Source organism: Sarcophilus harrisii, chromosome 3, assembly GCF_902635505.1.
Source record: "Sarcophilus harrisii chromosome 3, mSarHar1.11, whole genome shotgun sequence".
Classification (NCBI taxonomy): domain Eukaryota; kingdom Metazoa; phylum Chordata; class Mammalia; order Dasyuromorphia; family Dasyuridae; genus Sarcophilus; species Sarcophilus harrisii.
In genome coordinates, this window is record NC_045428.1 from 9140101 (window position 1) to 9212189 (window position 72089).

General features: G+C 43.7%; 1 protein-coding gene across 2 annotated transcripts; it reads right to left on the reverse strand.

The window, feature by feature from the left end:
• Nucleotides 1-13290: 13290 nt before the first annotated feature.
• GAL3ST2 (galactose-3-O-sulfotransferase 2) lies at nt 13291-50894 on the reverse strand. 2 transcript variants are annotated; one of them, XM_012546679.2, is made up of 4 exons: nt 50763-50894; nt 21577-21663; nt 19345-19603; nt 13291-15195 (listed from the first exon to the last, which is right to left on the reverse strand). In XM_012546679.2, the coding sequence occupies exons 1-4, from the start codon at nt 50783-50785 to the stop codon at nt 14386-14388; spliced, it is 1179 nt and encodes a 392-aa protein (XP_012402133.1). In that variant the 5' UTR covers nt 50786-50894; the 3' UTR covers nt 13291-14385. The 2 variants fall into 2 exon arrangements, with proteins under 2 accessions (XP_012402133.1, XP_031813307.1); XM_031957447.1 differs by lacking the exon at nt 50763-50894 and adding an exon at nt 41394-41538.
• Between the last annotated feature and the right edge of the window lie 21195 nt (nt 50895-72089).

The following is a 72089-nucleotide window of genomic DNA, read 5'->3' on the forward strand; positions in this document are numbered from 1 at the left end:
GCCTAAGCCGGATCTGAACACTCTTCAAGGTGCCCCACCTTATTCCAAAGATAAGTCCACTCTCAGTAGGGGAGATTCTGCCCTATTCAAACTAGAAAGACAGCTCTATCCCCGTCTCACTGGCTGCTGCCAAGCCTTTTCCAAGATGGAGATAAATAGGAGCAAGGCGCCCGTTCAAGAAAGGACCAAGCATGTGGTTAATAATTATGCTGCTACTAGGGCTAGCCAAGAATACTCTTTATACAAAAAATGAGACTTCTCTCCCCCTCCTTCTCCCTCCCTCTATCTTCTTCTCCATCTTTCTTTCTCTCTCCTTTTCTCCCTTCTTCTCTCCCTCCATCTTCTCCCTCTCTCTTTCTCTCTCCTTTTCTTTCTTCTTCTTTCCCTCCCTCTATCTTCTCCTTCTCTCTTTCTCTCTCCTTTTCTCCCTTCTTCTCTCCCTCTCTCTATCTTCTCCTTCTCTCTTTCTCTCTCCTTTTCTCCCTTCTTCTCTCCCTCCATCTTTTCCCTCTCTCTTTCTCTCTCCTTTTCTTTCTTCTTCTCTCCCTCCCTCTATCTTCTCCTTCTCTCTTTCTCTCTCCTTTTCTCCCTTCTTCTCTCCCTCCCTCTATCTTCTCCTCTTTCTCTCTCCTTTTCTCCCTTCTTCTCTCCCTCCTTCTATCTTCTTCTCCCTCTCCCTTTCTCCCTCCCCCACTGTATGTGTACAAGAACATTATCCCCTCCCCAGGCCAGGCTGGGACATTCCCTTGACCAACGGTGACAGCCAAAAGCTCTCCAGAACAGCTCTCAAAGCAGGAAGTGAGAGAGAATATCTCAGAAGGAGATCTCTCACTCATCAAACCACAGGTCAGACCAGTCTCTGCCAGTCTCTGTCCAAAAGTCCTCACCCTCAGGCTGGTCCCGGATGCCCCCTGGGAAACTGGGCCCGGCACAAATCGATGGGGGGCGGGGAGCAAGAGTAGAAGCGGCCACATTTCCTCCTCCACTGCACTGCTGCCTGTGGGTCTGTTCCTCTGTGGGTGTCACTGATTAAGAATGAAACCAAGAGACAAACAAACATCATTTCCATGCTGAGGTGAGCAGAGTTCTCACTCCACTGAAGTTCCCGGGGTAGGAAGAACTGATCCTTTCACCCAGATGTGAAACCAACAAGACCCGAGTTCAAAGCCCACATCAGACATTCACTCGATGTGTAACCTTGCTAGTCATTTGACCCTCTGCCTCAGTTTCCCCATCTGTAAAATGAGCCCATTAGAATCAATAACCTTGAAGGTCCTTTCCAGTTCTGTCTGAGTCTCATTCTTTGCCTGGAAAATGAAGGGGTTGGAATGGCTCTCCTCCAAAGCCCCTGTAGAAGGGACTGCTTTTCAGTTGTGACTGGACAGAGGGACAGAGAAAAAAGATGAAAAGGACTTCTTTCTTTAGAGAAATGACCTTTATTTTGCAAAGAAAATGAAAATTATTCTAGCGAAGAGACATCATTTCCTATCTTGAGGTAACTGAATGGTGGGCTGTGTTATATAAGTGAGAAATCAAGATAGATATGGTCAAAGGTGAATGATCTTTCTTATAGCTTAACCAGTGCAAATAATTATGCATAACACCCCCTAAAAGACTAATTTCTCAATTCCCAATCCCGTTTGTGGAAAGCTCTACTTCTTTCCTCGGGGAAGAGGAGCTGGGGTTTCTGGGACTATGGTTCACAAGCTTTCATCTCCCATGCTCTACATTGGCAGTCAATCAGCAGAACTTTATTAGCTTTTAGAAAAGAATATTTACTGAGAAAATACAGCAAGGATAATTGTTACAGATATGTTTCCCTCAAACTTGGGACAAACTCTTCTCGAACACAAAATGTTCCTGAGCAACTTGGAAAACCATGCTGACGAAGGAATACAATCTCCCAGTTCCTGGAAGTCTTTTTCTCCCTTGTGAAATCCTTCTAAAGTTCCCCTTCAGTGTGACTCTGTGATTGGGGCCAAGGGGCAATAATGTCTTTGTTAGGACCAGAATGTGACTCAGTCTCGGCATATCTAGTCTGTCCTTATGTGTCTTTCAGTTTCCTAAAACTTTCCAGCTAATCACAACTGCTCTGAAGACACGGATCTTGGTCTCTGATGGACATTTCAAACGTTTGACCTTTTGAATGTCCCAAGGTCATCACTTGATCAATGAGGGGAGGATAGAAACAGAGTCTGGGGGAAGGGACAGGGCTTTAGGTTTCTCTCCTTGCTTGGATGCTCTAGGAAGTTGTGTCGAATTGATAAGCAAGTAGACATATTATCAGCATGTCTGATAGGCTGATAACAAAGCAAATAAAACAAGCAATTGAAAGACACCATAAAGTTCCCAGTAATGGGACTTTTTTTTTTTCCAATTCAGGAGTTCAAAGAATTGCAGAACTTGGTGTGGCTTAATCATCTGCAGAGTGTGATGGAAAATAAACAATACACGTTCCACAAGTTTGACTCCCAGAGCCAGGGGGGCCGATCCTCAGGTGTAGGACTCTGGGGCTATAATTCATCATGACATGGGAAAGAACCTGAATCCAGGGCGGGGAGGAAGAAAAATGTGAGTAACGGCAGTTCTGTCCAGTCAAGGGAAGTTCTCTTCTTTTGACCCAGCCCTAAGATAAGGAACTTCTGGCTTCCACCAGCGAAGACTGGCACCTGATTTGCAACTTGGAGACACAGAGAATCGCTTCGAGGAACTGAGAGGTTAAACAGCTCGTCCAAGATTGAGTTGAAAACCTCCAAGGTTATTATTAATTAATGAGAGAGATGTTGTGATTTAAGTTTTCAAAGAGGAACTACACAAACTTTAACCCAGATACTCTACAGCCTGAAATGTTGCCCAATGGGTGTATAAACGAGGCAGGATTGGAAATCAGCAATTTCTGGTTTCAAGACTGGCTCTTTCCCTGATGTCTGAGGCATCCCCTCTCACCTATGGGAAAATGCTTTCTCTTTTAATAGGTTATGATGCCTTTGTAGAATTAATTCTTTAATTCTTCTTAAAGAATTCATGGCAGCAAAGCAGTATTCTGAAGGGCACAGCCACAAAGTCCCTGAAAACAGTGATCACTTGTATATCCGGAAAGAGAAAGCGGGGATTAATAGTACCAAGTAGACTTGGTGAATTTTCTTTTCACTTGAAAAAAAACTTATTTAATGTAGAAACTTCCTAATATAGCTCACCTTATGAAGATACCCTTCCAGGTAACTTTCTGCTGAGCTCATAGAATCCTAGAGTCTGAGAACTGGAAGGCACTCAGTTTAATTCATACAGAAAAGGAATCCCCCATAACATGCCCAGCCAGTGGTCATCCAGATTCAGTGTAAAGACCCTCAAAGTCTGGACTTCTCGAAACAGCCGACCTTGGACAGTTCTATTACTTAGGATGTTCCCCCAGACCTCACGCCTCAGTTTGCCTTGTTGCCATTTCCATCCATGGTGCTTAATCCTTCAGGTACTTGAACACAGTCCCCTCCATGTTGCTCTTCTTCATGAGAAACACACTTATTTCTTCAAGTGATCATCACAGGACGCAGGCTCCAGACCCTCCACTGCCCTTCTCTGCACACTTTCCAGTTTATTACTGGTTTACATCAGAACTGACTCAAATAATCCAGATGGAGTGTGGCAAGACCGGGAGATAATGACAGGATAAAACATTCTGAAAACTAGGGAAGTACCCATAGAGTTCAAGGGTCCTCGTACTGATTAACTTTTATATGACCATAAGCAAGTCACTTAAACCTGTTTGCCTCGTTTTTTGTTTTTTTTTTTTTTTTTCTCTGTAAAATGAGCTGGAGGAGAAAATGGCCAAACCCCTCCAGTATTTTTGCCAAGAAAACCTCATGTGGTACGTGACTGAAAATGACTGAAAAACAAAAACACCACAAAAGGAAAGCCAAAAACACAAAAGACTCATAAGTGAGCATCAGCAGCGACTTAAAGCATGAATAACCCATCACCTTTAGGGGTAGTAAAGATTCTTGGGAGACTTGGGGGATTTCTGCGAGGCTTTACTTTAACATCCATCTGTGCCCACCCAATAGCTACTCAAGGTCTGGGTCTCCTGGTCAGCCAGCGCACGGCTCATCCATCCACTATGTCCAGATAGTTGTGAACAACAGTTCTGTCTGTGGGAATCGTCCCCTTCCCAGGTATCTTATGGGCTGAATTCTCGAGGATATTTGCAGGTTTGTTTTTCTAGTGCAGGGATTCATCATCTGGTCCTTTCTAAGGGACGCTGACCTTCTGGTGTATAATTTCAGCCCCCCGAGCATGTCTTACAACAGACTCTAAATGTCGACAACTTGCAGAGCTACTTGGCACCAAGTGCGCATCTCTGATAAAAATTATATAGTTGCAGGAAGCACTATCCACAGTACCTGGAACCCCTTACACGGTCAAGGCAGCTGTCGACATTCAACATATCCATCCCTCAGGATGACTGTTCTATGCTCAGTGAAAGAACACGAAGCAAGAAGCAGCCAGGGGCCACAAGTCCAGTGTCCGGCTCCCTTCGCAGGAAAGTGCCTGTGACTATGGTTCCGCCATGGTTACTTCGAGGGCAGCATTTCCACCTTGAGGAGGAATGAGGAAGAGAAAATGCCTCCCCTCCCCACCTTCATTAGGGAGTCAAAGAGAGAGTTGGCAAAGTCACCGATCATTTGCTCACAAAAGGGAAAGAGAAGGAAATATGGAGACTTGGTCTTCTCCCTGAAAGCATCCTCCATGGACAGCTTTCCCAGTCACAGTCGCCAGTCAACTTTGCCCTGGTCCTCCCCTGATGGGCTACTCATGTTAGCTAAGGGCAGATCCATCCCCATGCAGACTTTATTCAGTTACTCACTATCTGTGACTACAGGCACCTCACCTTTACTGCTCTGGGCTAATTCTCCTCTAAAGCCCCTTCTAGAAAAAAAAAAAAAAGTACTTCATTTCCTTCTTTGATAGAATTAACGGGGTAAACACAGGAGGGTACCTGTAAACTCTTATCATCAAGGAAGCCTATTTTTTCCCCAGCCATAAGGAAGGAGTGAAGGATCACAAGAATCAGATGTCATGAAAAACAGGGAAAGCCCAGGAATGATGGTGCCCCAGGCACACACCCCTGCCAGGTCAGCAACAACCAACCGCAAATTGTGAAGTTTGCTGTTCCTTCCAACTAAATAACCATGAGTTTGTCTGGCTCACCAACCCATGTAGGGAATGACTCCTTACACAAAATCTGCTACCACAAAAGATGGTGAGATGCCGTCTACTGCAATTAGATCGGTTAGCAGTTAGCAGTAGGCTACATGGCCAGATCCAAAGAGTTATCACTAATGGCATCATGTCAATTTGGAAGGAGGTCTCCAGTGAGGGGCCCCTGAGATCTATTCCTGTGGTTGTAGCTCAGTAGTTCATGTTAGACCACATAGACCACAGCACACAGGACTTTCTGTCTTCCACCATCCCCTGAAGTCTCTCAAAGCTCATGTTCATTGCCTCTGTAACGTTATCTATTCAACACATCCTCTACCAGCCCCTTCTCCTTCTACCTTCAGTCTTTCCCAACATCGGGGTCTATTCCTGTGCTATTTGATATTTTGTCAGAGATAAACAAACAACAACGACGACGACAAACACCCAGATGACTTAGCGAGTAACTCTAATGACAAAATCAGGATTCAAAAATACCCTGATGGTCTACAACACTGGGACAAATTAATTAAAAGTTTAATCCGTTAAAATAAAGTTCTTGTTGAGTAATGTCTTATTCTCATGGCTCCATTTTGAGTTTTGGTTTTTTGTTTGGTTGGTTTTGGTTTTGTTTGTGTTTTTTCTTGTTTTGGTTTTGGTTTTGGTTGGTTTGTTTTTTGGCAAAGATGCTAAAATGGTTTGTCATTTCCTGCCCTAACTCATAGTTGGAGGAAAATGAGACAAATAGGATTAAGTGACTCACCCAGGGTCACATAGTGTGAACCCAGATTTGATGTCAGGAAGACGAATCTGCCTGACTCCAGACCCAGCACTCTGTGCATTATGGCACCACCTCAATGCTCTTCCTTGAGGGCAGGGAGTTACTTTCTTGTTTAATTGTGTAGGTTCCCACCCCACAACTTAGCATGGTCTTTGACAAATAGTAAGTACTTAATAGGAATTGGAAGATGAGTCAACAGTGGGATACACGATACAATACACAATACAAAGAATAGGAGAAATTTTACCTATCAGATCTTTAGGGAGGAATTTATGATCAAAGAATTAGAGAACATTATGAAAGGCAAAATGGACAACTTTGATTACCTTAAATTAAAAAGGTTTTGCACAGACAAAATCAATAAAAACAAGCTTACAAGGGAAGTACAAAGCTGGGGGGAAATCTTTATAGCCAGTATTTCTGATAAAGGTCTCATTTCTAAACTATATAAAGAACTGTGTCAAATGTATGAGAATATAAGTCATTTCCCCATTTAATAAATGGCCAAAGGATATGAAAAAGCAATTTTCAGATGATGAAATTAAAGCCATTTATAGTTAATATGAAAAAATGCTCTTTTTTACTATTGATTAGAGAAATGCAAATTAAAATAACTCTGAGGTACCACTTCATACCTCTCAGACTGGCTAAGATGACAGGAAAAGATAATGATAAATATTGGAGGGGATATAGGAAAACTGGGACACTGATGCATTGTTGGTGGAGTTGTGAACTGATCCAACCATTCTGGAGAGCAATCTGGAACTGTGCCCAAAGGGCTATGAAACTGTACATATCCTTTGACCCAGCAGAGCTATTACATCCCAAGGAAATCATAAAGGAGGGGAAAGGACCCATGTGTGCAAAAATGTTTGTAGCAGCTCTTTTTGTGGTGGCAAAGAATTGGAAAAGGAAACCCATCAACTGGGAAATCGCTGAACAAGTTGTGGCACATGAAAGTAATGGAATATTGTTGTTCTATTAAAAAAATGATGAACAAGCTGATTATAGAAAGGCTTGGAAAGATTTACACAAATTGATTCTGAGAGAAACAAGCAGAACCGGGAATACCTTGTAAGCAAAAATGTGCGATGATCAACTATGAAAGGCTTGGTTCTTCTCAGCGGTTCAGTGACCCAAAGCAATCCCCATAGACTTTGGACAGGAAATGTCACCCACATGCAAAAGAAGAAATAAGGAGACTGAATGTAAATCAACACATGCTATGTTCACTTCTTTTTTCTGTTGTTTTTTATTATTACTATTATTTCTTCCATGGTTTTTCCCTTTTGCTCTGATTTTTTCTCTCCCAACATGATTCATAAAGCAATTTATATTTAAAATGAATAAACTTATTACAATAAAAATATGCAATGCAATCTTAGGGATCATTAGCAGAAGCCTAGCTTACAGAAATAATGAGGTGATGAGCTCTATATCCTTATCAGCCCACATTTGGAGTAGTGTGTTCAGTTCTACATACCACCATTAAAAAAAGACATTAGAGATCTTAAAGAAGGGAAAGGGACCTGTGTGTGCACGAATGTTTGTGGCAGCCCTCTTTGTAGTCACCAGAAACTGGAAACTGAATGGATGCCCATCAATTGGAGAATGGCTGAATAAACTGTGGTATATGAATGTTATGGAATATTATTGTTCGGTAAGAAATGACTAGCAGGAGGATTTCAGAAAGGCCTGGAGAGACTTACATGAAGTGATGCTGAAGGAAGTGAGCAGGGCCAAGAGATCATTATATACTTCAACAACAATACTATATGATGATCAGTTCTGATGGACCAGGCCATCCTCAGCAATGAGATCAACCAAATCAGTTCCAATGGAGCAGGAATGAACTGAACCAGCGATACCCAGTGAAAGAACTCTGGGAGATGACTATGAACCATTATATTGAATTCCCAATCCCTCTATTTTTGCCCACCTGCATTTTGGATTTCCTTCACAGACTAATTGTACCTATTTCAAAGTCCGACTCTTTGTACAGCAAAATAACTGTTAGGACATGTATGCTTATATTGTATTTAACTTATACTTTAACATATTTAACATGTATTGGTCAACCTGCCATTGCGGGGAAGGAGGGGAAAAATTGGAACAAAAGGATTTGCACCTGTCAATGATGAAAAATTACCCATGCATATAACTTGTAAATAAAAAAGGGGGGAGAATAAGGGAGAAAGGGGAAAAAAAATTCAGAACACAAAGTCATACAAAAGTGAATGTCAGGGCAACTAGATGATGCAGTGGATAGAGAACTAGCCCTGAAGTCAGGAGGACCTGAGTTCAAATGTGACCTCAGCCACTTAACACTTCCTAGCTGTGTGACCCTGGGCAAGTCACTTAATCCTAAATGCCTCAGCAAAAAAAAAAAAAAAAAAAAGTGAATGTCAAAAATTAGTTTTACATGAATTTGGAAAAAATGAATGTTTAAAAATCATACATATAATTGGAAAAAATAAAATACTATTAAAAAAGAAAAATAATGTGCTATATAGAATGACTCTGAAAGAGAATTATGATAATATAAGAAAACAAAAAGATATCAATAAAACTTTATTTTTAAAAGAAAATCAAATATTGGTCGGTACTTAGTTAGTTCATCAAAAGCGGCAAATTATTGGCATAGAGGACAAAGACTAGGCTGATTGCCACCAAAGGACCTGACGTTGTTTATCCAATTTTTCTCTTCCTGCTTCAGCTCTCCCCCTTATCTTTTATTAATGGGGAAGTAATTATCTATTTACCAAGTCTGCATCATTGGATGTACGGAGCAGAAAATTTGGGCCTATGGATACCAAATTATGCTCTTTAAAGTCCCTTTTATAACATAAAGTCCTTTATAATGTAGAGCTAAAATTATGTAACAGTTAATGGAGAGAAGGTAGAATTACTCAACATCTTTATTGCTTATTTTTCTAATGAGCAGAAGAATCTTCAGAATGGGAGGTATGAAATAAATATGATCTATGAAAAGTCAAAACTCAAGCCAGATAAGATTATTGTTAAGATAAAGTGATTGTCCTCACTAGCTCCAAATAATCAGATGCAGACAAATTACACGTAAGGATACTGAAAGAATTTTGAAGTTTTTAGAGCCACTAATAAGTAACGTCTGAAATTTTTTGGAGAGCAGAAATGTTACAGGACTAAAGATGGGCAAAGGTTGTTGCCATTTTCAAGAAAAATGGAAGACATATTGTTCAAGTCAGGGGTGGTGAGCTTGACAAATGGATGGTTTGTGAACACTTGGAAATGGAGCAATAATTACTATAAACCAGCATGGATTCACCAAGAACAATCCATGGCATGTGTGGTAAAATCTAACCTCTCAACCCCGTGCAAGTTAGACTGGTTTTTTCTTTAAAAGTATTTAAACCAACTTCAAGGCTTAATTGAGTCAGGAGACAAAATCCATTGGCTTTATTGCATAGCAAATAACCATCAAGAACAATAGGTCTGCTCTGACACTTGGCCAACAGGCCATAAAGGACAATTTACAGAGATCTTACTTATTCTCCCAAATCATCCTGATTGACCCCTTTCCCTTCACTTCTCCGTATATTCCTAAGTCATCACCCCCTTGCTATATTATCCTTCCCTCCCAATCTCACCATGTTGATGATGCAGTTCGCCATTACACTGTCCTTTTTTTTTTCATTTTTTGCATCCTTGTTTTCACACCATCTGTCTCCGTTCCTACATAGAATTGGAAGACCGTGCTAACTAGATCCACCCGATCCACTATTATTTTATCTAAGGTCAACTGAATCGTGTTGCAAGGCAATCCTCTTAATCCTAATTGATTCCCTATTTCACTTACTGTGGGAATTATTATAATCTTGTCTTTTTTTTCCCCTCAGATCTCCCATAGTGCTCCCTGCTCCCTACACTCTCCATCTAGTTGAAAACTTTGCTTCATTCACAACTAAGAAAACTGGAGCCCTTCCCTCTCTTCTTCTCACATCCCCCACTATTTCTAGTCTTTGAGGAAGAAATCGCCTTCTCTCCAAGGTCAGTGACTTTATATATACCCTTGATCCCATCCCATCTTCCCCATCAAATTGTCCCAACTGTAATTCCCAGTCTCTCATTGTTTACTCTTCAATTTCTCTTACTAGTTCCTTCCTTGCTGCTTAAACACACAGATCCTGCACATCCTTTAAAAAAAATCTCCCACTTGATATTACATCCCCATTTAGTCTCCCCTACCCTTCTCAGCCAGTCAATAAGTCAGTGAGTAAGCATTTTAGGAAGCATCCGCCACGTACCAGGCACCATGCTAAGCACTAGCATTACCAGGAAAAGGCAATCTCTGTTTTCAAGGAGTTCACAGTCTCATGAGGGAGAAAAAAATCATTTGGTCTTTGATCTGCTCTTTGAAAAAGTTGTCTGTACTTGGCTCCTGTTCCTCTCCTGTCATTGTCCTCTAAGCTTTTTATATTTTGGCTTTCAGAGCCATCATTCCCTCTCCAATGTCTCTTAATTTGCCCCTTCTCTCAGCCTTAATCCTTCCCCACCTCTCTGGAGGCTTTGAGTCCACCATTATCTCTTCCTGCCTACGTCCTCCTCGCTGGACCACACTTCCTCAGTTTCCTTTCTTGATCCTCCTCATCAAACCCTTTAAGGGTGCGTACCCCCAAGACTCTCCCTGCATCCTCTTCTCTTCGAGTTTTATGTTTTTGGCGATCTCCTTGGCCTCCATGGGTTCAGTGATCACTTCTCTATAGATGATTCCTAGCTCCATATACCCAGCTCTAGTCTCTCTCCTAAGCTACAGCCCCACATCACAACTTCCCAGCAGACATCTCAATGTCACTGTGCCCAAAACAATTTCTTATCTTCTCCGAAAACCCTTAACAATTACTGACGATTACTCTCCTCCATTTGCCCAGAGTCACAACACTGGTCCATCGCTGATTCTCAATTTCTTCACCCCATAGAGCCAATCATCTGGCCATCTTATTTCCATTGTTCCCTCTCTTCCCTCCACACTTCTTCTCCATGCCTTAACCACCTCTTGCTCAGATCGTTGCAGCATCCCCCTAATTCCTCTCCATCATTCAAGTCTCTTCCCACTGCAATTCATCCTCCACTCAGCTGCCAAAGGGGTCTTTCTAAGAGCACAAGTGTGACCCCACACACATGCTCAATAAACTTCAATGGCTCCCTGTTACCCCCAGCATCAAATGGCAATTTTGTTTGGCATTTAAAGCTCTGGCAAACCTAGCACTTTCTTACCGCTCCAATCTTCTTAATAATAATTAATATTTACAGAGTCTATAAGGTTTGCATAGAACTTTACATATAGCATCTCATTGATGCTCACAACAATCCTGAAATAAGTGCTATTATTATCCCTGTTTTACATATTAGGAAACTGAGGCTAAGTGATTTGTCCAAGGTCACATATCCAATCATGATCTGAGGCAGAACTCAACTCTTTATGACTTCAAGTCTAGTGCTCCTTCCACTGTACCAACTTTATTTTTTAATGTGTCTTTCTCCCTTCTCCCTACACAACAGTCCAGCCATATTGGCCTCCTTACTGCTGTTCACCCCTGGAACTTAATCTCCCATCACTGTGCCTGCATTGGCCATTATAGGACCTTTCTTTCTCTTTCTTTCTTTTTTTTTCTCTCTCTCTCTGTCTCTCTCTCTCTCTGTCTCTCTCTCTCTGTGTCTCTCTCTCTGTCTCTCTCTCTCTCTCTCTCTCTCTCTCTTTCTGTGTTTGTGTGTGTGTCTCTCCCTCTGTCTATGTCTCCTCTCTTTCTGTCTTTGTGTGTGGGTGTTTCTTTCTCACTCTCTCTCTGTCTCTGTGTTTCTCTCTTTATCTCTCTCTCTCTCTGTCTCTTTCTCTGTCTCCATGTGTTTCTCTTTATCTCTCTCTCTCTGTCTCTCTCTCTGTCTCTCTCTCCTCCCTCCCTCCCTCTCCCTTTTTCAGGAGGATTTCCTACCCCTCCCAGCTGCTCAAGCCTTTTCCTCCAAGGCCACTTTGTGTCTGGTCGGCTTTTTTAATGTGTCTCCTATATATCTACACATGTACAAGCTGGTCTCCTGTTAGAATGCAATCTCCATGCCATGGAAAAGCTTTCACTCTTTCTATCCCAAAGTGCCTGACACATAATGGACAATTAATTCTTATTCATTGACTGGAAGCAGTGAGAGGACCTGGGCTCAACTCTCCCCTCTGGTGCTCACTAACCGTGTTACTCTGGACAAGCCATTCAGTCTCCCTGCAGTCAGTTCCCTCATCTGTAAAAAGAGGGGGCCTAAATGGGCCCTTAGAACTCCAGATCTTCCATCCCATGAGCCCATCGCCGAACTGGAAGGTATCCCTAGTAGAGTGCTCTAAGACTGTTCTTAGCCCTGTTCTGTTCAAGTTTATTTAGCAATGATTTGGATACAGACACAGATGGCAGCCATAAAATGTGTGGATGGGGAGAGGAATTGCTACCATGTTGGATGAAGGACTAAGATATATATGAATGGTCCAGAATTAGGGACTGAAGTTTAAAAAATGAAACTTATCAGAGATTGAACTATCAGGTATCTTTTTACAAAATCAACTAACTGCCCTAGTCCAATATTGAATAATGATTGACAAAGCAGCTAAGGCTCTGAGCATCTGAAGGTGCAGAAGCTAAGACTGGTGGGCTCCCTGACGTCTGCCTGACATCTAGACTATGGCGGGCGGGAGCCACGTGGGCTTTGGGCAGATTTCTCAGGAATATCAGAATTAGCTCCTGGGCCACCTTTTGAGAGGGACAGTGGAAAAACAATCAAATAATAAGGGCCCTTCAGAGCTGTGCCATAGAAGTCAGTCAGTGCCCCAGGAGATGTTTATTCTGGACCAGAGACGACTTTGGGAGAACTTGATAACCGCCAGTAAGTACTTGGAAGCTATCGTGTGGAGGTGGAATTAGAGTTATTTGTCTTGGCCCCATGAGTGGGGACTGGTGCCAGGGGGTAGAAGTACCACAGAGGCAGATTTCAACTTAATAGAAAGAAAAGCTTCTCAGCAATTAATTATGCCTGTTTATCACTGGCTTGAGATGGAGTGCGTTCCCCGTAACTGAAAATATTCAAAACCTAAACTGGATCAGCACCGTAGGGGGTTCCAGAAAGGATCCCCTTCTCAGGAATATATTAAAATCAGTGGCTTTGGAGGACTCACTCTGGCCCTGAGACGCCAGCACGGATTTGTAAGGTGCATTTACCACAATTTAGACCTGCTTGAATGCAATATTTAGGACACCACAGAATGAACCATTAGTAATGAGCCGATGAGAATTGGGTAATGAGTATTTATTTTATCACAAAAATATAGAAATGGTGCTTGGTGGAAACTTGGTTGGAATGACCCAAAGCAAAGAACATCCTGTCTATTGCCATTATTTTAAACTGCATTTGTAAAATGAAGACCAAGGTTCAAGTATGTCCATGGTTTAACCATTTATTCTTTAAATTAAAACATTCCTTCTTGTAACATTAAAATCCATTAGAATGTGAGTTCCTTGAGACCCAAGGCCATGTTTTTGCACTTCTTTCTGTCCCTACAGTTCTTGGCAAAAAAAATACATTCTTATTGACTGAATGACCGACTAAAATCCCTGGAGCTAAAAATCCTTTTCAACTGGATGTATGTTTTACATGGTAAAAATTACCTACTACCTGTATTTTCCAGCCTCTAAGTCATCTTCAGTGTGATGGGGTGCATAGAAAGCTGACCTAAAGTTCAGAAAAAACTTGGGTGCAAGTCCTGTGTCTGAGACATCGTGGCTGCGGGACCTTGGATCAGTCACCTAACTCCTCGCTGCCCGAGGCAGCTCTCAGAGACTGAATTTCAGAACAATGGCAGATCTGCTTTGGTAGAGGGACTTTTGCTGCAGGGATGCTGCTACCCCAATAAAGTTCACAAGTTCAATCCAGGATGGGGAAAACAATGGGACTTGAATTCCCATCACTGGGTCTGATCCGCCTGATATTTCCATGTTAGCTACAGGGCGCGTCTCTTTGGGATCCAATATTGTGCCTTCACTCCCTGTAACCATTCTAGAAATATCCCTGGAACTCTTGGCTTGAACGCTCCCCTGCAAAATTCTGCTGGGAGGAGAAGGCCATGGGGTCAGTGACTGGGATCCCCTACACACACACACACACACACACACACACACACACACTCCCCCCATCCCCTCAAAGGAAAATAACCCTATTCTCTTAAGGCAACATTCCATTTTTTAAATAAAACTCTAGCCTGAGTTAAGAACTGTCCAGGTCTCCCAGAGAGCCCAGACCAAGGGCCCCCATACCCCACTTTCTTGAAGCCTCTCCCTGCCGGCCAGAGCAGAGCTGGATGACCCTCCGCGGGGTGCTCGGGCCCCCCCCTAAGCCCATCACTGAAGTCTGATCTTCTTGGGGGGGTTCGTGGGGAACTGCTGCGAGTACAGGTGGGCCATGTACTGGATCTCCGGCATGACCATCCTCTGGCACCTGGCCAGGGTCTCGTTGTCCAGATGCTGCTTGAGGTTGTAGCCCAGGATGTCGGCTTCCCCGGACTGGTAGGGCTTGAGGTTGGCGTCCTTGATCTGGGTCTTGTTCTTCGGCCTCCCGTCCTGGATGCAGACGTCCATGAGCTCCCGCTGCCTCTCCCTCAGCAGAGCCACCTCCCTGGCCAGCCTCTTGAGCCCCACGACGGCCCGGAGCTTCTGCCAGAAGGTGCGGTTGAAGTGCCGGTAGAGCTCCCAGTCCAGCGCGCACCACTCCTTGACCCTCTCGCGGTTCTCGCGGGTCAGGTTCTGGATGCTCTTCTCGCTCCTCGAGTTGAGCTTGAAGTAGACCACGTCGTCCAGCTCCCAGCGCAGGGTGTTCCTCAGGAGCACCATGGACTCGTCGAAGTAGTCCGAGATCAGGATCAGCTGGAAGCGCCACTGGATCTCCCGGATGGCGTCGCGCACGTAGCCCTCGCCCCGCCGGTTGTTGTCGTAGCCGAAGTCGAACCACATGTTGTTTCTGGCGTAGATGTTTTTGATGGACAGCGTCTCGTTGTAGTACTTGAGCGGAGACGCCAAGAACTCGTTCAGGCTCTTGGTCTTCTGGAAGGCGGGCACGTAGCCCTTGTAGTACACGAAGGCCGACTCCAGCTGGGCCACGGGGTTTCTCAGGATGGAGAAGTAGAAGGTGTTATTGGGCATGACTTTTTCTACCTTTGGGGAGGAGAGAGAGAGAGAGAGAGAGAGAGAGAGAGAGAGAGAGAGAGAGAGAGAGAGAAAGAGAAGGCCATTAGCAGGTTCGGCTCATCTCCCGAAGGGCCGCTGGGAGCTCGAAGAAAACTCGGGGCGGAGGACCCCAGCCCGGGCTGGGGAACGGGCCAAAGCTTGGGGACCCCGGGGGAAATCTCCAACGGGACCTGCAGCTGCCATCCGGAGACCACCCGGCACCCTCCACCCCTGCAAGGAGCTGAGGAGAGGGATCCAGCATGCTGGAAATGATGCAAACCAAAAGGACAATGCAAGAGCAGTGACCCCGAACCCTGCCCTGCTCCCCGTGATGGCCAATCCCAGCAAGCTTCAGGTCTCTCCCTAACCAGGGCCCTCGCACTCGCCCGCCTGGATTCTCTCCCTCCCTAGTTTGAGTGAATGCGTCCAACTTCCTATCCTCCTCTTCCATCAAGTCCCTGCCCCTTCGTCCTTGCACCAGGCAAGCTTTGCCCAACCCAGTCTTGGACTGCGCTACTCGTTCCCTGCCATCTTTAATCCTAGTCATATGGTGTTAAATGAAGCCAGAGGAAGCTGTAAGGCTGGGTGGTCTGGGATGTAGCATCTCAAACAGACCCTCACTTTTTACCCTTCCCTAATTGACTGAGGCAGCTGAGGGACACATGAGAATGCTGGGCTTCCAGTTAGAAAACCCAGCTCAGATCCGACCTCAGACACTTATTAACAGCGTGAGCCTGAGCGAGTCACTTCACCCTTCGCCTTAATCCAGTGGAGAAAAAATGGCAGCCTATTTGCCCAGAAAACTCCAGAATGTTCCGTGAGGTCCCAAAGAGTCAGACGCAAGTGAATGACAACAAAGACTGGTTCACCCTCTCATTATTCCACAGCCATTCTTCCCACCCTTTCCATCCCTCCTCCAGTCTCTCAGGCTTTCCCACCTTCTCAGTGTGGGGCTTTGCCTCACATCATAACTTAACCTTGCTTTGTCTCAGCTTCCTCACCTGGAAGGGGATATATCCCAGAATTATTGAAAGGATGGGATGATATATTTGTAAAGTGCTTAGCCTAGTGCCTGGTACACAGGAGGCACTGTATAAATGCTTATTCCCTTTCCTCTTCCTCATCTCACATCATTCCTAGGTTCTCTGTCTCCTCCATCATTCCTGTCACTTTAACAGGTGATCTGTCTCCTTGCCAAGACTAACTCTGAACTCTCCATCCATCGCTTCCTTCCTTCTCCCCTCCAGTCATCCCTACTCTCTTATTTCTCTCCAATGCCCCCTGCTACACTGGCTGCCTCTGTAGTCTCCAAATCTCTGCCCTGGCCTGGAATGCTTTCCCTCTTCCCCTTCACTCCCCAGATTTCCTGACTTCCCTCAAGACTCAGGCAAGAAGGCAGAGCCAAGAGGGAAAGCACAGAGTGATTTCTGTGCAAAATTTTTCCAAACACATCTAAAAAATTCATCAGATCAACTAACTCCTGATTGGGAAACCCAGAAAAAGTCATTGTATAAGCCAGATCAGCATAAGGAGACCCAGGGGAAGGACCACAGACATTGAGACTGGGCTCAGGATAAGAACAGGGAGAACCAGAAACTTTGTCACTTACTCATCAAGTCCAAGTAACAGATCGGAAGGAGCTGAGAAGAGGGGATGCACAGGCAGGGATGATATAGCCAAGAGGGAGGTCCTGCGCAGTGGACCGAGAAAGCCAGACTGAAGCCAGTGGCTCAAACCTCAGGCACAGAGCTCGATATCATGCCTGCAGAGGAATCCCTGGGCAAGAATCCCAGCCCAAAGGGAAGTGTCCAGTTGGGATGCTCTAAACCGGCAGAATGTCCCAACTGGCTGATGGGGATTAAGTCTAGTTAGGGCAACTTCTCATGCTCAGACTCAGACTCCCAGTCAGGAACTCACAGAGTTCAGATCCGGGGGCAGCAATCAGACTTTGTCCTGCATCAGACCACTTTGGAAGCGCCAAACACTCGCTTAAACCCAAGATCCTACGAAACTCAATACAGAACAATACACGACATTCAATAGACCAAGAAAGCAGCAGCAGGCAGCCCAGATTTTCCCTCCAGAAATGCTGCAGAGAAAAGCCCTGACATCCAAAGTCAGGAAGTGGGCTAAAAGAATAGGCAAACCAAGCAAGAACCCCATCCCAGGAACTCTGAGCTAATGGGGGGCAGGAACACTCAAAACACAAATGCAGAAGAAGAGACTCTAAAACATCTAAAAGCAAAGCCTCAGACAAAAACATGGCTCAGCCACAAACTTATTTTTATAAGTTAGTCTTGGCAAGGAGACAGATCACCTGTTAAAGTGACAGGAATGATGGAGGAGACAGAGAACCTGATGAACTTATAAAAATACTTGGAAGAAATGAAACAATTTTTTAAAGTTTTTAAAATGTCATAAATGAAATGAGGGCACTAGAAGAAAAATTTGGAAAATAAATGAAAGAATGAATTGAAAAAGAGGTTCACAGCCTAGCACAAGAGTAACAAAACCCCAAGAACATACCAAATAGAAGCCAGTGATTCCATGAGACAACAAGAAACACTAAAACAAAGTCAAAAGACTGAAAAATGGTGGGGGTGGGGAGGAATAGGGTATCACATTGCAAAAATGACTGACCTATAAAACAGATCAAGGAGAAAAAAATTAAGAATAATAGATTCTCTGGAGTCCATAACCCAGAAAGGAGCCTAAACATCTTGTTTCAAGAAATCTTAAAAGAAAACTGCCCCAAATCCCTTAGAACCAGAAAGCAAAGTGGAAATGGGAAAAACCCACCAGTTGATTTCTGAAATAAGCCACCATATGAAAATTCTCAGGAATATCATAGCACAAACCCACCACTTTCAGGTCAAAGAAAAAAATACGGCAAACTTCCAAAAAGAAAGAAATCAAGTACTGAGGAGACACAATCTGGATCACACATGATTTAGCAACCATCACAATAAAAGAGCAGAGAACTTGGAATATGATATCCCAAAAAGCAAAGGATTTGGGCTTACAGTCAAGAATAACTTATCCAGTTGAATATAATGCTACAGAAGAAAAAATGAATTTTAACAAAATAGAAGCATTTGTTTCCTAATGAAAAGATTGGAGCTGTGAAGAACACACTAAAGTTCAAATACAAGAATGAAGATCAATGTCAGATTAATAATAATAACAAACATTCATATGATGTATTAGATTTGCAAAACCTATAACCATTATTTCATTTGGTCCTCACAACAACCCAGGAAGATAAGTGCTATTATCACTATCTTACAGATGAGGAAACTGAGTTAAGCAGATGTTAAGTGATTTACCCAGGGATGCACAACTAGGGAGTGTCCAGGGCTGGATTTGAGGTCTGATTCCCAGAACTAGATTGAATTGAATTGTTGTTCAGAACATCTCCTTAGGTGGATTTACAAACAATTCCCTTTTTGAAGTGCTAGAAGAAAGAAGGTAGAAAAACAGGAAAGATCTTCATGGAATGGAAAGGGACAAGCAATAATCTTCCTAAAAATCTGTGGGATTTTTGGCCCTCAAACAGTAACTTGTGTGCCTTGGGCTGCGAGAAAGCAGTTCCCTCTACCAGATAGTTTCCATTTCACAGGTCTTGGGATAAAAACAAGGTTATCTTACAAGGTGTGGCTGGCTGCTCTTATGACTGCGGGTTCAAGGTATTTCTGACCCTGTAAAACGGTGATGAAAGGAGACTGGAAAGCCACTCCCTCAGAAAGACACCTGAATCATAAAAGAGCTGGAATAAGTCCAGAGGAAGGAAGCCAGGATTCTGCAGATGTTTGAAACCTGGCCATACAAAGATCAGCTGGAGGAAGCAGGGGTGTTTAACCAACAGATGGGAAGATGGAAGAGGAAACCCAAGTGCTGTCCTCAAATATTTGAAGATTTATGATATAGAAGAGGTAGGTGGATCCCATATGGAGCCAAGGGTTGGACTGAAGATCAGTAAACAGAAGCTACAGAGACAATCTGAGCTCAGTTAAAGAAAAAGGCAGGTTACATGCCAGCTGTGTAACCCTCTTTAAGTCATTTAACTAATCAATGCCTGGGGAGCCCGATTGGCGCTGCACCTGCCCAAGGGAGGAGAGCGCGGTCCCTGGCCCTTACCTCTGTGGGGTTAAACCGCAGGTGATTGCACATGATGTTGAAGGTCCCATTCAGGTCTTTGAATCCCTCCACATACTTGGTCAGGAAGAGCCAGGGATAGCCCAGATGGAAAAGCTGCCCCGCAGGCAGAGCCACCGTGAGGTTCCGCTTCTCCGTGAACCGATACAGGATGTTCATGACGGTGCTGCTGGCCGTCTTGTGGGTCTTGAGGAACATGATGTTGGTCACAGGATGGAAGGACTCCTGGCCACTGAAGAGACTGGGGACAGAAGAATGGAGACACCTTCCATCAGTGACTAATGCTGCTAGTGATAAAGTCCCCTCTGGATGAAAGAAGATTTGTGGCTGAAAAGTCATCCCTCTCTAAGCTAGCTCTCTCTGCTTGGATGTCCTGGAGGCGTCTCAGACTCAACATGTCCAAAAGGGAACTATCCTACAAACTTCCATCCCCTCTGAACTTCTCTACTTCTGCTGAAGGTACCACAATCTCTGGAGTTGCAGTCTAGCATCATCTTAGATTTTCCACTCTTCCTCATCCCACAGAGCCGATCAGTCACCAAGTTTTATTGATTCTATCTCCACATCTCTTGAAATGCTTTTCTCTAGCTTTCCAATCTCCCCACTCCCTCATTCACATTAAACTTGATCTTGACCTTTATTTTTTCTTCCTTGACCCTTCTATTCTCTCAGACCAGCCAATAAGCATTTATTAAGCACTGAACTATGTGAACTATCTGCGATACCCTTCCCTCTATGGTCTGTCCACTTCATGGCACACTGGCCGTCACTCTGATCTCATCCCACACTCCCAAGTGCCACTGATTCCGATCTCAATCTGCCCATCCTCGACCCCAATGACCCCCCCCCCACTCTGATCCCTCGGTGCCAGCATTTGTCCTCTTTTGAAAGGGGAATTTTGAGTCTTCGTTCTTTATGAAATGTTGGGTTAGTGAGGTTTTAGGAATCTGGTAAATTTGCAGGAGCCAAGCCCTCCACTAAAATCTTTCTCTGACTCCTCATAATAGCATGGAGGTGATTCTGGTCTTTGAAGGTTAAAATCAGGAAGCCCAGGCTCTCCTAGGGTGGATCAGCTGGAAAGGCTTCAAGTTGTCTCTCTGCTTAGCATGTGAGATCCTCGAGGGCAGGGATGGGGGGGGTTGTGGGGTTTGCCTTTCTGTAGCACCCCAGTACTTAGCATGATCCTTGGCCCATAGCAACGGTTTCATAAATGCTTTTTGATGGACTTTGTTAGAGAACCAGTCTAGTTAGCGAGGTTCCAAGAACATCCTGGGTAAAAAGGGTCTCGAATGAGCGATGTTTTGGCCCCTGCATAGAGCATAGAGGCACTGGAGGACCCAAACTGATCCCGTGTTTAGACAATTAGAGAGGGCCTCCTTCCCAGATAACTTGGTACTATTCCAGAATAAGGGAATGAGCATGAGGTGGAAAGGGATGGAAACCCAGGATGGAAGTGATTTGGAGAAGGGGCACTCATATATCCAAAATGGGTCTCAATCAACCAACCAGACACTTTGTCTTCCCTAAATCCAGCACCACCTTCCAATAAGATCATGATTCTTTGGTTCCCTATAGTCCCTCCCTCTACTTGACAGCTTGACACTATGTGTATCATGAAGCTACAAACCCTGTCCAATGTCTCTGCTGATAAAGCTCTTTCCAGACTGGCAGTGCCCCTTCATCCCTGAGTCGGTAGGGCAGCAACTCCACAAATCCACTTTTGTTCAAAGGGGTTTATGAATTTGTAGCCACAAGGAAGTACATCCTGGGTAGCTAGAAGGTAGAATGGACAGAGCAGGAAGATTCACCTTCATGATTTCAAATCCAGCCTCAGACACTTCCTAGCTGGGTAACTCTGGGCATGTCTCTTACCCCTGGTTGCCTCAGTTTCCTCATCTGTACAATGAGCTGGAGAAGGAAATGGCCAACCATTCCAGTGATCTTTGCCAAGCAAACCCCCAATGGGGTCAGAGAGAGTTAGACGTGACTAAAAAGGCTAATCAAGCCCTTCATTTTACAGATGGAAAAGCTGAGGTCCAGAAAGATAAAGGTCATTCACAGAGCTAGAACCCACATTCAGTTGTTCTAACTGAAAAAAGCAAGTGCTCTTCTCCCTACTCCCTTGCCTCCAGTCCCAGCCATGGGACTTATAGTAGCTGACAGTCTTGTGCATCAGAACCCCAAAGAGCACCCCCAGATCCACAAGCCACTTACGGGACCAGCAAGCTGACTTGGGTGTTGAGGAAGCTTCCCAAGAGAAGGATGAAAAGCACCAACAGGATGACGATGATACGGAAGTACCTGAAATGACACCAGATGGGAAGAAGCATTCAATGTAAGCAGAAGCAAGATGGCTCCTTCGCAGCACTCAGAATTGGGGGGTTCATCGGGCTCCCTCTTCCTCTGCCTCTTCAAGGCCCAAGTCTATCATGACTGCCTGAAAAGAACCGTTCTTGATGGTGTGAATGATCACATCCTGCCTATTTCTATGTTTCCTGCCTCTGCTTTCCTCAAGACTCAGCTCCTGGTACAGGAGGTTTTTCCCATCCTCTCTCTTCCCCACCCAAGCTGCTGAAGTCTTCTCAGAGAACACTTCCCATTTACGATATACACAATTATCTGCACCTTGTCTCCCCCACTAAAATATGAGCTTCGGGGAGCGGAGGCCATGGAATTGCCTCTTAGTCCCAAGTACGAGAAGTTACAGCGGGTGTACAGAAGTACCAAGGAACAAGAGTCAGGATCCCTCAAGACCGGTATCTTCTGGACCTTGGGATGCTCTGGCTACCAGACTCTCTCATCTTCCTCCCCTGATCCCTGGGATTCAAAATCACCATCATTAAAATAAAACCCCTCATTCCACAGATGAGAAAGCTGGGGTCCACAGGTGTGAGCCAGTTTGTCCCAGACTAGCAGCTAGTAACTGGTACAACTGAGATTCAAACCCGGGTCCCTTAACTGCATAGACAAGCACCTATGACCTTCACCTGGGACTCACTGGTTCTCATCTCAACTGCAATCTCCTAAAGTAAGGTGGAGGTGACGTCTTCCCTTTCCTATAAAATGGAGTGGTTGAGATAAAACACTTATGTAAACAGAAACCCAAGACTGGTTTGAGGGGCCCCTCAAAGTCTTCTGGCCCATTCCTCTGTGTGGACAGAATACCTCCCATTCATCCCAGAAAGAGTTGTCCAACCTGCTCTTGAAGTCCACCAGGAAGTTTTTACAGTCTGTCTTTTGATGCATCTATGCTTTAGGATTAGGATTGCACAACCCTTTCACAGGCCAATCCTGATCCTGCAGCTATGGGAAGGGAGTGTTGGAGACCGCGCAGATTAGCTCTAATTGCTTCCTTAGTGAGAGCTGTTGGGGCCAACGGGAGATAAGATTACCATTTTCCTCCCTTTCATTTAACTAGAACAAAGAAATGTCATGTCCTAGAAGGCTGATGGATTTAGGGGCAGGAGACCTCAGTTAAAACCCCAGATCCACATTCACTCACGTCCTTTTTCCCATCAGAGCCTCGTTTTGACATCTCCTGTGACTCCCCAGTCAATCCGCCAACCCAATGACCTACCATGGACTTATCATGCTCCTTACTCTCACTTGCCTCCCTATCCTATCAGGAGGGATGAGTCCCTGGAAGGCAGAGAGAGAGAGAAGACTCTGGGAATACAGCTTCCCATCAAGGTTCTTGCTGTACAATTATCTTACAGAGTCTCAAATGATTTTGAAGACATTTCTTTGGAAAGAGGTCTTTCTGTTCTACAAAATCAAATGTATCAACAAACCATAAGCACAGGGAAGGAAAGCATTGAATTTTCTACACCATTCAGTCCACTGTGGAATGGTAAAGATGGGACCCACTACAGAAAATCCCTGTAAAAATGCTCCCTCTTTAAATTCAGACACAGGCTCCCTGGGTGAGTCAATTAATCTGTTTGTCTCAGTTTCCTCAAATGGAAGATGAAAATAATAACAGCACCTGCCTCTCAAATGAGATACTTGTAACACAATTAGCAGAGTACCTGGAATATTGTTTTTCAGTCTGACTTTTGGGGATCTCATTTGGGATTTTCTTGACAAAGATACCAAATTGATTTATTTCCTTCTCCTTCTCTTACAAAAGAGGAACAGGGGTAAGTGATTTCCATAGGATCACACAGCTAGGAAGCATCTGAGGTCAGATTTGAACTCAAAGATAAATAAAATTTTCCCAACTCCAAGCTTGGCACTCTATTCAAATATAACAAATATTTAATAAATGTTTTCTTTCCTTCCCTCCTTCCTTCAAGGATGCCCTCAATCCATATGTAGAAGATTCTCATAAATCATAGATTATCTAAATGGGAAAGTAGAATGTAGATTGGTTTTATTGGGGTTGTTTTTGTCATCTTTAAGGGATATTAATAAGTCAAAGACCTTTTGTTAGATCTCTGGAATTTTTCCCCTCCCTTCAGCTACCTTGTGACTCAATCCTTCAATGCCCTCCCTATTCTATCACTCCAGCACAGATTTTCTCTGTATGCACTTGGCCCAGTCAGGCTGGTTTTCCTGCCTTTGTTCTGGTAAACATGAATCTCCTTGGGGAGAAGCCTAGCTCAGCTCTAAAGGACTTGTACCTAGGGGTGATAGAGACCATCACAGAAATGAATGGTGTTGGGTCTATGGTCTAGACCAGTGGTCCTCAAACTTTTGTTCTCGATATCTTTATCCTATTAAAAATGATTGAGGATCTGTCCAAAGAGGTTTTGTTTATGTGTTTTATAGTTATAGATATTGATCACATTAAAAATAATAACTAATTGTGAATTTGTAGACTCTCTGAAAGGCTTTCAGAGATTCCCAGGATGCTCTGGACCAGACTTTGAGAACCACTGGTCTAGACCCTTGCTGAATAACACACACAGAACAGTGATCTCTGGTCACCATCACTGGGAGCTATGTTGAAGAAAATTGATAATGGAGCCAAGAAGTTGCCTTCTCAGTAGGGGAAAAAAGGAGAAATGATTTCCATTCTTCCTCTCTTTCAGATAGGTAGCTTGGGACTCCCACAGCTCTACCTTCAACTTCCACAAAGGAAAGGGATCCCTCTATCTTCCCCTCCTCCCCAGCACTATCTATGGTATCTGTCCTGCAACAAAGCGTTAAAATACCTGGGTCCCACAACAGGACTCAAGGGAAATATTCTGACACTAGCCCCACTACACTAAAATTGTTTTTGTTACTAGGAAGAATTCAACCATCTATGGCAGCAAGAACATGTGCTAATCTAGGAGAATCCAAGACTGGCTATCTCTTCTACTTTGTTTCCCCTCCTGAATGTAGATGGTCCCCATCTTGATGGCAACCTTGTAAATTAAAGAGATCCGGAGAGTCTTGTTCTAGGTCCTGTTTGGCCAACTTCTCAGAAGAGAAGATAGTCACCACCAGCATTTTACTTAGTACAGATGAAATGGGTGAGAAAACCCAAGCCAGGCTATGGATTGCCAGGAGACCAACTTTGAGCCATCCAAAAAGCCAGGAGATGTCAACTTGTGAGCTACCCCAAAATCCTGGGTGATAGGTAAAAGGAAAGTACCTGTTCAATAGTCTCCCAAGTGTTTACCCCCGGGAGAATATAAGAAAAGGGTTGTGTTATGGTACCGTGTTGACTTGTGTGTCCGTATGCTTGAGTCTGTGGTGCATTAAGCATTTCCTTTGTGTAGCTATGAAAAGACCCTAGACTTGATATGTACTATTTCAGATACTAAGTAATTTTCAAGAAGGGACCCTGCCCATTCCTTTTATGGAGATCCTACACATTAGCCAAACCTAAACTTTGCTATAGGGGCAAAAATGAGCCAGAGTGTATGAGAAAAGAGTGGTCTGCTTTTTTTAGAGGTCAGGTTTCCAAGTTTACTTGAGCCAAAAATTCAGGGTCCCTTTGGATAGGGAAGGCCCCCTGAATTGTAAGTAACATCTTGATCATGAACATGCCCCCAAAATCTTATAAGAGCCCAGGGGAAGAGTTTTCCCATCACGATTCTGCTCTGAACTTGTAGAGGTCCCAAATTCATCCCAAGAGCAGCCTGATCACAGTAAAAAGGGATTTCTAATTTGTAGAAAATAAAGAAAAATCTTTTAAACACAAAGCTCAGTTTTGGCTCATGCGTAGGAACTCCTCAAAAGAAATTAACAAGGTCCCTTTTCAGGAAAGGTATTCAAGGGGAAGAATAAATATAAATAATTATAGGACAGCTATGTATTTCCTCTACCACAAAAGAAATGTTCAAAATACAAAAGTCTCATAAGCCCACATTAACAGATACCTAAAACATAAAATATCTGATCACACTCTTTAGGCTCCCCTGAGAGAGAAAGAAAACGGATGACCCCAGAGTTCACTTGAACTTGAACTTCCTACATTCAGAGCAACAGCAAAGCAGGTACAGCCCTCTAGACCCTTCAGAAGCAAGATGAGCCTTCTCCTCCCAGAAGTGCAGCCTTCTATCAAGTAGCCAGTACCAATTCAAGAACTCCCCAACTCTCAAGCTCATGAGCAAAACAATTCCAAAGAGACAGAGTAAAGACTTGCTGTTATTCTCCCAGGCTTTTATGGGAAGGAGAAAGGTCCCCTGACTCAGGAGCTCCCAATCACCAGAACTGTCATGAAGGCGTTTCTGTATAATCACAATGTGCCTTCCTTCCACAAAGAGTTCAAAGACATGTGTCTGCAAGAGGGCTCAAGGGAAATACTCTGACCTAGCCCCACTACACTGAGATTATCTTTGTTATTAGGAAGCATTCAATGAGAAGAAGGGGACGGCAGAGAAAGAAATGATTGTTTTAAAGGCACAAGCCAAAGATATTAAATTAGAGGGAAAATAAAATACACTCTATGTAAAACAGCATTCCTTTGGATGGCTGCAGCTGCTTAACCATGTACACATACTCACACCCCTCCTGTAATCTGCCCATGACCAGAAGTGCCAGGGGCTACCATTTGTCCGTCAGGGACAACCGAGGATGGAGTGGGAGGACCCTCCCAAGGGCAATGGGTACAGGTATTACTTACTGTAAGAATCTATCAAAGAGGGACCTTGGGAAATAGCCGAAGTAGCCTCTCTTAGAAATTGTCCCCTGAGGACACTCAGTCCACGAGCTTTGGTAAGTGCTGCCTATGACACCAGCCAAGGAGCACCCTGAGTTTGTAGAGCTTCTTCCCTAGTTTCTTAGGAACAGTCACCTGGAAGAACTCAGCTTCAAAGCAAGAGACTAGCTAGAAGAACTCTTGAGGACCTGAAGCACTGATTACTCACTCTTCACCAAGGATGAAAATCCTATGTAAAGAGTCTTTGAGGAAAATGACAGATGCTGAAGGGGATGTGGGGAAATAGAGACACTAACGCTCTGTTGGTGGAGTTATAAACTGGTCTAACCCTCTGGAGAACAATTTGGAACTATACCCAAAGGCTATAAAACTGCAAATCTCTTAACCCAGCAATATCACTGCTAAGTCTGTATGAAAATATTAACAGCAGCTCTTTTTGTGGTGGCAAAAAATTGGAAATGGGACGTCCATCACCTGGGGATTAGCTGGACAAAACGTGGTACATGATTATGATGGAACAATGCCATAAGAAATGATGAAAGGGATGCTTTCCGAAAAATTTGAAAAGATTTATGTGAATTGATGCAGAATGAAGTGAGCAGAACCAAGAGGATATTGTGTACAATATCTTTGTAATTGTAAATAACAAATTTGTAATCTAGTACTGTATATATTGTATACATTATTGTATATTATAAATATATTACATTTATATTATTGTATTGTATTGTAATTATTGTAAATATTGTAAATATGATCATCTTTATTTGTGAAAGACATAGAAGCTCTGACCAAGACAATGATCAAAAGCAATCCCAAAGGACTCATGATGAAAAATGCTATTTGTCCCCAGAGAGAACTGATGGAGTCTGAATGCATATTGAAGCACATTGTTTTTCACTTTTTGGTGCTTTTTTCCCCTCCAAAATGTGACTAATGTGGAAGCCTGCTTTACATAACTGTATAATGGGATCATAATTCTTGCCTTCTCAATGGGTGAAGAAGAAGGTGGAGGGAGGGAGAGAATTTGAAAATGGAAATTTTAAATAAAAATTTAACTCTATGTACCTCTTCTTAGATGTCTAAATAATAGGAGAAAATATTCAATTTCAGTTAAGGGTCAGTGAAAATAAAGGTGAAATTGTTCATATTCAAATTCAAGAATCCCCTGATATCTCTCCAAAGACCCCAGGTTAAGAACATCTCTTCTAAGACTAAACATGACAGAGAAGATGCTGGTTTGCATTTAGTGAAGGGCTTCTAAACCAAGGAGATGCTCCCCATCATAGGCAGCACTTACCAAACGCTTGTGGACTGAGTGTCCTCAGGGGACAATTTCTAAGAGAGGCTACTTGGGCTATTTCCCAAGGTCCCTCTTCGATAGATTCTTTTTTTTTTTTTAGATTTTTATTTTTATTTATTTTTCCATTTCCTTCTCTACCTCATTTTATTTTATTTTATTTTTTTAAATAACTTTTTATTGACAGAACCCATGCCAGGGTAATTTTTTATAGCATCATCCCTTGCACTCACTTCTGTTCCGATTCAAGAGAAATAAGTTCCGTCACTTATTTATAACTCCAAAAAGAATACAAAATGGAAATCTCATGGGGACAAAGAAATTTGTTAAATGTTGAATTTGCGTTGTTTTTCAGCATAAATGGAAATGTGACTTTTTCTTGTTTGCATTATGGTCTCGAATTATTGGTTGTGAGAAATGCACTGTCATGTCTGAGTAAAGTCCACAAGAAAAAAAAAATATATGTCAGCAGGACACTGATGATAAGAAAGATGGGGAGTGCATCCTGTGGCAGGAGCAGGTGGGCCAATGGAGAGCGCCACTCCTCTGCCTATCAGAGGAAGGACCTCCAGCATGTCCTCTGCATCTCAGTGGCGAATTAGGGGAAGATGTGGACAAGGGTGACGCAGGAGGGAGCAGGAGTGGCTGTGAACAGCATCACTGGCAGGAACATCCACATGGATAAGATCCCAGAGCCACCTGAGGGGGTGTAACATAACACACTAGACAGAGTCCCGGAATAAAAGGCGCTGAGTTCAAATCTGATCTCTGCCATTTGCTACCTACATGACTGTGGGTAACCTCCCTGTATCTCATTTTCCTCATTTGTAAAGCGGCAGGGATTGGAGATGGGCTGGGTAGCTTCCGTGATCCTTTCCAATGATAAATCTGTGGTTCTGTGATCACAAATACAAACGTGTGTACATATCATGTACATGTTAACATACGTGACAGCCAGTGTGGCCTGGACATACCCGTTCGATTTTTCCAGGTGACGTTCAAGCTGTTGGAGCAAAAGCTGCATAAAGCTTCGAAAAAGCAAGATGTCACAATCATTCATTAACTCTTCTCCATCACCATTTCCCAGCAGAACAACCTCCCCAAGCTTCGGTCTTAAACAGACTGAGAGAGAAGCAAGTGCTCTTTGGCCCAGGTTCTGAATTCTAGGGTATGATACAGAAAATGGCCCCCAATTTCCAAATAAGAGAATGATTCCTCTTGGTTCCCTAGGCCCCATTCCTGCTTTTGGCATCTTCCTTTCTTATCCATCACCTTCTAATATCCATTTGTTGTTATTATTTCACTTACAATAGCATGATTTTAGTGGACAGGACCAAAGTAAAGGAAGTATGATGATCATCCTTTTTTTTTGAGAAGGACTTCCTTTGTTGGGGTCAAAATACAGTGTGTCCCACTGTGGCTAATCGGGCCAATATGTGCTGGAGAGGCTCTACCATAGCTCAGGCACAAATAGTCCACATTAAGATTCGAAGTTGAGATGTCTCTAAATTTGCACATCTTCCATTTCCAAGAAAAATAAGAGTAATTAAGTCCTTCACAATTGACCATCCTTACAATATTTCTATTATTGTACACAATGATCTCCTAGTTCTGCTCACTTCACTTTTCATCAGTTCGTATAAATCTTCCCAGGTTTCTCTGAAATTATCCGCTTTGTCATTTCTTATAGCACAAGAGGATCCCATCTCAATCACATATCACAACTTTTTCAGGCATTCCCCAATTTCCAATTCTTTGCCATCCCCAAAAGAACTGCTATAAATATAAAAAGAAAACCCTTTTCTTCTTCTTCTTTAATCTCTCTGGGATACAAACGTCTTAGTAATATTGCTAAGTCAAAGCACAATTTTATACCCCTTTGGGCAGATTTCCAAATTATTCTCCAGAATGGTTGGACCACTTCACAGCTCCATTTACACTAGAGTAATGTACCTATCTTTCCACATCCCATCTAGTATTTGTCATTTTCTTCAAAGCCCACTTGCACAGCACATTTACACTGGCAGATATTGATTATTCAATGCTCGATGCCTGAAAGAAGTCTTCTTGCTTTTTGCTTTTTTTTTCAATAGTATTTTATTTTTCCAAATACAGGCAAAGATAGTTTTCAACATTCAGCTTGCAAAATCCCATGTCCCAAATTTTTCTTCCTCTAGAAAGTTCCTCTGCTGGAAGTCAATAGACCAGATTTCTCTTCCCCCCAGCTCTCCCCAACTCTGGCCCTCTCCAAGGCACAGATCAATCTCCACCAATGAGAAGAGTCCCATTGGTACAAGCAGATAGTTAAAGCCCTAGGCAAAGTCTTCAGTGGGGGCTCTAAAAGTATCAGGAGGGAGGGGTTCTTATGATTCCAAACAACTGGAGTTTCAGAAAACTGAACAGGAGTTTCATCCAGCACAGACTTAAACTGTAATTAAAAGCTAATAAGGGATGCTAGAATATCCCGAGCATAGAGAAAGAACCATAGCACAGAGAAGGCGTAATTTTGCTCTCAGAAAGATCTATAAGGGGCCATTATATCCTAGCTCATCTGAGCTTGGGGAACTGAGAGGTTAAGTGATCTGTCTGAAACCTGGTTCTGAAGAGTCTTGAAGACAGATCACTCCGACTCCAAGACATCCCTCTGGCCCTCAACTCTCCTACCTTGAGTAAGAAAAAAGGGGGACATTTTAAATAGCAGCTCAACATGCTCATGAGCAGGCGTAGCCTAGCAACCTAGCATAACTGATTCTTCCCAGGATGGGATGTTTCAAGAATCAAAACCATGTGGCATCCCCTGGGGAACAGCTGTGTTAAAAAGGTGGGGTTTTCTGGGGTGAGGGGGGAGATGACTTCAGGTTGTTGACAGTAGCACACAATCTCCCAGAGTCATCGCAGATTTCAGATCTTGCCCATCCTTCTGCAGGGACAATCCCAGACATCACACGGCTGGCCCGCTAGTGGACCGGCACCTGAGTGTCCTAGTGTGGCCCAGGGCGTCCTCCACTCTTTCTAGTAGTAGCACTAGCTCTAGGAAAGGAGCCTGGGGTTTAACTCTTGTCTCTAACACTCAGTACTTATGAAGTTGGACAAGCTAGTTAACCTCCCTGGACTAGAGGGTCCTTATCTATAAAATGAAGAGATTAGAGTAGCTGACTTCAAGATGCCCTTAAAGCTCTGGATCTATCGTCCTATGAAGGTAAAATTAGAATCAATATGCACAAATGGGGAGATATGCTTTAAATGATTTTACATGTATAACTTATATCAGATTATTTGCTATCTTGGGGAGGGGAAAGGTAAAGGAGGAAGGGGGATAATCTGGAACTCAAAATCTTACAAAAATGAATATTGAAAACTATCCTTACATGTGCAATTTAAAAAATAAAATACTATTGAAGAGAAAAAAATTTTTAAAGTTGCATGTTTACACAAGTTTTTTTATACGTAAAAGAGAAAACAAACTAAATGGAATGGAGACTCCTGGTTCCATTACAATCATTTTTTTTCTATTTTACTTAATATACAGAATTTCTCTGGGGGTTATTTTCGTTTGGTTTGTTTTGGTCTTTATTAAATTCAGAATTTGATCCTTCCTGAAATACCTCAGAGGCCGCAATTCTACTCATGTCCAAAGATGTTCTTCTCCGTTCTTGTGCTGAACTTTAAGAGCTCCTAGTTATTACTTGCTTTATCTTAATATGTTGAAGTGAACCAGGTTTGTAAAAATCCATGTAGGGGGAGTAAAAGGCTCCGCTGTGGCCACACTAATATATATTATCAGTGAAGGGAGGAAATGAAACATCACCCAGAGGAGGAGATAAGTAAGCTGGCTGAATGAGCATCCGTGAATATGGGTCACCCACCATGTTCCCTGCCCAAACACTAGAGAAACAGTACTAATGCTTGTGTTTGTGCTGATCTAGCTTACTGATCATCGATGTATTCAGGAGTTAACTAAGTGCTGGCAATATTTGTTGCTGTATCTGAAAAAAGGTTCTAGCTAGTTTTGCTCCCCAAAGTGTGGAGCAGGGCTCCTCCTGGCCACGGCAGCACTCGGACCTCGCAAGTGTTCTGGGAAGATGGACCGGACCTACCGCTTGTGCTGCTTTGCCTCTCAGGGAATAAAATAAAGGGCAGAAAATTTGCTGACCTGCCAGATCGACTGACATTTGTGCAGCAACAACTCTGCTCCTCCTCCACTTCTCATTTCTCCTTGCAGTGGGGTCTCCAGGAGGCTGTTTCCAAGATTCAAAGGTGGGACCTGCAGCAGAGCCCTTCTGCACTCTAGAACTGTTCTATGCCACAGTATAAATGGCAAGTAATGACTCCCCATCAGTGTTCCTTTTAACAACCAGCCGGCACCCCCAATCTGCCCTCAGAAAACGCATTTATTCTAGGACAGTAGTTACAAAGACCTTCTCTCTGGTAAACCTCAGACACTCTCCCACAGACACACATTTTGGCCTGGTGACTCTGGGCCACAAAGGACGATGGCACGAGACACACATGAAAAAAGAGGGAATTTACAAATTTTAAGCTTCTATGTCCTTTCTCCCTGTAGAACCGAAGGACCTTGGCCGTGTTTTCCCTCACGGGGGAGTCACTGCTGACCTAGCAGGGATTTCTGCTGATGGGTCAAGCCCTCAGCACCACGTGGGCTTGTTCCTCAGTGGGCACTGATACACGCCGCCCTCTCTGGCTCCAGGTCCAGCCGGATATAGTCTCAGCTAGAATGTCCTGGGCTCTTCCAGAAAGAGCCGAGACCCTTTGCTTAGGACCCAAGAAGTCTCTCCTTCTCCTTCCTCGGGGCCTCAGCTTAGAACCTCGTAGCCTCCAAGACAGGAGATGGGAGATGAGGGTCATTTCGGCGTTAGCCTTCCCTTTGACTGAATTTCCTCATTCAAACCCGAGTTCTCCTATAAGAAAACGTCCTAATTTACAGTAGTGACCACCCAGTCATCTCCCTGATCCCCTTCTCCACAGATTAAGCGCAAACAGGCAAACCCTATTCAATGAAATCACTCAGCAGTCTGGGGGTCAGGGGGCCCTCATTTTCAAACCAGGCTTCTCCTATTAGTCTATGGAAATGAATGCTTGGGGGTATCTCTGCCTGGGAATAAGTTCATTCCCTTTATTTTTCACTTGTAAACAGACTGATCAGAGCCTCAGATATTGTCCAAGGACAAAATGACGGACTCACACACGACTGAACCTCAGCCCCTCCTAAGGAACGACTGCAGTCCCCCGGGGCTGCCCAGTGTCCCATTGGTTCTGGAACGTGACCCTCACAATTTGCAGTGCCCTCGTCTGAAGAGCTATGGCTTGTGCTTGGTCCGTGCAGCTTTTTGGTACATATTTTTAATGGTTTACATGTGGTCAAGAAACCCCATATTGTCAGCTCTAAGTAGTTTGTGTCTGCAAGGGAAGGTAGATAGACACATAGATAGACAGATAGACAGACAGGTAGAGAGGCAGATAGATAGATAGATGATAGAAAGATAGACATATATATATATATATGCTTGTGTATACATATATATATATATATATACACGCACAGAGATAGAGATATTTGTATGTATAGATAGATGGACAGACATATATATACACACAGATAGAGATATCTATAAGTATATATGTTTATACATGCATATATATATATATACACAGAAATAGAGATGTTTGTATGTATAGATAGGTATACACACACATATATACATACAGAGAGAGAACTATGTGTAGAGATATATGGATATATATATATCTGTATATATATGTACACAGATTTTATATGTGTATATAAATATATACATATATATATATACACATATATATATGTCTCTGTGTATACTGATTCAGTCTATCGAGACTTTATAAGAAAATTCACCAATGTTAAGTCAGCCTCTTTAGGAAAGAAACCAAGAAAACCTAAAAGCTACTTCAGCTTCCAAAGGCTTAATGTTGTGTTCTGAGAGATGTGGCAACCAAGAGCAACACTATTTAAAACATAAACTTGTTTGTAAACACGCTATAAAGGACCATGTTGTTTCATAAAACAGTGAGAAGCACTGGAGGGCAAACCAGTTTACAGAAAATTTGACAAGGGATTCAAGGAACAGCAAACCGGAGAACCTGAATTCAAATCCAGCCAAATATCCTTGATATTTAGGAGTTGGGTGACCTCGGACAAATTATTTAGTCCCAATTGCCACAAGACAGAGACACAGAGAGATCATAACTATCAAGCTAGATCACAAAAAGAGTATTTAAGGATGGATCTGAGAGAAAAGAAATGGGGGAGGAGCAAGGAACGACCAAATCTGTCAAGATTACGGCACTAAATCAGTCTTCCCATCAGTGAGAATGGGGTCATGGCCCTCGGATTCTAATATTATGATCCTGAACATCTGCACAACCAAGTGGAAATGACAGGGAGGTGAAAGTGGCTGCCCACACTCAAGGGCTCCGGGACGGAAAAGATACAACTTCCAGGAGTCATTTATCAGCAGAGTCCAGCAGGTCCAGACCCAGAGTGACGCCGAGTGAAGACCCCTGCCCTCGGATCCTGGAAGTCCTTTGGGTGAGCTTCCCTTGGTTTTGTAGCAAGATCAGGTAAAAGGTAACTTGAACAAGAAACGCCCCCTCATTGGAATTCAAGCTCAGCCTGGATTTCCTGCCAGACCTGACCCAAGAGCAAAGGATCAAAGGGCCTCGAGCCACAATGGGACCCCCCAGCCCCTCACGGGAGCTTAGAAGCAGAGGGAAGGCTTGAAAGGATCTCAGAAGCCATCTGGGCCCCTCATCTTACAGAAAAAGAAACTGAGGCTCAAGGGGAAGCTAAGTAGCAGAACCCAAGCTTCCGAGTGGCTTCTTACTGAGCTGCGAGGTACCTGCCTAACCCCCCCCCCAACACAGCGACGGATTTGGACCAGAAGAAGCAGAAAACATGGGCAGCCCCCGGGGTCTATCCGCCAGCAGGTTCTGGTGGGCTCCGAACCCCAGCTCTCCACACACTGGCTTCTGACCTTGAACTTCACCTCCGTACAAATTACCATCAGGACCATGGGTCCTCCCTCATGAGCATAGGGGGCTCAAAGGCAATGATACTTTACACGTTTGGTGCATCTGAGGTCTTTGCAGAAGTACAGAGTCCTCTGAGGAGCAAATGGGGGAACCCCCCCAACACCCGTCCAGTCATAACAGGAGAAAAACAAGATGGGGAGCACGTGGACCTATCTCCTCCTCCCTCCCCTTCTCTTTTCCCCCTTCTCTGTGCCCATAAAGAAGAAACGGCCCGATTTAGATGGGGACAGCGGCCTGGTGCCCCTGCACTGAGGAGGCCGGACAGAAATGAGAAAAACGAAGACTTCAGGGCGGTTCAAACTGCAGGCAAAAGTCTCCTAAAACTACCCAAGTCAGCACCGAAGCTCGGGATAAATGGGTCTGGGGGGGGGGGGGGAGGACCACTTTAAGCTAAGACTGGAGGGCTGGTGGTGTCACCTGCATGGTAAGCCCACTCTTTCCTGCCAGGGTTCTAATGCAACCAGAAAGCCCAAAAGTGGGCCTGCCGCCTTCTGCTTTTCTCCATCTTTCTCCTGCCTCAACTACCTTGTTTCCTAATACTCTGATGGCTCCACACCCCCTGCCCCTCCCACCTTCCCATCCCAAATAAATGTCAATAGCAGCTTCCAAAGAGGCAATCCCAGTTATTGTTGATCCGATTATCTGATAAAAACAAATCTAACTTCAAGGCAAATGCAGCTTAATTTTCCAGGGATTATTTGAATTTCCAACTCCCCTTTGGCCCCCTTCTAAGCCCTTCTAACTTTCCCTGCCTTCCTCCTTTCTGGGATTCTTCCAGCCTGTTCTACTCCTCTCCAGGGCCAGTGGAGGAGCAGGGTTTGCCACCTGCTCACCTCCCGTCCCAGAATCCGTCCTCGCTCATCCCCTCCTCCTGCTCTCCCTGCCTTGGGCCCCACCTGCCGCAGGAAGCCTTTCCCAGCCCCTTCGTTGCCTTTCTCCACATGCCCAGTGCTTAATATCATGTCTGGCTCATTTTTTTCAGTCATTGCAGTCATCTCCAACTCTTCATGACGCCTTTTTGAGGGGGGAGGACATTTCTTGACCAAGAACCTGGAGGTAATTGGCCATTTCCCTCTCCAGCTCATGTCACAAATGAGAAAGCTGAGGCAAGCAGGGTTAAGTGACTCGCCCAGGGTCCCACAGCTGATACGAGGTCAGATTTGAACTCGGGAAGATGAATCTTCCTGCTTCAGAGCCAGCACCCTCTCTACCTGTCTGAAAGGAGGAGAGGGGCAAACATTACAGGGATGGTTTGTCTCATTGGAGCAATATTAGGAAGGGTCAAACAACATTAAGCCCCAGGGTGGAGGGAGAGGGAAGGGGGGATAGAATGTTTAGGTGAAGTTGGGTGACAATGTATGAATTTCTTTAGTTTTAGTCAAGACCAAATGCGATGCATCTTCCTCCTCTCACCAGAGAAGCAGAGGACTATGGGACACGCCATGTCATTCGCTGCCATATGTGCTCCACTTGTTTCTGCTTACCTGCTTTTTCTGTGCTATAAGGAAGGGGTCAGTGGAGGGGTGGGGCCCCAAAGTGACAGTAAGGGAAAACCAAGTCATCAACGCAACCTTTTTTTTTTTTTTTTTTAATAAAAAGCAGATTATAAAATGTCCCAGTATACGAAATAAGCAATGAGTACAGCCTAGGCAGGCACCTAGATCCCCTCCCTTTTAATATGTCAAGTTGTATTTCTGGGGCTCTGAGTCAAAGCAGTGACTCACTCACAGCCTGCAAAAAGATCCCCAGTTTTTCCCTGCAAACCACAGAAATGCAAAGCCCCAGGAATGCCCTGGGGACTTCCCAAAGCAGAATACAATTCTTCTTTCTCTTGGGTCAGGCCGGTGAAAACTGAATCACCAGGTACGGGCCAGGCTGGGTCCTAAGTGCTGGGGACAGGGCAGCGACACAGCCCTTGAACTTTGCAAAACTGGGGCACTGGAGGGCAGATGGGCAGCCCTGCCCCTGCCCCTCCAAGGCCAGCAATGGGACGGACTCGGGTCCGTCTCCACCTGGACCACCAGGTGACAGCATCCCGGGCATCTCCCATGGATGCCGGCGGAGAGGGTCTGTGCAAGTCCCAGGAAGCCCAGGAAGCTCCCGGCCCTCGCTGCTGCTCAGCCCCCGTGGGAGAGTCGTGGCGGGGCAGGAACAGACCGGCCTGTATTGTTCATGCTCTTTCCTCACCCCTGATCAGGTCCCTTCTCATTTACCCGGACTTTAAAATGTAAAGACTGTTAGAAAATATTTCATCGACAGATGCTGCATGTGCAATATATGTACACACGTACATGTTTAATTATAATGTACTGGGCATACGTGTGTATATACATATGTTTTACTAAACTGAACTCAGCCCCGTTTTTCACTAAGATTTTTGCCTCCTGAACTTCACGTGACCCAAAGAAATACAGATTTACAAACAGCCAGTATTTGATAAGCACTTGATAAATGCTTGACAACTTGACTTTACAATAATTTTTTTTTGTCTGAGGCAAATTGGGATTAAGTGACTTGCCCAGGGTCACACAGTCAGGAAGTGTTAAGTGTCTGAGGCTAGATTTTAACTCGGGTCCTCCTGACTTCAGAGCTGGGGCTCTAGCCACTGAGCCACCCAGCTGCCTCTTCTGCACATTTATTGAATGGAACTTGATGTTACCAAGAAGAGAAAGAAAGAAAGAAGATGGCTCCTCCCAGGGAGCTTCACTTCCAGCTTCCCTGGAGGGAAGAGACGCGCCCAGAGGCTGTGGAGGTAACTCAGGGAGAGTTACAACAGCCAATCTCCCAAGGAGAGGGAGGGGACAGTCTCTCCGCAGGGCAAGTGGCGACTCTGCTCCAACTGCTGGAAGGCTACAGCCAGTTCCTGGCTGATGGCCAAACAACGGCCTCGCTTCTGCTCAAGATGTCCATCACCTTCCCCGCTGTCCCTCCCCTTCCCAAAGCCCACGAGCCATCTTAACCCGGATTTTCTCCAGGCTCAGCCGGAGGGTTGGCCACCGGGCAGCCACAGCCCCACCAGCTGCCAGCTCCGAGGCCGGTGCCAGGGGGGAGGAGAAGGAAAGCCCTCCCTCAGGAGGCCCTGACCCGTCGGGCAAGCTGGGGGACCGCCCGGGTCCCTGTCCTGCATCTCTCACAAAGCGAACAGGCTCAGTTTCCTCTGAAAAGACTTTATCTCCCCAGCACAATTACAGCAAGTTTGGCAGCTCTGCTTGAGCACAAGGCGCAGACCCTGCCCTGGCCTTCGGGGCCTTCCAAATGCTGGGGGACGCTGAAGAAACGGCCCAACCGGGCAAGCAGGGGCCCAGGGGCTCATGGGAACCTCCCCGGTCTCCTGACCCGCCCTTCAGACGCTGTTCTCGCTAGTCTACACACAGGGAAGCTGGGGCTCAGAAAGATTAAGCGGCTTCTCCAGGGCGCACAACTGAGCTCTTCAGTGGTTTCAGTCATGCAGGACTCCTCATGGGCCCATGTGGGGGCTTCTTGGCAAAGATACTAGAGGGGTTTGCCATTTCCTTCTCCTTTCACAGATGAGGAAACTGAGGCAAGCAGGGTTAGGTAACTGGCGCAGAATCACCCAGCTAATCAATATAAAGATAAACTTTAACCCCAGGTCTTGCTGACTCCTCTCTCCATTTCTTTCATGAAGAAAACCCAGTCCCTTCCCTTAAGGAGCTGGTGCAACTACTTGATAATTAACGATAATAACAATACAGAATTTCAGAATATAAAACTGAAAACAGAGAAGGAAAATGTCTGCATTCACCTCTGCCTTTCTGCTCCCCCCTCCACCTATTGGACATCTCCATTTGGTTATTAAAGCACTGTATGGTTACCCTGTCAAGCTCAACGTATCCCAAATGGAAAGTCTTTGTTATATCGGCTCTCTAAAAACGCTGCTCCTCCAAACTTCTCTATTTCTGTTCAGGCCATCCCTGTCCTTGTGCTTCAGGCCCCTGTTATCCCGACCCTGACCCCCAAACAAATTGCTGCCTTGAGATCTCTCATTTATCCCCTTCCATCTACCCACGGGATTGCCAATCAGATTCAGAGACAATCACTTCCCAGGTTCCTCTACACAGTGGCCAATGTCATCTCCCTAAAACAAAGATCTGCCGATTCTTCTTGTGCAGCCGAATAATTGTATAAATATATGTGCCTGTGTTGGATTTAACATCTATTTTTTACCATATTTAACATGCATTGGATTATTTATCAGAATAAGGTGAAGGGAAGGGAGAGGACATTGGAAAACAAGGTTTTTCCAGGATCAATGTTGAAAAATTATCCTTGCGTATGTTTTGAAAATAAAAAACTTCAATAAAAAAATAAATAAAACAAAGATCTAACCGTCAGTTCAGTGTACAAGAAACTTCCCTGACTCCCTCATCTTCCATCGCTTAGTCGTCAGTCCTTAGCTTTCTCCAAGGCTAAGATCAGTGACTGGAACTCCACATAGGATCAGGAAGAGTCAAACATGACTGAAAATGACTGAACAAAAAAGGCATTGTCCATTCCCAGATGAAGGGGAGGAGAAAGTGCATAGCTGTCTGCACAGGTGCCTTTGCAGGTGGTCCACACCCCTGAAGGCTCTCACCTGGCTTCAGAGTCTCCAGTTTCCTCCAAAGCCTAGCTCATGCTCCCACTACACAAAATGTTTCTTGATCCCTTTCCTGCCCAGTGTTCTCTTCCTTTTGAAATGGCACAGAGGATAGAGCCCTGAACCATCAGAAAGAGGATCTCAACTCTCTCTAATTGTGTAAATCCGGGCAAATTACTTCCCTGTCTGCCTCCAATCCTTCAACTCTAAAATGAGGATAAAATTAGCCCATATCTTTCAAGGTTATTTCTAAAGCACTTTGAAAACTTTAAAGCATTATATACATGGTAGTAGTAGTAGTAGTAGTAGTAGTAGTAGTAGTAGTAGTAGTAGTAGTAGTAGTAGTAGTAATGGTGGTAGTAGTAGTAGTAGTAGTAGTAGTAGTAGTAATGGTAGTAGTAGTAGTAGTAGTAGTAGTAGTAGTAGTAGTAGTAGTAGTAGTAGTAGTAGTAGTAATAGTATAGTGGTGGTGGTGGTAGGATGCACACACACCAGAATACTCTCCTTGAGGGCAGGAACTGTTAAGAGTGATTTTTCTTCTTTCCCCAATCCTTAGCCCAGTCCCCTGACACATAGTAGGTACTAAATTTAAAGAGAAGGGGAGGGGTTCTGCCTGGTGGGGACTTTAGAACTACATGAGAGCTTTAGTGAACGATTTTAAATGGTTTTTAAACATTTTTAAACATCAAATTTGTTTACTGAACTTTTTATACTAAATCGGTTCCTCATAATCCTTACCCAAAAAGTCAATTAATTTTTAAAACACACACACACACACACACACACACACACACACCAAATCACTCCACCTATTTATTACTGAAAGGGAAAGCAGGCCCCCCCAAGGTTTACTTAATGCTTTCCTGCTGTAGCAACAAGAGAACCAGACTGGAGAACAGGAGATTGCTCTCCTGTCCCATAAATGACAAGCTCACCCCGGATTCTCTGCAGCGTCTTTATGATTTTATGTCCAAATCTTGGTAATATTAACAGGACTCCTTTATTGGGGGGGGGCGGGGGGAGGCAGAGTGAGGTCCTCTGAGGATAGGATCAAGCGAACCTGGAGATTTGTATCAAACTTCCATATCTTTCTTAATCTCTTAAGAACTTAAAAAAAAAAAATGAAGGCAACACCTGAACCAGGTAACCCGGCAGTAACTCTGGGGCAGAGAGCTTGACGGAGACACAGAGACAGAGAGATATAGAGACGCAGAAAGGCAGATGGAGGAAGAGGAGGAGAAAGAGGAGGAGGAAGAGGAGGAAGGGGCGAAGAGGAGGGGGAGGAGGGGGAGGAAGGGGGAAGGATTCTTTTCCCCCTCATGCCCCCCCTCCCCTCCCTAAAGAGAAAGTTTTCGTCTTCCCAAGGTCCTGGGCACCTTCTGCGATTGAGGCAGGGGCAGAAAGCCGTTTCCCAGCCTCTGAAGTGGCGCCTTGGGATGATTCCAAGCTTTTCAAAAAATTGCGCCTGAGGCAGGGAGAAATGTCCGCCCAAGGGGAGCGTTTCCCAAAGTAAAGTTAGAAAGCTTCAGAGGGGGCCGCGCCGTCCCGACCCCGCGCTCGGGCTAGGGAGAGGGGGCCACCCAAGGGTCTGGCCGCCGCCCGAGCGCCGTCGGGCTTAACCGGCGAGACGAGCGGGGCCAGCAGAAGGCAACAGCGCGCTGGGCGGAGAGGGGCCTCCGTGCTCGGGGGGCCGGGGCAGAGAGAGGGGCCGGAGAGCAAGCCTTCCTGCCCCGAGCCCCTGGAATCCGGGCGGAGAACGTCCTCTGGCTTCCTGGGAAAGGTGGCGCCAACCTGAAGCAGAGGTGGCTTGGCTCTGGTTTGAAGGGGGGCCGGGGGAGGCTCGCGCCCCTCCAGCTTATCTCAAAACCGGGTCCTTGCAGCTTCCTCCCGCGACCTCGGTGGGCCTCGCCCTCCCCAGCTGCCGGGGTCCCAGCTCCGCCCGCCTCCGCGCTTACCTCCATTCGGGGAGCAGCCCCAAGGACATCCTGCAGGGAAAGACTCCGGGGAAACAAAGAGCCGCCTGTGTGCGATCGGCCCGCGGCTGGGGCCCGCTCGCTGCGCCCGCAGAGCCGGCCAGCCGGGGAGGAAAGGGCTCCCCGGCCCGGGGCGGGCTGCGCCAGGGCAGGGCGGGGAGGGGCTGGGCCGGGCGGACGCAGAGCTGTCATCACCTGGGAGGCTCGCCTCCAGCCCCGGCCCGCCGCTCCTCTCCCTTTGCCCCCAAGTCGTGACCTGGGACTTTTGCATCGCTCCCCTCCCCCGAGGATGAGAGTCAGCTCTGAAAGGGACCTCGGAGGTCACTCAGCCCGAAGCCTTCCTTTTCCAGGAGGGCAATGACTTTCCCACCGACACGTAGCCCGCGTCCCGCGGGAAACTGCCAATCGCTGAGCCCTCGGATTCCAAGTCCAGCAGCATCCTTTCCACAGCCCAGTTAGTGTAACAGTGAGGGGCAAAGGGCATTTCCAATAGCAGTTTAAAGTTTGCAGAGCTCATAACGAAAATTAATTCCGTTTAAAAATGAGCTGCCAGATGAGGAGGGAAGGAGAGGAAGGAAGAGGAAGGGATATGTTTGGGAGGGGGGATAAGAAGGAGGGGGAAAGAGAGGGAGAGCGAAGGAGAAGAAAGTAGGAAAAGGAAGGGAGAGAAAAAAGGAGGGAGGAAATGAGAAGGAAAGGAGGGAATGAGGAACAGAGGAGAGAGAAGGAGGAAAAGAAGGAGGTAGGAGGAGAGGAGAGATAGAGAAAGGAAAGGAAGAAAGAAGGAGAAGGGGAAGAAAGAAGGGAGGGAGTGAGAGAGGAAAGGAGGGAGGGAGGAGAAGGGAGAAAAAGAAGAAGGGAGAGAACAAGAAGGAAAGGAGGAGGGGGGAGAAGGAGGGAGAGAAAGAGAAGAAAGGAGGAAGGGAGAAGAGAGAGAGGGGAAGAGGGAAAGAGGAAGTCATTTCTAAGAGATCGGTACTATCACCTAAGGATGTTTAAAATGCTTGAAATAATCTGACAATCAGATTGGCTAAAATGAGAGGAAAAAATAATGATGATTGTTGGAGGGGATGTGAGAAAACTGGGACACTGATACATTGTTAGTGGAGTTGTGAACGAATCCAACCGTTTTGTAGAGCAATCTGGAATTATGCCCAAAAAGTTATCAAACTGTGCATACCCTTTGATCCAGCAGTGTTTCTACTGGGCTTATAGTCCAAAGAGATCATAAAGAAGGGAAAAGGACCTGTATGTGCACGAATGTTTGTGGCAGCCCTCTTTGTAGTGGCCAGAAACTGGAAACCGAATGGATGCTCATCAGTTGGAGAATGGCTGAATCAACTGTGGTATTTGAATATTATGGAATATTATTGTTCTGTAAGAAATGACCAGCAGGACGAATACAGAGAGGCTTGGAGAGAATTACATGAACTGATGCTGAGTGAAATGAGCAGAACCAAGAGATCATTATATACGTCAACAACGATACCGTATGAAGATGTAATCTGATGGAAGTGGATTTCTTTGACAAAGAAAAGATCTAACTCAGTTTCAATTGATCAAGGATGGACAGAAGCAGCTACACCCAAAGGAAAAAACACTGGGAAATGAATGTAAACTGTTTGCATTTTGGTTTTTCTTCCCGGGTTATTTCTACCTTCTGAATCCAATTCTCCCTGAGCAACAAGAAAACTGTTTGGATCTGCACACATACATTGTTTCTAGGATATACTAGGACATATTTAACATGTATAGGACTGCTTGCCATCTAGGGGAGGGGGTGGAGGGTGGGAGGGGAAAATCGGAACAGAAGTGAGTGCAAAATGTTGTAAAAAAATTACCCTGGCATGGGTTCTGTCAATAAAAAGTTACTATAATAATAATAATAAAAAGAAATAATCTGACAATTCTTTATTATTTCACTAGAGAGGTGCGGCTAGAATGCAGCTACAACTTGGAGTGATGTGGAATCAGGAAGTCCTAGCTTGCCTTTTTTTTATTTAATGCTCATGATTCTAATGGTCAATAGCTTCTGGCTGGCTCTAGATGTAGTTAACAATATAGTTGAGAGGTTTCCCCCTTCTCCCAAAATGCATTTCACACACCCTTGATCTAGTTTGTTTCCATCAACATCCCCTGCTCAGTCAGACTTCCACAGCCTAGAACGTGTCTTGAGTCACTGCAGAGTCACATGCCGGCGCCCTGAGCTGAAAGCCCTTGGCGGGGCCGTGATCTGCCTTACTCTGAAAAATAACACTCAGCGTCCTCCCAGCCTCCGTTGCGTTTCAGAAGGAAAAAGGTTACTGTGAAAACCTTACACGTGGTTTCCTTTTGTGGATTTTTCGCCTGTCTCCCTTTCCTACTGAAATCCCACAGCGTGAAGCTCCTAGATCTTTCCCCAGCACCCCAGGACAGGCAGCGCCGGGGTGCTCCGCAGTCTCTGTCTGTGGGGGCCATCCCTCCTCACGAGCACCACGCGAGGGGGGGAATGAGCATGTGCAGAGCGGCCAGGACAGGTCTCCTTCCCCACTGCACCAAGGGCCAAGCTGCCAGGAGAGTCCGGAGGAGTGACAGGCCATGTCAGGCCGCCGACAGCCGAGGAGATGCAAGGAGAACAATGAGGGAAGAGGCGGCACTGCCCGCCGGAGGAATCCCCCCCAGTGACCCGCTGGGCAGCCTCACCCCCAACTCAGGGGGGCTCCCCGACTCTGGGTTTGTACGGCGCCTCCAGAGCCAGCTCCGACGCAGACGCAGGCCGGGCGCTCTCCCCTGGAGAGTTTAGGAGCGCTGTAATGTCTGTGGCAGACAAGGCTACCCCCGGGGCTTCTATCCAACGCGTTCCTTCTGCGAGGGAGAGTCCCAAAGCCGAGCGGCGCTAACGTGAGTTCCAACTTCCCACCTGGGAGCGTCTCTGAGCTTCTCATCTTCCACACAATGGAGGAAACAACCCCCTAGAATTTGGAAGTCAGCCAAGGGATTCGCGGTGCGCGAAGCGCTTTACAAACCTTAAACTCCAGGGAAAAGCTGATGATGATGATGGGAGCGATCACGGGGCCGGTGACCGATAATGACAACGATGTTGAAACCAGTCCCTGCCCCTACGGTTCCCAGAACCTGCCTCTTTTTTGTGCTCACCAAGTGCACACTAAATGTACAAAGTGCAAGTTACAAAGTAACCAGGGTGGGGAGAGAATACTGAGTGATCAGGAGTGACCGAGTATGAGCTAAGGTTTAAACTGACCCGCCATCTCTTGGATACCAAGAGGCAAACAGGAGGAGGGAGGGCCTTCAGGGCAACCCAGGCAAAGGCGCAGAAGTGAAGGATGGAGGCTTGTATAAAGGGAAGGAGGAGCAGGCCAGCTTGCCTGGATGGAGTGTGCAGAAAGCAAAGGCACCTGTTCTTCCTTCTGTAGGCAGCAGAAGAGCCTGTATCCCTTATCTTTCTGAGAGCCATTAGAGTACCCTGAGAATATCCTACTTGATCTTCCTACCTTTTACCACTTCAGTCTCTCCCCACTTCAATCCATCCTCCACTGTTCCATGAATGATGCTCTCAAAACACCAATCCAGCCCTGGCGCTGCTGTACAGCTTCTCTTCATCTCTCCCTTCCTCATCCTTCCCTCCTTCCCTCCTTTTCTCTCCCTCCTTCTTTCTTCTCCTTCTCAGACTTCTTTCTTCTCTATCTCTTCCCCCTCTTCCTCCTTTTCTCCCCCCCTCCTCCCTTCTCTCTTTATCTTTACCCTCTTCCTCCTTCCCTTCTTTCCTCTCTTTTTCTCTTCCTCCTTTTTTCTTCTCCTTCCTTCTTCCTTTCTTCTCTCTCCTCTCCTCCAAAGAGGATCCTTTCCTCTCCCTCTTCCTCCTTTTCTCCCCTCTTCCTCCCTTCTCTCTTTATCTTTACCTTCCTCCTCCTTCCCTCCTTTCCTCTCCCTCCTTCTTTCTTCTCCTTCTCAGACTTCTTTCTTCTCTATCTCTTCCCCCTCTTCCTCCTTTTCTCCCCCCCTCCTCCCTTCTCTCTTTATCTTTACCCTCTTCCTCCTTCCCTTCTTTCCTCTCTTTTTCTCTTCCTCCTTTTTTCTTCTCCTTCCTTCTTCCTTTCTTCTCTCTCCTCTCCTCCAAAGAGGATCCTTTCCTCTCCCTCTTCCTCCTTTTTTCCCCTCTTCCTCCCTTCTCTCTTTATCTTTACCTTCCTCCTCCTTCCCTCCTTTCCTCTCCCTCCTTCTTTCTTCTCCTTCTCAAACTTCTTTCTTCCCTCCTCCTCCCTTCCTCCCTCCTTTCTCCCCTCCTCCTCCCTCCTTCCTTTCCTCTCTTTTTCTCTCCCTCCTTTCTTCCCCTTAGCCTTTCTTCTTTTCTTTTCTCTTTATCTCTCCCCTCCTCCTCCCTCCCTCCTTTCCTCTCTTTCATAGGAAGATCAATTAGAGTGTTATCAGGGTCCTCCAAGTGAGAAGTGACAAAGCCCTGAACTAAGGTGGAAGTAGACAAGTTTAGATTCAGGAAATGCCACAGAATGGCAATTGACAAGACTTGGCCACTGGATGGGAGGGAGGAATGGGGGGGGAGGGATGAAGCAATGAAAGGGGGGGAAAAAAATCTAGGTCTTGGAACCAGGCTAATTGTTTCTACTGTCCGAAAGGAAGTCGTGTTGTTAAGAACTGAACAATGCAACTCTCTTGATTTGGGAATTATAGAATATTATATTTCTGTGAATGATATAACAGGACTTAATTTTTATTTGGATAGACCAGGCTTTTGTAAGCTGTTAAAGGCTTATAACTGCTAAATACATCTTAATGGATTTGGGGAAGTTTGCAACTAAGATGAAATGGGTTGCCTTCATCTCCTGGAGGATAACTGACTTGCAACTAATTAGTAATAATTCAACAGAGTTCATTTGCTTTAAGTAAATGAGAAAGTTGCCTGAGTTGAAATAAACTATGCAATTTAGAAAGTAAAAATTTGGTAAATCCTTGGTTTTATTTAACAACATTTTGTGGCAAAGGAGAAATTCATTGCTGTAAAGAACAGTTGCATAGAAGCAATTGCTTAGAATGAGTTAAGATATACTTGCTATTAAATAATTATTGTTGCTGTTGTTGTTTTTGACCAAGATACTGGAGTGGTTGGCCAGTTCCTGCTCCAGTTCATTTTACACATGAGGAAACTGAGCCAAATAGGGTGAGGTGACTTGCCCAGGATCACCCAGCTAATAACCGGGTGAGGCTGGATTAGAACTCATTTAGATGAATCTTGATTTCAGGACTGGTGGTCAGTCCACTATGGTGCGACCTAAGGGCTAGTCAGTATAATAATATATATTACCACAAGTCATCTTGGAAATCTCCGAATGATAAGCAAGTAATCAGGCAAATATGAAGTTTACAGGACAAAGAAATAATCACTAATTAATAAAATTAAAATCAGAAATATCTTCTATTTTGTTTTAAAGAGGATTTCAGTGAAATATTTTAAAATTGAATATATTTTAATCTTTGTGCGTTACAATTGAAGTTAGATAAGAGTCTTTTAATAAAATCCACCCATTTCACAGGGTTACTTGTGGAAAGAGTTGTTTATAAAGTGCTAAGCCCCATGCCTTGCCCATAGCACATATCAAGCACCACAAATGTTAGCTATTATTACTTCATTCTCTGTGCTCCGTTCCTAGTAATTATTTGTCTTATGGGATTTTATTTACAGAGAGATCTATCTTCCTATTAGGATAATTAGTCAAAACTTATTACTATGTCCTGCCATCTTCATTTCTTTTTTATTGAAGTTTTTTTAATTTTCAAAACATACGCAAGTATAATTTTTCAACGATGACCCTTGAAAAACCTTGTGTTCCTATATCCCCTCTTCTCCCCACCCCCTTCCCTTCTTTATTTCTCAGTCTAAAAGGATAAGTAAGAATATTCAACTTTCCCACCCCCACTCAGCATTGTCTCATATATATGTGACTTTTTTGCTGATTCTGTCTTTAATAAAATCTTTGGTATTAAAGCTTTTCCCAGTCATAAAGATCGCAAGCTCAAAAGTTACTTGTGATAGAATGTATGATTTTCCACGTGGGTGAATTTGGAAATTTGCTGTCAAAGATTAAGTTTTGTTTGAAATTTTAAATTCATGCTTTAATTTTTTTAATTCATGATTTAAATTCATGATATTATGAAAGTTATTGCTGCGTCTCTGAATTTTCTTGTATTAAAAAAAATCTGGGAAACCGTTGCTTAAGAAACTCTGTTTAGGGAATGATGTGATTGTGCCATGGGACAAATATGGGGGAGGGAAGAAGCCGTCTCAGAATTTATTAGCTCAGAACTCAGCACCTTTACCAGTCACTGAGATCCAGACTCCACCCACTCTCTCTTTTCTCTCAGACTCCCAATCTTGGCTTGATTTCTCATGAGCCTAAAAGGAAACGAGTTTCAAGTGTTTCCCCCTATGGACCCACCCTGCTGCTCTCATCGGTCCTCAGTGTTTGAGCTCCTACCCACCGAGACTCTGATTCCTCAGGGCAGGGCTTCAGGACGTGAATTCACACTTTCATCTACTCACTCAGCACAGTGCCATTCACAAACACTGGCACCGAATATTTCTCACACCTGTGAGCCTTAGAGGATAATCTCTCTCCTTCCGCCTGCCACAAGAAGGACAAACAAACGTCCACACGGTTCTGTAAAGTTTGCTAAGAACGTTGCCTAACCACTTAAAGGGCTAACTCCCGCCCACTTATTCTGATTCCTACTGTAGCCGAAGTACAGGCTTCCTTCCAGTCCTTGACTTTATGGCCCTGGGGCAAGCAATTCTACATCTACAGGAAAAAGAGAGAATACTTCAGGTCAACCCAGTAACTGACACCCAACTGCTCACAGTACATTTCCATTTCCACATCCTCAGTGGAATAAAACCAGTTTAAAAATCTTCGTTCAAAACTTATTGTTTACCTTAAAAAGAAAAAAAAAAGTTCCTCATTAAGGTTTTCTTCGTGGGAGACATTTCTGGGGGAAAAAACCCCTTTTCAGACCACTGAGGAAATCACTGAACATAAATTTCAAATGATACCTACTCATCAGCTTCTGTCTAGGGAAGGCTGTTTACTTCTTTTTAAAGAACTATTCCTAGCAGCTTGCCCACTTTTTCCTCTTCTCCATGGAAGAGACATTAAAAAGGAATTCCAGAAAAGAATAAAGACTTTAACAGAGGCAGATAAGGAAAGAGGTGGAACTTATTTGGGTCCAGATTTAGTTGATGAGTTGGTTTTCTGGTGGATTTTTTTTTTATTTCTTTTTTTAATTCTTTGTTTCAAGGGATTGGTCTTCTGGATTTTGAGCAGGGAAGGATGTGTTTGGAAATTGAAATTTTAAAATAAATAAAGAACATATATTCATCAGTGGAAAGGGACTATAAGAAGATATCCAGCCAGGACATCCTAAGGGCTAAGACCATATAGTCTGGCTCATGTCATCAAGTTGGGATGACAGAGCAAGTTAGAAAGAAAATTTATAATCACTCTTTATGGAATATCTAAAACTTGGAGCAAATTGAGAGTAAATAAGAATGAACAAGATATAAGATTTTGAGAAGTAGCTTTTCTAAAGCTTGTTCTCAAAGAATTCCCTAATTGTCTATTTGCTGTTTTACTCATCTAAGACTTTTAAAGCAGCCTCAAATTCATAATTACAATCTAGACATAAGTAGCACCTACAAAACTTATTAAAATTTTCAAAGAACTTCCTATATATTGTTTCATTTGCTCCTTGTGAGATAGGGGCTTTTATTATCGCCATTATACAAGAGAGCAAGCCGGGGCTTAGACAGATCAGACAAATACATTATCTTTCAGCTTCAGAACTGGGAGCACCTGAGAAGCCATCAAGTCCAGCCCACTCATTTTACAGATGGAGAAACTGAGATAAAGAGGAGGTAAAATGACTTGTCCAGAGTCACACAAGCTTTAAATGCCTGACATGATTCGAACACGTCTTTCTGATACCAAATCCGGGAGCCTTTCCAGCACAACCTTGTCCCTCTGAGCACATGAAAGAGTCTCATTCAAACAGGCTCCACGCTATTTGGCCTGCCCGGGCTTTGTTTTCCATTCCTATAAAATGAACTTGGATCAGCGGCCCCGTAAGTCTAAGAAGAGGGGGCTTCTGAGGCTTGCTTTGAGTCTCTCAGTCTCAGTGTCCTTCACCGAGCTCAGAAATCGGCAGGACTGATCCTTCAGGGAGAAAAAGGCTGCTTCTGGCCCCACTCCTCCCTCAGAGACAAGCCATCCTGAATGTAAGAAAGCCTCGAAAGGAATTGCAGGGTGAGGAATTAAGGCAATTGGGAAATGGGTGAATAAGCCGTGGCATGTGGTGGAGTACAGTGGGAAATGATGAGCAGGATGCTCTCAGAAAAACCCGGGCAGTCCTCCATGAACTCAAGCAAAGGGAAACTGTGTACAAAACAACAGCAGTGTTCTGGGATGATCAGCTGTCAATAAATGACTTTGCTCTTCTCAGCAGAACAATGATCCATGACTGCTGTGAAGGATTTATGGTGAGAAGTCCTGTTCGCATCCAGAGAAGGAATTGATTGTGTCTGAATACAGATTGAAGCATTCTCCTTCTCTCTCTTTTTTTTTTTAACTTTGTTTTTTCAAGGGGGGAATCTATGCTTTCTTTCAAAATATGACTTTTCTTGGGGGGGAGAGAAAAAAATTAAGACTAAATCCCTGGAGTTATCTGAAGTTGAGAACGCTGCTCCAAAAATGCACAAGGTTTTCCCAAGCTGGGGCCAGCGGACGGCTACTTTCAAGATCACAAGTTTCCCCTGCATGAAATGCCAGGACTCTTCCCAAATCCCCTTTAAAATGTGAGTAAAATAACAACTCTCATCTCAGCCCTGGAAAGAGAGGATCTTGTGGTCCCCACTTTTCACCTGAGGAGACTGAAGCTTCTGACAGTCCCACTAGTGTGAGAGTCACATGAGAGCCTGGGCCTAGAGCCCAAAGGGGGCTTTACAGGTAACAAACTGAGACCCAGAGAGGCGACGGCCTGTCCCGGGTCTCCCAGCCGGTGTGTGGGGATTCATACCCAGATCCTGGGATTCCCAGCCCAGCCACACCCGACACACACACCGAGGGCACAATCATATTTCATCAAATGATCAGCATTGAAAGGAGCATCTGTCTGTCACACAGAGGGCACCAACCACCTTCTCCCAGCATCGGGTCCTAAGAAATCTGCCCCCACTGCCAGCACTACGCCCAGCTACAGCTCCTTTGGGCGCAGGGTCCTTCCCACCCGACTTTCCCTGGCACGGGAAGCCGCCCTCACCCCTCCGGGCCCGGGCTGCCCCTCCCTTACCTCCATTTGCATCCCAAAGTCATGCTGCGTGGGACCGAGGGAAGCCAGAGACCCCCGGGCGCACAGCCGAGTACCCTCCGCCCTGCTTCCCTGCCTTGGAGGGAACGACCTTATAAAACAGCCTTCCTGGCATCCGAGAGCCGAGACAGCCTGGGTGGGTGGAGCGTGGCTAAGCACACAGATACCAGGAGCCCAATCTAGCCTGGCAGCTCATCTCAGACTTCAGGCATTAAGTGGAAAACTCTGAGTGAATTTCAGAAGATTAAAAACCATGTCCAGGGCTCCTGTCGCGCCCATATCACGTAGATATTTAACCAACCCTTCCTGTCCCCTCCACTCCCAATAACTTCTCTAAAAAAAAAATAAAGTTGTTTTGTCACCTGTCATTACATGACTACCAGACTATCCCCTTCCTTGAAATCGAGCCTTTCCTTGAAGTAAAAAAAAAAAAAAAAAAAAAAAAAAAAGAAAGAAAGAAAGAAAGTTGAGCCAAAAAATAAACAAACAAACAAACAAACAAAAAAAAAAAAAAACACGTTGTGATCCTGCTCTGGACACGTAGACAACATTCTGACCTACTGCTCCCCCACCTTTTTCCCAAGAAGAGGGAAATATTTCATTAGCCTTCCTTGAGCTCTCAGCTGCCAGGGTCACAACCTTCTCAAATGAACTTTTATTGATTTGTCTCCTCCTGTGTGTCCACAAGCTCTCTCTTCCAGATAGACCATAAGCCCCCGAGAGCAGGAAGGTTCCTCTCCTTTCCCGTGTCCTGGCATGGCACCTGGTCAGGAGGCGCGCGTCAATGGCTGCTTGGGGATTGAGCCAGTGTCCCCTTCCCTAATACTCCCCCATGTCTCTGTAGAGAATAAGCAGGAGGTTCTTGGTTTTTCCACTATTCGGAGCTCAGTTCCCCTTCCTTCGTTTACTTTTTTGCAGACATGCAATGTGCCACCCTCCTGGAGCGCTCCCATCTTCCCATATTTCCCCGAAACCTCATCAGCACTTTCTTGGAGCACAACAGGAGCAGAGATGTGGGGGCGGGAGGGACCCCAGAGGCTGCTCATCCAGAGCCTTCATTTTACAGAGAAGGAAACTAGACCCCGGAAGATGATGTGCCGAAGGTCACACAGGACCGGCGACGATTGTTCGGTCACCCCCAGGTGAGGGGCCCTCACTTTGTTCCTAATTCTTTATTCCCACAGAGAGCATCACCGTGAACATTTCAACATATCTGGGACTTCTCCTGCCTTTGACCTCCCGCCCAGACCCTTTGCCCATGGCACACTCAGCCCTCTTAAAAACAGCATGAAAAAGGTCCAGCTCTTCCCTTTTTCTGGTTCTCTGAGTTGGGGCATAAAATGGCACCGGGCACAGGGCAGGGCAAAATCTGGTCTCGCCCAGAGATGAGGGACAAGCTCATAGTAGTTACAAGAAATGGAAACTCCAGGTGGCCGGGGCTGCTGCTTCCAGGTCCTCCCCGCCTGCCAGGCTTACAGCAGGATTTGCAAAGCCCTGAGCAATGCAGGAAGTCGTATCCAATTTCTAAACCTGGCTCGAGTTGGGCAGCTCTGTCAGCGGACGGACGGGTCCTTGGTGAGGTACATTCACTGGGAAAGGCAAATACAGGGTTTCAATTACTCAGGAAAACTGAACAAGTGTTTGACACTTTGTCTTCCGAGAGGTTCAAGGCCCTCTTCGGGTCCCCCTCCCACCCAACGGTCAATCAACAATCAGTATTCATGGACCTCGTTCTGGGGGCCCGCGCACTGTGCAAAACCTGCCTTACAGGGGCCTGCGTTCTCACAGAAGGGGCCTGGGGGCAGGAGGACATGCAGACAGCCAAGCGCCCACAAGACATGCCAGAAGAGGAGGTAATCTCAGAAGGCGAGAGGCAGCAAGGGGGTACCATGCCACAGAAAGCGCAGGGCCTGGGTCACTTACTGGCTGTGTGATCCTGGACAAGTCCCCTGCTCCCGTCTTCCTTGAGTAACTAGAGATCATTGGAGGGGCAGGAGTATCTTCACAGCCAGTCCCCTGCGGCACTTTGCTGGTAGGCTGGCACACAGAAGGCGCTTAATCAATGAGCTTCGCCCCCTCCATTTATCCTTTCACAGAATAGAACTTGTCAATACTTCAGCTCTCTTGACAGGGGCTGTATCTGGGATATTGGTGTTATAAGGAACTGCCAGGTGACCGTCTCCGCAAGTCAGAGTCCTAGAGGGTCGTCCAGATCGCAGATAAATATCTTGCCCAGGCCACCCGCACCCACTGGGGCTGGAGGAAGGGCCGACGGGCACTCGGAGCCTTTCTAATCCTTCTTTGGCTGGCTGGGAGATTGAGAGGAAGCGGCGTCAGCCTTGCAATGATGTTTCCCAGGGATTCACGATGGCGGCAGGAAGAGCCTGACCCTTCTCTTCCAAAGGCAGGCACTTGCAGGCAAGAACCTGTGTCGGGGTGAGCCCCCAGCAGGATCCCCGCAGCGGGAGGGGGAGCCCCGGCCCTCTAAGCCAGCCAGGGGGTCGTCAGGAGACCTGGATTCACACTCAACTGTGCCAGTGACTATATAAGATATCAAAATAGCAGCAGAACTAACAATTGCACCAAAAAGCAAAAAAAGTGGGAACTACAGCCTGCGGGCATCGGACTTCCCAGGGCTTTCCAAGCCTTATTCGGTAGGAGTCACCTTCATGCCCTCTATGGTCTTCTTGCTTCTCCTCATACATCTTTCCAGCTCATCTCTGTGCCTTTGTACAGGCTCGTCCCCCAAGTGCACCCTCTTCCTTTCAGTCTCTTAGCACCCCGAGCTTCCTTCAAAGCCCAGCTCAAGCACAGGGCAAAGGGCTGAGGAAATGGAGCAGTCTGGAGCCTCAGGGGAGCCACTCGAGAAAGGAGATTCCCAACCAGAGACTCACCAGTCCTGAAGGCGGGGCCTGGACCACAGAAACCTCCAGCTTTCTAGCTGATTTTTCAGCTCTCAGTTTTTCTGCCCCTGTGACCCTCTCCCATTGGTTAGCCCCTGGCTTGGACCACCATTTCACGCAGGACCCATGTTATCCATTCCCCATTTCACTCCCTACTCAACTCTTGAATCTCAAGACTTTATCCATCTCTTTCCCTTACCCCTAGAGGATACAATCCTTTGTCAGCTTCCATTTATAGATCGTCTTCCCCCATTCGAATCTAAGCTCCTCAAAGCACATTCATATTCTCAGAATTTAGCACAGTCCGAGAAATTATGCCCTTCAAAATACTTTTTCTATGTATTATCAAAACAGAATTCACAAATGAGCAGAACAAGGAGATTATACACGGCAACAACAAGATTATACGATGATCAATTCTGACGGTCGCAGCTCTCTTCAGCAATGAGAGGATTCAAACCAGTTCCAATTGTTCAGCAATGAAAAGAACCATCTATACCCAGAGAGAACCGTGGGAACAGTGTGGACCACACACGGCATTCTCACTCTGTTGTTCTCTGCTTGCATTTTACTTGATTCAATTTCTCTTGTGCAGCACATTATATAAATATGTATGCATATATTGGATTTAACATATTTCTACCATATTTAATACATATTGGACTATTTGTCATCTAGGGGAGAGCATGGGAGAAGGGGGGAAATTGCAAAACAAGGTTTTTCAAGGGCTAATGTCAAATAATTGTCCACACGTTCTGAGAAATAAAAAGCTTTAATTAAAAAAAAATCATAAAAGAAAGAAAGAATGTAATAAGACTAGAAAAACAAAAGGAAAGATTGTGAAGGGTCTGGAAATTCAGAGGGAAAAATTGTATTTGATTCCTAGAGGCAATTTCTGGAATCTGAGGGTTTAAGAGGGGTGACAAAGTCAGATTTGTATCTTTGAACCTTGGTTCATATTAATGTCAATTAATTAATGTTCATTCTAATATCATCTGGAATCCATCAGAGGAATTTTTAAGTGACTTTTCTAATTTAAGAGACTTAGTTTAGTTGAAATTCGGTAATATTTACCTGGCACTAGTAAACGCTAATACATCACAACATAATGAAAGTGAATGGGTGGCTGAGACTGCCACTGTCACCTCCTCTGAGCTATCAATGTCCATTCTTCCTTCAGGAAGCCTTCAAAGCTGGATATGACAGATGACTTCCGACATGCAGACTGAGTAAGGGCTCTAGGGTCAAACTATGGACAATGGGCTTGCGGCTCAATTTCTTTCTTTTCTTAAAGAAATGTAAATAGTTCCAATATTTTCTTTTCCATCCCAATGGATCATGTTATACTCCCTTTGTGATATACACAAGCCATTCTCTCTAATGCCTTGAAAACATCATTTTAATAACAGTAGAAGATAAACTGAGGAGGAGTGACAGTGGAAACATGGAAACCAAAATCTGTTCTCATTTTTTACTATTATATTATACATATTATACTATATATGTATCTTTAATTTTATTTGATTATTTTACTATCATTATCTATAATAGTCCAGGTGAAAGACTAATAGCATCTGAGATACAAGGAGGAAAGCGAGCCTTTGCAAAGAGAAAAATCAGCCTTTTCCCCAGAGCAGAGAGAAGATGAGAGGTTGTGTCAACACAAAGTGGAAGACATGGACGGGTTGGAAATTTGTACCGTTGAGAACCAACCTATGTAAGTAAGACAACAAATCCATTGGAAGACCAGGAATTGAAAGAAATTGAATGTTTTCTAATCCTGAAATTATTAGCCATGGGTAGAGGAAGAGTCAGGAAGGGGCAGGGAAGTAGGGCAAGCACCAGAAAGGACTTTGGTGAGCTCGGCCGGCCAGGACCTGGAGGGGCAAGGAGGCTGCTGATTGTCTCTCTGGGAGATGTTGGGGGGGAGGCAACAGTCTCCCCTTCCTCTCTGCCTGAGGAGGGAGAGGCTGATTCCAACTCTGACTCTACTCCTAAGACAAGGCAGGAGCAGTTGGTAGTACTCGCCTTGGGTGATGATTGTCTGTGAAATTCCCAGGGTAATTTGTGGGGAAAGCAGACGTTGGGCAAGGGTTCGAGAAATCTGGCAGCTCCACGGTGGGGCCCGATATGCCCTTGTGCTGCTGGTCTGCATTTGCTCTGAACTTCAGAGAGACAACCACAAGCGTGTGACATTTCTGTGTCTCCTTGGTCTGATGAGATCGTGATCCACTGGCCCCTCGCCCGTCTCCAGTGCTGTGGCCTTCTACCAATGGTGCACGACCTTTCAGAGGTCATAGACAGGAGCTTAGTTCCATACCTTGGCAGAACTCATCTGGGGTTGGTGACTACAAGGAAGGAAGCAAAGGAGAGACATTTATGAATTGCCTACTATGTGCCAAGCGCTCCTCTGAGTGCTTTACAGATAGCATCTCATTTGATCCTCACACTTTATTATTATCCCCATTTTACAGATGGGGAAACTGAGGCAGACAGATTAAGTGAGGTGACAGAAGCTGGACAGGAACTCGACCACATCTAACATTCTACCCACTGCACCATCTACTCATTCTGAATTTGCTGGGAACAGCTAGACACTGGCTGATCATCGTCTTGCTTGTCTTATGGTCCGTATTCCTTCTGATCAAGGTTGTTCCATCTCTCCTGTTCAAAGAACGTTCTTTTTGAAAGAGAAAAGAAAATGAGAACCGAGTCATTCAGCCTCATCTCCCCCCAGCAGAGGGTCCATCCCTTCTTGGATTCTCCTCTTGGCCCAAGCAGAGCAAAAGAAACAAAGACAAGATCAGAAGAAAGACCCGGGGCTGGGGATTAACCCAGTGAAGTGCAAACACCTCCAGAGTAGCTCCAAACACCAAGTGGGGAGCCCTAGGGGGAGCTGGTTTGGCCAAAGCCAAATAAACTTTCATCTCCCAGACTGTTTGTGGAGTCTGAGTCCTGGCAGACTGAGGGAACCTGGCTAATTAGGAACCCCCAGCCCAGCTGTGCTGCAAAGTCAGCCCTGGGTGGGAAGGAGCCAGCACACCGGGAGTGCAGAGGCAGAGGAGCAGGGATGCTGCTGGCTGTGGGTACTTGCAGGAGGGAGAGCTCTTGGGTTGGGCTTCCTGGTCAGAGGGGAGAACTGAAGGGAAGCCAGAGACACTATCCCCTCCACCCCATGATTAGTGCTTACACTAATACCTCTTATTTTTAAAAAAATGAATTAGCAAGGAATAAAGAACCCCACCATAGCAACATATTATAAAACAGGGAAGACTGGGATTCATCCTCAGAGGACACTGAAATAAAAAGGGTTTTACCGCAAAGAGTAACATGAAATGGCTCCCTGCCAGAGAGAATTTATAGAAGAACTCAAAAAGAATTTTAAAATCAAATGCAAGACATTGAGGAAAAACTAAAAATAAACAAATAAGAAAAACAAAAATATTATGAAAAAAAGTGAACCGACTAGAAAAGGAGATGCAGAATCTTAAAGACGAAAATAATTCTTTGAGAATTAGTCTTTCATAGCCTCACTGGCTTCCCCTTGCTCAGGTCTAAGGCATAACAAAACAGATTATAAAGAATGAGAAAAGGGGAATCTCCCCCTTTTTTCCCTCATGAGGACAATTGCTGCCTGTGCCCTCCGCATGTCATTCTTAGAAGCCCTCGTTCCTCTTGGGCCCTTCTTGTGCAGGAGATTGGAACACTTGGTCCCAAGCATCCTTTTCCCCAATGCTTTTGTATCCAGACTTGGGGAGACATTCCTGTGGGCGAGGAGAAGTATTCGGAAACTGTCTATGGGAATTTCTGAGTGATAAAGACCCAGAGAGACAACATTTTTCTTCACCCTTTGAAGAGATTGAGATGATCATAAGCCCTGAGTCAGGTTTAGGTACAGGAGAATAAGGAGAAATTTGATCTGGTAGCTTTCGGTTTGAAAAAAGAGACATTGGAGATAGATGCAAATGGAACATGAGGAGGGAAAGGAGAGAGGGAGGGAGAAAGAGAAAGAAAGAGGGGGAGGGAGAAAGAACTGGGGATAGATGTAAATGGAACATGAGGAGGGAGGGGGAGGGAGAAAGAGAAGGAGGGAGGGGGGGGAGAAAGAGAGGAGGAGGGGAGGAGAAAGAGAAGGAGGGGGGGGAGGGAGAAAGAGAAGGAGGGAGGGGGGAGGGAGAAAGAGAAGGAGGGAGGGGGGAGGGAGAAAGAGAAGGAGGGAGGGGGGAGGGAGAAAGAGAAGGAGGGAGGGGGGAGGGAGAAAGAGAAGGAGGGAGGGGGAGGGAGAAAGAGAAAGAAAGAGGGGGAGGAATTCCTTCTATGACACAGACATGGTACTGATACCTAAACCAGGTAGGCTGAAAACAGAGAAAGAAAATTATAGACCAATCTCCCTAATGAATATTGATGCTAAAATCTTAAATAAGATATTAGCAAAAAGACTACAGAAAATCATCTCCCAGATAATACACTATGATCAAGTAGGATTTATACCAGGAATGCAGGGCTGGTTCAATATTAGGAAAACTATCAATATAATTCCATGTTAATAACCAAATTAAAAAACCATATGATCATCCTCAATAGATGCAGAAAAGCATTTGATAAAATCCAACATCCATTCCTAATAAAAAACACTTGAGAGTATAGGAATAAATGGACTTTTCCTAAAATAATCAGCAGCATCTATTTAAAACCATCAGTAAGCATCATATGTAATGGAAACAAATCAAACCATTCCAATAAGATCTGAGGAAACAAGGTTCCCACTATCACGTTACTATTTAATATTGTATTAGAAACGCTAGCTTTTAGCAATAAGAGCTGTGAAAGAGATTAAAGGAATAAGAATAGGCAAATGAGGAAGCCAAATTATCACTCTTGCGATGACATGATGGTATACTTAGAGAACCCAGAGATTCTGCAAAAGTTATTAGAATAATCCACAACTTTAGCAAGTTGTGGTTATAAAATAAAACCCAATAAGTCATCAGCATTCTTATATATCATAAAAAATCCAACAGTCAGAGTTACAAAGAGAAATCGCATTTAAAGTAACTACTGATAATATAAAATATTTAGAATCCATCTGCCAAGGAAAATCAGAAACTTTATGAGCAAAATTAGACCACTTTTCACACAAATTAAGTCTGATCTAACCAATTGAAAAAATATTAAATGCTCTTGATAGGGTGAGTAAATATAATAAAGATGACAATATTAATTTAAACTAATCTATTTATTTAGCCTATACCAATCAGACTCCAAAAACTATTTTAATGACCTAGAAAATAACAACAAAGTTCATATGGAAAACAAAAGGTCAAGAATTTCAAGGGAATTAATGAAAAAAAAATCAAATGATGGTGGCTTAGCTGTACCAAAGATCTAAAACTATATTATAGAGCAGCAGTTACCAAAACTATTTGGTATTGGCTATGAAAGATTAGTTGATCAGTGGAATAGAGTAGGTTCATGGATAAACAGTCAACAAAATAGCAACCTAGTCTTTGGAAAACCCAAAGATCCCAGCTTTGGGATAAGAACTTACTGTTTGATAAAATTGTTGGAAAATTGAAACTAATATGGCAGAAACTAGGCATTGATCCACATTTAACGCCGTACACCAAGATAAGGTCAAAATGGGTTCATGACCTAGGTATAAAGAATGAAATTATTAATAAATTAGAGGAACATAGGATAGTTTACTCTCAGACCTGTGGAAGGGGAAGGTTTTTATGACCAAAGAGAACTAGAGATCATTACTGATCCAAAATAGAAAATTTGATTATACCAAACTGAAAAGTTTTTGTACAAACAAAACTAATGCAGACAAGATTAGAAGGGAAGAAAACCGGGAAAATATTTTACAGTCAAAGGTTCCTGATAAAGGCCTCATTTCCAAAATATATAGAGAATTAACTCTAATTTATAAAAATCAAGCCATTCTCCAATTGAAAAATGGTCAAAGGATATGAACAGACAACCCTCAGATGAAGAAATTGAAACTATTTCTAGTCATATGAAAAGATGCTCCAAGTCATTATTAATCAGAGAAATGCAATAAGACAACTCTAAGATACACTACACAACTGTCAGATTTAAGATGAAGGAAAAAATGATGATTGTTGGAGGATGGGGAAAAACCGACATTGATTCATTGTTGGTGGAGTTGTGAACAATCCAACCATTTTGAGAGTAGTTTGAACTATGCTCAAAAAGTTATCAAACTGTGCATACCTTTGATCCAAGTGTTACTTACTGGATTATATCCCGAGATTATAAAGAAGGAAAGGACCTATGTAATGAATGTTTGTGGCAGCCCTCTTTTGTAGTGGTAGAACTGAAACTGAATGGATGTCCATCAGTTGGAGAATGGCTGAATAAATTGTGGTATATGAAAATTATGGAATATTACTGTTCTGTAAGAAATCCAACAGGATGATTTTAAAGGCCTGAGAGATTACACGAACTGATGCTGAGTGAATGAGGGACCAGGAGATCATTATATACTCAACAACAATACTAGATGATGACTATCCTGATGGATCAGGCCATCCTCAGAACAAGATCAACCAAATCATTTCTAATGGAGCAGTAATGAATAACCAGCTATACCTAGAAAAGAACCTGGGAGATGACTAAAACCATTATAATTGAATTCCTAGTCCTATATTTATGCAAAACCTGCATCTTTGATTTCCTTCACAAGCTAATTGTACAATAATTCGAGTCTGATTCTTTTGTAAGCAAAAACAATGTTTATTATACTTATTGTGTATCTAAGTTATATTTTAATAATTTAAATCCACTGGTTCCGCCATCTAGGGAGGTGGGGTAAGAGTGAAAAATTGAACAAGAGGTTTGCAATTTAATGCTGTAAAGTTACCCATGTATATATCCTGTAAATTAAAGGCTATTAAATAAAAAAATAAAAAATTAAAAAAAAAAAAAAACTGTGCATACCCTTTGATCCAGCAGTGTTACTACTGGGATTATATCCCAAAGAGATTATAAAGAAGGAAAGGACCTATGCATCGAACGTTGTGGCAGCCCTTTGTAGTGGCTAGAACTGAAAACTGAAATGATGTCCACAGTTGGAAATGGCTGAAAAATTGTATATGAAAATATGGACATTTTCCTGTAAGAAATGACCAACAGGAGATTTCAGAAAAGGCCTGGAGACTTACACGAACTGATGCTGAGTGAAATGAGCAGGACCAGGAGATCATTATATACTTCAACAACAATACTAGATGATGACCAGTTCTGATGGACGCATCCCAGCAACGGAGACCAACCAAACCATTTCTAATGGAGCAGTAATGAACTGAACTAGCTATACCCAGAAAAAGAACCTGGAGATGACTAAAACCATTACATTGAATTCAACCCTTATAGTTATGCAACACCTGCATTTTTGATTTCCTTCACAAGCTAATTGTAAATATTTCAGAGTCTGATTCTTTTTCACAGCAAAATAACGTTTTGGTGTATACTTATTGTGTATCTGTTATATTTTAATATATTTAACATCACTGGTCATCCCCATTTAGGGAAGGGGGGGGGTAGAGGGAAAAATGGAACAAGATTGTAATTTAATGCTGTAAAGTTACCATGTATAGTACTATACAAAGTACTATAAGGAGGCTCCATACCTAAGTCTTAAATCAAATAAAATGTTCTTCAAATAAAAAAAAAAAAAAAAGAAAGAGGGGGAGGGAGAAAGAGAAAGAAAGAGGGGGAGGGAGAAAGAGAAAGAAAGAGGGGAGGGAGAAAGAGAAAGAAAGAGGGGGAGGGAGAAAGAGAAAGAAAGAGGGGGAGGGAGAAAGAGAAAGAAAGAGGGGGAGGGAGAAAGAGAAAGAAAGAGGGGGAGGGAGAAAGAGAAAGAAAGAGGGGGAGGGAGAAAGAGAAAGAGGGGAGGGAGAAGAGAAAGAAAGAGGGGAGGGAAAGAGAAAGAAAGAGGGAGGGAAAGAGAAAGAAAGAGGGGGAGGGAGAAAGAGAAGGAAAGAGGGGGAGGGAGAAAGAGAAGGAAAGAGGGGGAGGGAGAAAGAGAAAGAAAGAGGGGGAGGGAGAAAGAGAAAGAAAGAGGGGGAGGGAGAAAGAGAAAGAAAGAGGGGGAGGGAGAAAGAACTGGGGATAGACGTAAATGGAACATGAGGAGGGAAGGTAGGGAGGGAAAGAAGAAGGGAGAGGAAGAGAGAAAGGGAGAGGAAGAGAGAAAGAGAGAGGGGGAAGAAGACAGAGAAACACTAAGGATAGATATAAATGGAACATGAGGGAGAGAAACAGACCAGCACAGACACAGAGACAGAAACAGAAGAGGGACTTTAGGTCCATGGAGACCAGGGCACAAGGAGACCCAGCAGCTGCTCCGAGCAGCCAGAATGGGCTGACGAGGGGACCGCCAGGGAGGAGCTGCCCGGGGCTCCCGAGCTTTCCTCTCCCCCCCTCCTCCTGCTGCCTCAATGAGGAAGAAGCCGGTTCCCAACCCAATTTCTCGTTTCTCTGCCTGATCCACTTCTGCGGGCTGGGTAACCGTCCCGCTCTCCATCCCTTCCTCACAGACGGTACCGGGGTGTGGAGGAGCCGTTAGCCGGGCTTCGCAGAGTTTCAGACAGGACCAGCCTTTGAGCCTTCGGCCCTAGAAAGAGCTGGGCCTTCCTGTGGCTTGGGACCGGGGGCAAACGGAGGGCCACGCGCAGGGGTTTCCTTCTTACTTGGCTCAGTCTCCTCCAAGCAGATTTATGCTCCATGGCTTCTCCAGGAAGACCGTTTTTACCTGAATGACCGACGAGCTCCGGCTGGGACGTGCCATCTGGCAGGTTTTCCCCCAAAATGAACAAAGTGAGCCCGCCGCCCTGTGTAAACAACTGACAGCACTTGTCGCCAATGACAAAAATTGGGCTTTCAAGGGAAAAGGAGAATTTTGGGAACCATATCCATCCCCGTGACCTTGACAGCTTGACAAGGTCATTTCTGATGAAATCGGTGGCAATGGTAGCAAGTGGGAGTTTTTTTCTATTGTATAATGAAATGTCTCGACATATAGGAGATCTGCAAGTCGGAAAGCCAGTGTTTTTCCAGATGACCATTGAATAGTATTAGAAAACCACATGTGGGTAAAAAAAACACAAACCGCTCAAAACACAAGATGGGCTGATGGGTTGTAACGCAACAGAGGATAAAAGGTTCATTCATTCATAGGGGATCAGATTCCACACGGCAACTAACCTTTAAGAAACAACCATTTATTAAGTTGCTCTGTAATGTCAATAAAGAAGATCCACAGTTATCTGAAAAGTTATCCTAATCCCCTTCCCTTTGCCAACTTCATTCACGCGTGGCTTTGGTTGAAGAGTATGAAAAAAGTGTATCACAACCATTGCAGGCGGAAGCACGTAGGAGAATCCAGCTTCTAGATTAAATCAGACAGTAAAGCAAAGATATGTTAAAGCCCCCGTCTTTACCTGCCACCTGGGGGAGATGGGGGGGAAGGAAGGAGAAAATTGGAACAGGAGCTTTTGCAAAGGTCAATGCTGAAAAATCACCCATGCCTATGTCTTGTAAATAAAAAGCTATGATAAAAAAAAAAAAGTCTTCTCACTAATTTGTTTGAAAAGTTATTTTTATAACAAATATTTGTTAACATGTAATGACTTTATTGTTGCCTCTTTAAACGTATTAAACATTTTTTTAAGTTGCCTCTTTAAACGTATTAAACATTTTTTTAAGTTATCAGTTTATATTGATCAGAGAAATGCAGATTAAGACACTCTGAGATACCACTACACCTCTCAGATTGGCTAAGGTGACAGGAAAAGATATATTGGAGGGGATGCTGGAAAACTGGGACACTGATGCATTGTTGGTGGAGTTGCAAATGGATCCAATCATTCTGGAGAGTTTGGAACTATGCTCAAAAAGTTATCAAACTGTGCATACCCTTTCACCCAGCAGTGCTACTACTGGGCTTATATCCCAAAGAGATTTTAAAGAAGGGAAAGGGACCTATATGTGCACGAATGTTTGTGGCAGCCCTCTTTGTAGTGGCCAGAAACTGGAAACTGAATGGATGCCCATCAGTGGGGAAGGGCCGAACAAGTTATAACATATGAGTGTTATGGAATATTGTTGTTCTGTAAGAAACGACCAGCAGGAGGATTTCAGAAAGTCCTGGAGAAATTTACATGAACTAATGCTGAGGGAAGTGAGAAGAACCAGGAGATCATTGCACATGACAACAGCAAGATTATGCTATGATCAATTCTGATGGACGTGGCTCTTTTCAACGATGAGATGATTCAGGTAAATTCCAATAGACTTGGGCTAGAGCGATCCATCTGCATCCAAAAAGGGGATCATGGGGACTGAATGTGGATCGCAACATATTTTCGCCTTTTTTGATGTTTGCTTGCTTGGTTTTTTTTTCCCTTCTCTTTTCCCTTTTTGATCCGATTTTCTTGTGCTGCATGGTAAATGTGGAAATATGTATAGAAGAACTGCACACATTTAACTTATCTTGTATTACTTGCTGTCCAAAAGAAAGGGGGGAGAAAAATATGGAACACAAGGTTTTACAAGGGTGAATGTTGAAAACTATCTTTGCATGTATTTTTAAAGATAAAATCTACTATTAAAAATTTATCAGTTTTAATTTCTAGTACAGTAAATTGCAATAACTGTAACCAAAATAAACAAAAGCTCTTTGGGAACCTTAGTGATTTCAAGAGTTTAAAGGGGTCCCGAGACCAAAAACTCTGGGAACTACTGGGCTAGGAAAAACTTGCCTCATTCTCTTTATCTGTAAAATGGGGATGATAATATAGCACTTTCCTCTAAGGATTGTTGTGAGGATCAAATGAGATTATAATTTTAAAACATTTATCCCAGTACTCAACATATATCAGGCACCATATAAATGCTAGCTCTATAGTCAGTATGAACTCTGATCACCCAAACATAGGTTATACCTCAAGCTCTCCTAATTTTCCTCCCATTCTATAATAATCTGCAATGGAGTGATTTCTCCCCAAATTCACCATAATATCTAATCTGGCCACCTGTTTCTCTTTGTTGTTCTTTGATCTTTTAAAGGGATTAAATTATCTTTTTAAAATTAAATGTTATTTTAATTAGCAGATTTTTGCTTTACCTTCTCTCCCATTCTCTCTCCACCACTGACACTGAAAGAGAAACAAAATCCCTATCACCAATCTGAAATTTAGCAAATGTCCACACTGGGCATATATGAAGCTAGACATAGAAATAGAGAGATAGAGATATGTCTCATTCTATACTTACTCTTTCATCTCTCTATGAGAAGGTGAATTCCATGATCCTTTCTTCAGTCTTTTTCCAGTCATGCAAGACTCCTTGTAAATCCATTTGTTGTTTTCTTGACAAAGATACTAGAGTGGTTCATCATCTTCATCCCCAGCTCACTTTACAGATGAGGAAACTGAGGCATTTACTCAATTATATACTATAATTGGTGGGCATCCCCTCATATCTTTGCCACTTCAAAAAGAGCTATAAATATTTGTATACATTCTTAGAGCTTGCTTGGTGTAAGACTACTCCCTCCCATAGTTTATCCTCCCTCTATTCCCCCTTGTCCCTTCTCCCCTTTCCTTTCCAATTCTTTGCTGAGTGAAATGTGTTTCTGTACCCACTGCATGCACACACATGGATGGAAATTATCTTTTAAGCAAACTGACAGATTCTTAGCTTCTATTTTTCTCAATGAGAACTCCAGACGACCAAACAATTGGAGCTCCCCAATTCTACATTGCCCCCATTCCAGACTTGTGATCTATGCCTTTGATTTTTTTCCCTTCTGCACAGAGGGTCTCTGACAATTTTTTCTTGTTGATTTTTGCCTTTGATCTCCTCCCTGATGTGATATAAACTCTTCAAAGACAAAGATAGCTTCACCTTTTTCTTCACATCCCCAATAGGGAGCACAATACATGGTACCGGGAGGAACTTTATAAATGCTTTCTGTTTCCTAAAGGGCTGATTATTAACATATAACATACATGAAGTAATGAAGGGGGGAAAACACAGGAATAGAAACAAACCAAACAAAAACACGTACATAAAGACAAACTAAAAAGCAACCATGGTGAAAGGCCAAAGCGACAAACTAAAGCACTTCGTTTCTTCTCTTCCAATAAACAATAAATGACAAAAAAGGAAACTCGCTATGACGCATCAATCACAATGACGTGACCGTCTGGTTTTGCTCGACAGTTTGAGGGAAATGTCTTTTTCTGAGGGGTGCTTACTGGCTAGTGCCCATTGGGAATACAGACGTGTACTTTAGGAATTGGAGCAGGAAGAGCCTGGATGCTCCATGAGCAAGGAGACGATTCCATGGGCGAGCTGCCGCGTTCTTGGACTGGGCACCTGTACCTTGGGTAAAGGGCAGCAGCAGATGGGAAAAGTGTTGAGGAGGTGCCAAAGGTAAGACTCGACAATTAACTGGACCAATAAAACGAGAGAGCTAGACACAAAGTCACGGTTGTAAATCTGGGTAACCGGCAGTATGATGGTGTCTGGGACAGAAGGAGAAAATGCAGGATGGACGAGTTTGATTAAAAGAAGAAGATGACGACAAAGACAGACATCCTCCAAAGAGTCCGTGGATAAAGAAAGATTGAAACTCACAGAGGAGCCAAAAAGGGATAATTAAAGAGAAAGGTCAAACTCCTGAAATGGGAGAGAATGGAAAGAAGGCGGGGTGGGAAGGGGTTATGTCTTTTATACCTGGTCCCTTTTCAATTCGAACACCTTTTATTGACTTACAGAGTGTGCTGACTCTGTTCATCCTTAGGATATTAAAGTCTGCTAGCCAAGAAATTTCCTTGGGGCAAAGGTGAGCTGTGAACTCCATGCTTGTCCCACCCTGCCCACTCCAAAGAAGGTGTTTAGTAACTTAGTATCTACACCAACCTTTGACCTAGCTGGGATTTGGGGGAAGGATGGGGTGAGAGAAGCAGCCACACCCATGAGTTTGATGGAGAACCCACTAATGAGAAAACTCCTTCTACCAATGGGATCAATGCCTGCTCTGCAACACCTATAGTGTTAGCACCAGTTCTTAACTTGGTGTTCCCAAACTTTAAAAAATATATATTCCTAAAACTGTATTTTAATAGAATTATTTCCCTTTGTAATCCTATTTAGTTTATTTCATGCATTTAAAAACATTTTGAGAAGTGGCCCTTTAAGTATAGAAAGATAGAAACCCCGTCTTAGAGAATTGCCTAGAGACATTAATAGATTTACCCAGGATTAGCAATAACGTATATATATATATGTGTGTGTGTGTGTGTGTGTGTGTGTGTGTGTGTGTGTATATATATAGATAGATAGATAGATAGACATGGAACAGGAATTTAAATTTTTAAAGTCTACCCTGCTGCAAGTATCAAAAAGCACTGTTAGTTCATTATTAGAAGTCTGATTACTTGGGGGAGAAGGGGAGAAGAAGGATGCTTGCAATCTTCACAACACAATACCCATGCTTGGGGAGGGATCTGAAAGAGGTCCTGGAATTAACTACATTCCTTCCCCTTCTGCCCCTCCCCCCAAAACCAAACCCTCAAAGTACTGAAAGGGAGCAGGAATCAGCTCGATCAATCCTTGCTTCTGCAGAGGAGCACAATGAGATCTCAGAGCAGAGGGAGCAGCTTGTCCAAAGTCCTAGTTATTAGGCTCTTTCAATGGAGCCCAAGTTTCATAGATGGGACTTTCAGCGATAAAAGACCTTAGAAAACCTTGGTTTTTTCCCCTCAGTTTTTGTACTTCTTAAAAATGACATTGATGTCTTTACATCACCTTTGTCACCCAATATCCCTTACCCTCTCACCCAAGAGGACCATTTCTTATAAGAATATTGTTAAAGAAAAGGAAAGAGAAGGGAAAGTCAGTAAAACCAATCAACAAATCAAAGCAGTTTAAAAGCAGTATCCCCAAAGTTTCACCACTACTTTTGGTGCACCCTATATAGGTCCATACCTTTGGACTTCCCACATCAGCAAAAGAGGGAGATATTCTGATATTTCCTCTTTGGGACTCGGCTTGTTCTAATTTTGCAATTTTGACTTGATTTGATTGACTTGATTGCTTTGAGATCGTTCTTTCCAGTTAAATTATTGTAGTCATTCTAGATTGTGTCTTCTTGGCTCTTCTCTCTATCAGTTCATAGATCTCTTTCCATGCTTCTCTATATTCATCATGTTTTATCATGTCTTCCAACAGTCATATTTCATTCCATTCAGGTACCCAAATTTGTTGAGTCATTGCCTAATTGATGGACTTTGTTTTGGTTTCTGGTTCTTTACTACCATAAAAGTGTTGCTATAAATATTTTTATTTACAAATTTCCAAATTATTTCCCATAAATATTTTGGGGTAGATGGAAAAGTTCTCTTCATCAATGTTCTCCTTGTGATATGTATCTATTACTGGAATCTAAGTCAAAAGGTATGGACATTTTAGTCACTTTATTTACATAATTAAATTGTTTTCTATATGATTATACCTATTCACAGCTCTACCAACAATGCACTGGTGTGCCAAGTATCTTGACTAACCTTTGATCATTTGTCAATTTGTTGTCAATTTCTTCATTTTATAACTGGAAACTGAATTAGAGTGAGGGCTAGAACCCTGGGCTCCCAAAGCTCAAGTTAGTGCTCTTTCCACCAACTTGTTGAAATTTTCCCTAGCTTGAGATGTGGGGCTGCTGTTTGAGCCCTTCCAGAGCATCATTCTCTAATCTCATGACTCAAGCCAAGCAAAAAATCCTGGGGGGGGGGGGGTGAAAGATACTTCAGTCCTTCTAGGTAGATTAGTCCCTTGAGCCCCAGGGAAACTTGAAGCAGCTTAGCAGTGACCCCAAAAGTGAGAAAAATAGAGACCATGAAGAAACTGAACGCAAGAGGCAAGGATGACTTTGTTAAATAATTGCATATATTTTGAAAATAAAAAGCTAAGATAGTTTAACATTCATCCTTGCAAAACCTTGTGTTCCAGATTTTTCTCCCTCCCTTTCTCCCACCCACTCTCCCAGATGGCAAGTAATCCAGTGTATGTTAAACATGTGCAATTCTTCTAAATATTTCCACATTTATCTTCCTGCTGATTGTTTCTTATAGAACAATAATACTCCATAACATTCATATACCATGACTTATTCAGCCATTCCCCAGTTGATGGACATCCACTCAGTTTCCAGTTTCTTGCCACTACAAAAAGGGCTGCCATAAACATTTTTTTTTGTATATGTGGGTCCTTTTCCCTCTTATGATCTTTGGGATACAGACCCAGTAGAAACTATGCTGGATCAAAGGGTATTTGCAATTCGATAGCCTCTTGAGCATAGTTCTAAATTGCTCTCCAGAATGGTTGAATCAATTCACAACTCCACAAACAATGCATCAGTGTCCCAGTTTTCCCACTTCCCCTCCAACAATCATCATTATCTTTTCCTTTCACTTTAGCCAATCTGAGAGGTGTGAGGTGGTACCTCAGAGTTGTCTTAATTTGCATTTCTCTGATCAATGACCTAGAGCATTTTTTCATGTGACTAGAAATGATTTTAATTTTTCATCTGAAAATTGTCTCTTCATATCCTTTGACCATTTATCAGTTGGAGAATGGCTTGTATTCTTGTACAGTTGAGTCAATTTTCTATATATTTTAGAAATGAAGTCTTTATTAGAACCTTTGTATGTAAAAATAGTCAGTTTTCTGCTTCCCTTCTAATCTTGTCTACATGGGTTTTGTTTTTAGAAAAACTAACTTAATATAATCAAAATTATCTAGTTGTCCTTTGGCCATACATTCCTTATTTCTCAGATCTGAGATTATCCTTTGTTCTTCTCGTTTGCTTATAATATCACTTTATGTCTAAATCACGAAGCTATTTCAACTTTATCTTGGTACATGGTGTTAGATGTGGGTCAATCCTCCGTTTCTACCATACTAGTTTCCAATTTCCCCAGCATTTTGTCAAATAGTGAGTTCTTATCCCAGAAGCTGGGGTCTTTGGGTTTATCAAACATTAGATTACTATAGTCATTGACTATTGTGTCTTGTGAACCTAATAAATTCCACTGATAAACAGCTCTGTTTCTTAGCCAGTATCAATGGTTTTGATGACCACTGCTACAAAAATGACTTTTCCAAGAGCATACCAATGACTAGAAACAGCCAGATCTCAGCCCGTCTTTCCAAAGAAAGATCTGCCTTTTTTTTTTTAAACACAATCTTATTATAATTGAATTCCTTTTTAAAAGACCTATTTTTCAAAAGAAATAACTAAAAGATCTTTGGTAAATTTTTTCCTCACTTAAATTTAGGGAATGGTAACCACAGGACAATTGTCTTTCCTGTTATGGAACATTATTACTCTTCTCTTGATTTTAAATTGTCTTTCTGATTCTTACCCTCCTACTTCAGTTATTGTTTGACATCTTATAAGATGATTCTAACTCCACTTGACACTCAACTGAAATTTCTTTCTTCAATATAAATAATGATCTCTTAATTTCTAAATCTGATAACCTTTTCTAAGTTCTCATCCTTTGACTTTTCTGTATCATTTCAGAGCTACCCCCTCTTCCTAAATTCACTCTCCTCCCTGGGTTTTTTTGATCCTGTCTTTCTCAGTTCTCCTGCTGTCTGACTTCTCCTCTGCTGCATAAATGCCCTTTTTAAAAATATACTCTTCCTAATGAAATGGAAAGCTTTTAAACCTCAAGTTCAGGGGCAACTAGATGGATAGAGCATCAGCCATGAAGTCAGGAGGACCTGAGTTCAAATCTGGTTTCAGACACTTAATACTTCCTAGCTGTGTGACAGTAGGCAAGTTACTTAACCCCAGTTGCCTCAGGGAAAAAAATCTCACATTCACTTTTAAAAGAGCATAGAAAAAGTGTTACATTATTTTAGGGATAAATGGTTCACTTAAGCCAGAAAACCGCAAAATTTCTTGGGTTGACTCAATGAGCTTTTCAGGAAAAAGGTTTCTTCATCACACATTCATCTTTCAAAATCCTATTACAGCAAAATTCTTCATCCTGATTTCTGGGCAATAAAAATGAGCCTAGCCTGCTCCTCACTCAACAGGATTCTGCGTTGTCCAATTAAAGAAAATCACATGAAAAGCCTATATTTCACTTTCTGTCTTTTCCATCTCAAGCTAGAAGGAAAAATAGAGCTATTTCTAAGAGTTTTCATCTCTTTCAAAATGTAGCTGGTGCTTAATTACAGGAGTTCTTAAACCAGCAAGGGCTACCTAAACAAAGTTTTCTGAACCAGGGAGAGGGGTACTTGGGTAAAGCAGGTATAGTGAGTCTATTCAAGTTGTAAAAGTTGAAAGAAAGTTTTCTTTTCTTTTTGCATCATATCTTGGTAGTAAAATATAAGATCCCTGAGGATAGAAGGTATTTAAGGTAATTTCTAACCCCCTTCCCCAGGGGCAAGCTTTCCATTTACATAAAAATCAGTCATCATGGCATTATCAATTCCTTATAATAATACAGTAAAAGCAAAAATAATGGTAGTACATCCATAAAGCAGAATCACACTCTTGGGAGATTCTATCTCCAAAAAAACAACGCTTATTAACTACCTTCTAGGTGCTGAACATTGAGCTAAATGCCTTACAAATATTATCTCATTTTCTATTATTATCCCCAGTTTATAGTTGAAAAAAAAACGAAAGTAGGCAAATGCTAGGAAACTTGCCTAATGTCACACAGCTAATAAATATCTGAGGCTGGATTTGAACTCATGAAGATGAGTTTTCCCGATTCAGAGCCCATTGCTCTATTGACTGCCACCTACCTGCCCCTAGGCTAAAAATGTTATAATAATGAGGTCACAAAGAGTCAGCTACACCTGAAAATAACTGGACAACAGCAAAAACAACTAAAAATAGAAAATTACAGATTAAAACATCTCCAAAGCACCATCTCACACCCATCAGATTGGCAAAGATGACAAAATTGAAAATGACAACTGTCGGAGGGGCTGTGGGAGGTATTATAGCCCCTTTTGACCAATGAGGAAACTAAGACTGAGAAAGATTAAGCCATCTCTGAAAATATCTAGCTCAGTTCACACTTCTAGTCCATCACCTCTCTATCAAGAGGGGGAAAGCATAGCTCATTATTGATCCTCTACAATCTACAAAGTCATTACATTGATCAGAGTTCTTATTTTTCTTTATAATATTATAGTTATCGAATAGACTATTTTCCTGATTCTGCTCACTTATTGTTGTAACAGTAATGGTTGATGAAATTTTCAGAAATGTCCTTTTAGCTAAAAATGAGCTTATTGTTTCTACTAGGTTTGGTTGATTAAATTTTCAGAAAAAAGATCTAGAGGA

Bases quoted from the DNA above. Each gene is read 5' to 3' on its own strand.
- GAL3ST2 (XM_031957447.1), bottom strand. From the start codon at position 41,422: ATGTCCTTGGGGCTGCTCCCCGAATGGAG. The intron at 21,664-41,393 runs GTAAGCGCGGAG...GTGTCATTTCAG, and splicing joins GGGCTGCTCCCCGAATGGAG to GTACTTCCGTATCATCGTCA. The intron at 19,604-21,576 runs GTAAGTGGCTTG...TTCTGTCCCCAG, and splicing joins CAAGTCAGCTTGCTGGTCCC to TCTCTTCAGTGGCCAGGAGT.